Source organism: Leucopleurus acutus, assembly GCF_964270905.1.
Source record: "Leucopleurus acutus genome assembly, chromosome: 6".
NCBI lineage: Eukaryota > Metazoa > Chordata > Mammalia > Artiodactyla > Delphinidae > Leucopleurus > Leucopleurus acutus.
The window spans coordinates 89561096-89633184 of NC_139149.1; the positions used below are offsets into that span (position 1 = coordinate 89561096).

A 72089-nucleotide genomic window follows, 5' to 3' on the forward strand; every position below is an offset into this window, starting at 1 on the left:
TTGAAAATCTGGACCTGCAGATATATTTGTGTCCATTTCCTCACTTACTCATTCTGAGGGGAGGATTCGGTTGTCACTGTCAAATATAAAAGTAGGAAGCTAAGCTCTAGACAATCAGCAAACATGGCTGAATTTCTGGGGATGTGGGAACGCAGAGGGTTTGAGAAGAATCATATCACAGGGACACTTGACCTCTTCTACCCAGTTCCATTTATAAAAGGGAAGTCCACCTTTTTTTTTTTGGGGGGGGGGGTACGCGGGCCTCTCACTGTTGTGGCCTCTCCCGTCGCGGAGCACAGGCTCTGGATGCGCAGGCTCAGTGGCCATGGCTCACGGGCCCAGGCACTCCATGGCATGTGGGATCTTCCCGGACCGGGGCACGAACCAATGTCCCCTGCATCGGCAGGCGGAGTCTCAACCACTGTGCCACCAGGGAAGCCCGAAAGACCACCTTTTAACACTAATGTTTGTCTACCAGCTACCATGTGTGTGTCCTTGACTTTGTGACTTTTCAGAGCTGGTTTGAGGAATCAGATCTAAAAAATCTACTGCAGTATATAGAGAATTAAAAGAACTGAGTTTTTTTAGTATTTAAAGGACATTGAGTTTTGCAGTTATTTTCATTTTTTCCTTTTTCCTTCCATTCCAAGTTTCTCTGAATGCCTTGTCCTCTTTGAAAGTTGCAAGATGCCAGATCACTTCTATATGGCATCATGGATAAGCCACTGTCAGGGGCAAACGGGTGTCTAGCCAAACGGCTCAGTGTAGCATCTTTCTACCAACTTCCCTGTGAAACCTTGGTCCCCACAAGATAAATCACTGGCAATGTTTCAGTGTTTGCCAGCTCCCTCCTGTACACAGAGTTTTAAGTAAAGAAGTAGTAAAGATGGAAACAGACTAGATTATTATTATCTTCTAGATATACAGGTCGTATAGGCAGATTTAGAAAATACATAAGCCTATATACAAATATATACAAGATACATATATGTATGCATGTATAAAAATTCCCAGGTTTTCCCTGTTAAAGAGAATTCTAACTTGGACTTGTCAGGGTCTTCCTTTCACCCACATTCTGAGGAGGATCCTGACTTGCCATGTCAGCTATTTTGAGCTTTGTAATGAAGGATTGAGAAGAAAAGGTGAGAAGGATGAGACATAGAGGCTGGAGCTGAACTTATTGGGGAGAGTTTGAGGTGAGTATGACATGGAAGCAATTTCAGCATTAAAAAAAAATTTGCTTCTATCTTTTATCCCTCCTTCAAAGTGTTTATGAATAAAAGAAACAGAGTTATTTCAAAATTACTTCGGTTGCTGGACTGTGTTCTCTGGCCACAGGGTCATTCTCTAAGTCTGGACAATGTGTGTCATGACCATTAGCACCACACAGATTGCTCATCACTTGACAGACTTACCATCTGACAAAATTAGATCTTTTTCATCATCTGGCATTAGATCAGAAAACAAATCTTTATATTCTGAAATTAATATTAGATAAAACATGGTGGTTTAGAATATAACTAACAGCCCATGAGATGTTCTTTGTGAGTGCTTTTCAAACTTTGTTGACCAAAACCCAGTGTAAAAAAAAACAAAACATTTTACGTTCCAGTCCAGTACCTTCACTTGTGTGCATATAATGAAACAAAAAGTTAAATGAACGAAATACTCACCCTTTTCTAATCTATTCTTATCCTTCTCTTATCTTTTCTAATACTTATCTTTTTCTTTCTACCCTATTCTCATTCATTGGAAAAAAAATCTGCTCTCCTTACTTACCCTTTTAGCATCAATTTTATTCTCGTTCAAGGAAAAACGCCAGTTATTAAATCCATTTCATGACCCACTAAATTTTTTTCACAACTCACCAAACCCACAATATGGAAAGCACTGTATCTCGTTATATTTGATTCCAATGCTCATTGAATAAACAGCCCTCACAACAACCTGAAATCAACCCCATTTTCTTCACTTAATTACCACTAAAGTTCTTTAAGATTATGAATTAGTTAAGCCTAAGAGCCTTAAAATTTGAATGACCAACTTAAATCGCTCTGTTGCAAAGACTTGGGAATACGTACTCGACAATCTGGCTTTTCTTCCTCCATCCTGGGAAGCTGGTGGTCATCCCTTCATGAGAGACCGCATAGCTTTTTCTCAGTTCTCTCACGGGGGCCATAGTGCCCTCCCTCCTTCCCATGAGTGTTGCTTATCACCAGCTGGGCCGACTAGAATAGTGGAGCTGCCGCCCAGGTACCCAGATACACTGTCTGACTGGGCCTCTTAACGATATGTATTCTGGCTGGAACTGAATTCGCCACGCTCCTCTGGACAGTGACTTGGGCTGCTTGAGCATCTTCCGGAGGGTCAGTGATGAAGCTAGGTTAGTTCTCTAAGTGTGCCCCCATCGATTTCATGTTCTGTCCAGCCACCAGCTATGTTGCTGAGCCCTCCACCAACTATTCAGCCAAACAACGGATGGCCTCTACCTACCTTTTCCAGCTTTCTTCATCCTTTTTGGATCCCCTACTCTAGCCCAGCTGCCCTACTTATCATCTTCTGAATACAATTTGACGCTGCCCCTGGTTCACACTTCTGGCCATGGCTTGGTCCCCTGAAATGCCTGCTTTGCCCCTGTTTTTCCTTCTGGTGGGACACCTTTCACAACCTCTTCCCTACCTGCCCCTCTACTTGCACACCTCCTCTTCACCAAATTACATGAGTAATTCCTACTCCTCCTAGGCTCAGCTTCCATTTCATCTCTTCCTGAAAGCCTTTCCTAACACTCTCTATGTCAGGCGACCCCCTATGTGGTCCCACTACACCCTCTATCATAACACTTACCTCTCCATAAGGTAGTTTTCGCTTTGCTTTGCAGTCACCCACGCTAGATGGTGAGCACTTGGAGGGCAAGGACAACGTTCAATGTATGTTTATGTCCCTAGCACCTCTCACAGTTTCTTCTTTCAATGGTGGTAAAAACATATAACATGAAATCTACCTTCTTCACAAAATTTTACATCTACAGTACAGAACTGTTAACCATACGCACATCATTGTACAGCAGATCTCTAGAATTTTTTCATCTTGTGTGACTGAACCAGCACAGATTCTGAATAAATAAATACATGCTATTGGATTATTTTTAGCCATCTTAAGTCTCAACTAGATTTCTAGATATTATTAAAGTTTTCCCTTCATACATCACAAGGATCTTTTCTTTCCTTGTGAGTTTCTAGATTATATCCTTTCTTTCCTTGTGTACTACCTTGCCCTGTTTCATCAAGCTTTTTAATTTATTGTGTGTCTTCACATTTACTTTCTCATATTCTCATGACTCCTTTCCCCCAGGTGTGATTGTGTGGCCACAACTCCCTTACTGTGGGCCCCGGTGTCTCTCACAGTGACCAGCATCTAGAAGGTGCTCAGTGAATGTCTGGTACCTTCCTTCAAAGATTTCAATAGATTTTTAACAATGATTTTTCTTTTTTGAATATAGGATGAAGGTGATGAAAGACTTAACTCTCATTTTTTATGGCTAATAAATGATCAAACTCCTTTCTTTGAAATTTAGTATTAAGCCTTGGATACAAAGGGTACTTTTTTTTTCAAGTGATATACCTACCATCTGAGACTTTCCAATGTTCCCGGTTGTCATTTGTGGTAGGTAAGGTGGTCTTTTCATCTTCTTTGGCTAGGTCGGTTTCTAAAAGTCAGGAAATTAAATTAATTGAAAAGATTAAACAAACCTCATACATGAATCATCTCATTGATATGGTAATAAGCAGAGATCTCCAAACTCTACAAAGTTCTGATTATTTTCAATGCTCTGAGCTTGGAATCTCTGGAACAGTGTTTTGGGCGAGGTCCAATGGTGACAGAGTTAAGATCAATGAATGAACATATATATATATATATATATGCCTTGACTTTTGTTAATAAAACACAGCATAAAATCAGGTCATTTTCTTTCACAAAACCACCTACAGTGCAAGTGTTATGGGAAATTTAGGACTACCTACCAGTCAATGGAGTCAAATTTAGAGTGACTGCCTTACAGCTCATTATCGTAAGAGGAGTTTGCAACTCTAGTCTGCTAGGCAGGAGGAGAGGGCCTTAAATTCTGAGAATAATTCGAGGTAAAAACAACTGGTCATTGGACTTCTGTGCCCACCTGCTCCACCTCCATGCTGCCTTGGGGCTTTGTTTGGTTTGGCCCACGCCTGGTGACTTGACCACCAGCCACAACCGGCTCTCAATTCCCAAACCCCACGCTCTGCCCTTCCTCCCAGTGCTGGTGCTGTGACCTCACTAAAGCCTCTTGGGTCTGACCAAGGGCGGTCCTCTGTCCCCTGCCGGCTTCTTTTCAGTGAATCCATTCTGAGAGGCAGCAACTGCTCTGATTGATTGTCATCCGCACCATACTGATTGTTAAATATTTTCAACATCACCCCTGCCTGGGGCTTTTAAATTTTATTTCTATTTATTACGTCCTTCCTTGTCCAGTGGAGACCCCTGTAGTCCATCACTTCCTCGGCTTCCTTGCAATTGTCCTCATCTTCACTGCCTCACCTGCTTCCTTCCCAAATGCTAAGTAAAGTAACAAAACTGTACTCATTTTCCATTCCCATATTCAAAGCCAACGAGCAAATCACCTCAGCACTCATTTAGGGCACCAGTAAAACAAGGACACAAAAAAATATGAGAACAATAAAAACTTTGGGAAAAAAATTTGATATTCCAAATGAAGTCATCATGGAAATACTCAGAATTTTGTTGGAATACTGTACAGTGTTAGTTTTATTCTAATCGCATTTATTTTAATTGCAGGGGTGGCAGTACTCTCTAATATTTCAGGGCTCACTACAGATCATACATCTAGGTTTCCTCTCCTGCATCCAGGCAGCCGAGCACCTTTGCAGGGAATCACGCAACTGTACATTGGAGTTACTACAAATTTCACGGTCTCTAAATTCCACTGAGCCTTCAGCTCTGAAAAAAAAAATCTGGCTTTTTCCATTTTTCTTCTTTCCTTTCCTCTTAACAAATTATTTCAAATCTTCACCTCTTCCCTTATAACCCTAGCCCTTCCCCTAGATTTTAATCTTTGGGACCGGGCCTTGCTGCCCATTTTGTTCTGAATCCCCCCATCCGACGTAATTCCCTGCATCCCATCCATCACCTCTTCCCTTCTCTTAGGTCTCAGCAGCAGAGACGCTTCCTGTGTGAAGCTGACCCTGTGCTCTGAAGCTTGTTTTCTACTGCTGTCTTGATGATCTTTCTCTTCCCGCCCCTCCATCTTCACCCTCTCACTCTCCAATGGTAGTTAAACGTTAACACCCATCCATCCAGATATCTATCTCTCCACTTATTTATATTTTTGAATGTGTCAAACATGCACCTGGAATGAAATTCAAAAGCCACGAGAGACCATGCAGTGAAGAAGTCTTCCTTCCTCAGCCACTCAGGCCCTTCCCCACAGGATCACCATGGTTATCAGTTTCTTCTAAAAAACTACCACCTAGTTGCTGATGACTGCGTAGCCTCATCTCCAGCCCAAATCTCTCTGCTGGCTTCCAGAGATATGTGTCCCTCACCCACTGGACATAAATTCCTCTTGAAAATCTGCTGCTTCTATATTCCTTACCTTGCCCACAGCTTCCCAAGCATTTTCATGACTTAGCACACACAGCAAATGTCAAGGACAATAGAGGTAACCAGCCTGGGGACTCCAGCTGCCCCATACTCAGTCTGTGGAGCTAAGGGGACCATTAGCTCCACACCCCCAACCCATTTGTGGCTGATGGTTTGGGAACTGCTGTCTTAGGGCATGACACCACCATATGTCGAGATGCCAAAAACATTGGGACATACTTGACCCTCCGGAGCTCTCTCTTAGCCTCTATCTCAGATTGGTCAAGTTCTGTCAACTTTCTATCTTCAAATCTAGCCCCTTCTCTACATCTTCATGGCCACTTCTTGGTTAGGGCCCTCATCATTTCTCTACCTGCAAAAAGATTGGTCTTACTACTTTTGGTCTCTCCCATCCAATTCATTCTTCTCATTAAGAACAGAATGATCATTTCAAAATTTGAACTTGCTCCTGTCCCTCCCCTGCCTAAAATCCTTCACTGGTTTTAACAAGATAAGTAACCTCTCCACCTCCTGACATTTCTCACTTCAAATTTTATTTTCCAGATAAAATGAATTGGCGGTTCACAGAAAGTTCTGCCTTATGTCTTTACCTTTGTACACCTGGTTGCTCCCTCTGAATGAACCAACCCTCCCATTTATCCCCACCTTAGCTAATGTCTTCTTTTCCTCTCATGACTTGGTTTAGATGTCACCTCCTTCAGAAAGCCCTTCTATTGTGTGAAAATCCTGATGGGGCCCTTCTCACTGTTCTCAGCGCCCAGCATGTTCCTCAGGCCCGCAGCACTAAGCACCCCAGCTCCACAGGGAGCTGGGGTCCTCCCCTCCCACTCTGGTCTCACTTCTGCCTTCCTCATTCCACAAAATTGCTCTAATCAAAGTCACAAATGACCTCTGTGTCCTACATCCATTGGGTACTTTTCAGGCCTCATTTTATTTGACCTCCTCGTAGCATCTGACAGTGTAGACCAGCCCTCATTCCTGAAACACTCTCCGCCTTTCGGTCTTCCATGGTGTCAGATTTCAGGGGCTGTCCTGACTGATCACCCCTTTTTCACAGTCCTCTGTCAGCTGTTCCTGTTCTACTTAACCATTAAAGGCTAAGTTCCTCCAGGTACCCCTGCTCTCTCCAATCTCCATCATGCTCATGGCCTCATTCCTATTTATAGGCAACAACTCCCAATTTGATTAACTGCAGTCCGGATCTTGCTGAGCTCCAGAAAGTATGCAGTTCTCTATGTAATGTCTCCATTTGAGATATCCTGTAGGTATTTCAGAATCAAAATGTAAGAAACTAAACTAATCCTTCCTCTACAATGGCAGTGCACCCGTCCTCTGCCACCCAACAGACACACGCATAGGCAAACACACACACACTCTCTCTCTCTGTCTTTCTCAGATAATTTCCTCTACTATTATTTCCCATATTGGTAAACCCACCCCATTGCTCAAGCAAACGAAGTCTGAGTCCTCTGACATTCCCCAGAGCCAGTCCGTCATCAAGTCTTTGATAATTCCACCTCCTAAATATCTCTCAAAATTCTCCAGCCTCCAGCCTCAGCTGTAATCACCGCTTCCTTGTGTCACTCTGCTACCCTCCTGATACTGGTCTCCCTACAAACAGTCTAGCCTTGTTCCAATTTATTTTCCAAACTAATCACAACCCGATTGGGTCATTCTCCATCCAGAAGCCTCTGCAACTCTCATCTACCCTTCATGTCTCTCTCAGCTTCATCTCATTAGGCTTTGGCCACACAAACTATTTTTGGTGGTTTTTCAAACAAGGTGACATGATTTCCTGCCTCAAGGTCTTTGCTCACACCCCCAGGTATAAGCTCTCATAGCACAGCACCCTGTACTTCTCGTGCCTAAGACTCACCACAGCTGCAGACATTTGTGTAAATTACGATCCCCTGATGGACTGTAGGTTTCAAAAGGCAAGAACAGGTCTATCTTCACCACCCCCATGTTTCTAGCTCTTATCACTGGCTTACAGTTGACACTCCATAAACACCGGTACATGGAAGGGATGTTGGGCTCTCAAAAGGCCTTGAGTGCCTTTCTGTAAGTGAATTAATTTATTTATGTTTGTATTTTCATATTTCAGATGAGATTTTCTTTAAGACAAAAGAAAGAAAGATGAGACCACTTCCTTGTAAGTTTACAATTAGAGAAAATACCAATAGGAAAAACAAGCTTATTGAAATTTATTTTTTTAAAGTTACCTAAAAGTAACTGTAGTGTTGTGGGTTGTATTGTGTCCCCCCCCAAAAATGTTGAAGTCCTGCTCCCTGGTCTCAGTAAATGTGACCTTACTTGAAATTAGTTTTAGCAGATATAATCAAGTTAGGATGGGGTCAGACTGGATTAAGGTGGGCCCCCAATGCAATTACTGGTGTTCTTGTCAAGAGAGAGAGATTTGGCAACATAGACACACCCAGAGGGAAGACAGACTTGTGAGGACCGTGGCTGAGACTGGAATGAAGCAGCTACAAGGCAAGAATGCCAATCACTGCCACCAGAAGCTAGAAGAGGCACGGAAGGGATTCTTCCCTAGAGCCTTCAGAGGGAACATGGCCTTGCTGACACATTGATTTAGGTCTTCTGGCCTCCAGGACTAGGAGACAATAAATTTCTGTTGTTTTAACCCACCCAGTTTGTGGTAATTTGTTATGGCAGCCCTAGGAAACTAATACATATGGTATACATAAACTTTATAAGGCAATAGTGTCTTTAGGATGTGATTTCTTTAGCATTCTTTTAAGAAAATTTATTTCAAAGGACACACTAAACCTGGTAGTTTATTTTGTCAATAAGTTACCTTAAAAGTGATGAAATATGAATTATACTTATTTATATTAAATAGTGATTCCATTTTAACATATATTTTAATACTCTTTTAATAGCAGCCCAGTAAAACATCATATCTGAAAGATTACCTGATTGATACGGCTGAAAAGTTATCAACTCTCCAAGTGCAACAAGTTTCTCCTGTGGAAAAATTTTGTAATCAGAGAACTAAATGACCACAATTACTAACGATCATTCTTTAATAGAAAAACACTTTGATTCTTGATGTTTAAGTAACCAACAACTGTTTTTAACATACTAGATATTACATAACCAAATGAGGAGTGTTCTTCTGCTGATTTCTTCAAACCTTTATTGCCTCCTTATTGTTCTTAGGAATAAGAGGCAAATCGAACCCACAGAAAATCAGTGTATGCCTTGATCTAGGGCAATCGGTTTCAGGCTATTATTGAAGTCAGTTCCCTCGGAGCTATTCTGACATTACCTGAATTAGATCACTTGTCATTCTGGTCATTATTTTTTCACTTATTTCAATATCTTCGAGATCTGTAAGAACCACCCAAGTTCCATTCTCAAATTTCACAGGCATAGAAAAGACAATCCCTTCAGGAATACCAAACTGGCCTGCAGGGAGCAAACACAAAGCAAAGCAAAACGAAAGCACTCAGATAAATAAACCTTCCTGGTAACACTGTAGATAAGGACAGACACGGTACATGCTTTTTAATGATAATGGTGGATTTAATGATAATGGAGGAATTCCTGCAAATTCCGCCCCAGGGAAGATTGAAACACTTACTAGAGAAGTATTTATTGAGCACCTCTCCAAGTTCTGACAACTTGCCCTTCTGTGTTTCTCTCAGAAGGAAGAACCATTGTTCCGTCTTTATCCCTTTTGTCCCTGCTGGGGGACAGATGCCCTGCCTCTGCCTTGGGAACTAATGCAGTCCTTCTCTTCCACCTTGTCTGGATTCCTTTTGTCTGCTTCCTTGGCTTTTCCTTGTCCCCCTAGGTAGCCCCTGAGCCCGAGCATGTGTCCAATCTTGCCTTTGCTCTTCCAGCCTACTGCTGCAGTCACAGAGCCAAGGGGCAGGCAGTGGGAAAGGAAAGTCAGTGATCTCACAGTTCCTAGTTCCCAGTTGAAATGTGCTCCAAATAAAAAAAATGGACAATGCTTGTTACTAACTGAGCAACCTTCAGATAAAATGTCTCCCGTTTTTTGTGTCTCAATCAAATAAGAAAATTATTCTTGCCATTCTAGTCATCAAAAATGTTGTCAGTATGGAGGTTCCTTAAAAAACAAAAAACAGTTACCATATGATCCTGCAATCCCACTCCTGGGCATATAGCTGAAGAAAATTCTAATTTGAAAAGATATATGCACCCCAATATTCACTGTAGCACTATTTACAATTGCCAAGACGTGGAAGCAACCTAAATGTCCATCGACAGATGAACGGATAAAGAACGTGTTACTTTTATACAATGGAATATTACTCAGCCATAAAAAAGAATGAAATAATGCCACTTGCAGCAACATAGATGGACCTAGAGATTATCATACTAAGTGAAATAAGACAAAGACAAATACCATATGATATCACTTATATGTGGAATCTGAAAAAAAAAGATACAGATGAACTTATTTATGAAACAGAAATAGACGCACAGACATAGAAAACTCACAGTTACCAAACGGAAAGGGGGGGCTAAATTAGGAGGATGGGATTAACATATATACTCTAAAATACATAAAATAAATAACCAACAAGGACCTACTGTATAACACAGGGAACTATACTTAATATTTTTTAATAACCTATAAGGGAAAAGAATCTGAAAAAGAATATATATATATAACTGAATCACTGAACTGTACACCTGAAACTAACATGACATTGTCAATCAACTATATTTCAATCAAAAAAAAATGTTGTCGCTAGGGCAAAATATTGAGGAGAGTCAAGAAACCAGGATCTGAAAGACTTTTCCATAGAGGATGTCCCAGGCCCTCTGTTCACTCTCTATTTGAGAGCCAGCCTTATGAGTGAACAACGGATGAGGGTCTACATATGTGTTACCATTTCAGGGACACAATGACCACTTGCTCTTCACCTCACTTGCCCCCAACACTGAACTGCTTATTGATGAATTCCTACAGAGATTAATTCAACTTGTTTTTGGCTGCACCGCGTGGCTTGCAGGATCTTAGTTCCCTGACCAGGAATCGAACAGTAGAAGCGGGGAATACTAACCACTGGACAGCCAGGGAATTCCCTAATTAAACTTCTACAGATAAAGAGGAGGTTTTAGGTGTCTATTTCATTAAAAAGGTAACACAGTGATTTGAACTCACACTTGCGGATGTTCGTGCACATTAACTTTAATTGAACAAGACACACTGAGAGTCTACCCATGAAGGAGCAACAAGTAGACCCAGCCAAAGCCCTGCCCTCAGGGTGGGAGAACTCTAATGCAGAGGGCATATGCAACTAACCACCCCATCCATAAAGGCAGGCTGTGATACGCTCTCTGATAGAGGAACAAATGCTATGTGAGTACAGAGGAGAGACAGAGATTAATTCTGACTTGGGGGGTTTAGAGAGATTTCCGTGAGCTGCACCATAGTCACCGAAACAACGGGAAGGATCGTGGTTCCATTAATAACATAAAGGCTACAAGAGGTGGATCAGACTGGGGAGGATGACAACAGGTTCAGTTTGGTGTGTGTTGGTTTGAAGTGACAGCATGACATCCAGGTGGCAATGTCTGACAAGGTAGGGCTCAGCAGCAAGGCTGAGATGGGAGTGGATGGGCTTGTTCAGGGAGAATGTAAAGCACAAAGGGAAGACATGCTTTAGGTCTTCAGTGCACAGAGCACCAGCTATTCTCTCTTTCCTATTTTTCAATAAATAGTAGCTTTTAGCAGATTAAAATACTAAGGATATAAAAATATATCCACAGTATTTGTGGATGGAGAGCGAGCTTTCCACATTCCGGCTGCTGCCTGGTACTCTGAGATCTGGGTCTTGCTGTGCCCTTTGTATCGTGGGTCTGTGTCTTTGCTCCTGCAGCTTCTGTGCCCAGATGTTCTTCCCATACTTGTCTGTCAGGTAAACAACTACTCAAGCTTGCAGGTGAGACTTCCTGAAGTGTCACCTCCTTTATGATGCAGGTCCTGATTCTTCCTGCTGCCTGCTGAAAACTGACCTTGCTTTCCCTTCCTCAGTAGGGATACAGTGAGAAAAACTTAACAGAATTATTTCATTTATGTATGTGGCTCTCCTTTACTGTGCGGTGAGCTTCCTGAAAGGCAAAAGCCGGGCCTACTCCCTATGTGTGTTCCCAGTGCATGCACACAAAATACTGTTGCACTGCTGAATGGAGAACTGAAGGAATGCAGGCATGAATGAATGATTATGGAATTGTGAAAATCCGGAGAGCTTACAGAGCCTTTAAAGAGGTAGGAGCGGGCTTCCCTGGTGGCGCAGTGGTTGAGAATCTGCCTGCTAATGCAGGGGACACGGGTTCGTGCCCCGGTCTGGGAAGATCCCACATGCCGCGGAGCAACTAGGCCCGTGAGCCACAGCTACTGAGTCTGCGCGTCTGGAACCTGTGCTCCGCAACAAGAGAGGCCGCGATGGTGAGAGGCCCACGCACCACGATGAAGAGTGGCCCCCGTTTGCCACAACTAGAGAAAGCCCTCGCACAGAAACGAAGACCCAACACAGCCAAAAGTAAATAAATAAATAAATAAAATTAAAAAGTAACTGTACCATTTAAAAAAAAAAAAAAAGAGGTAGGAGCCTGTCTAGGTAAGGACACAGAAGTAGGAGCACAAGGCATACATGGAGGTTTTAAAATATCGTAAGATATGAAAAACCCAGATTTACCTTCACTCAGTACCCCTAAAGACACAATCTCCCCAGGGGGTGAGCCATGGTACCAGTATTTCAACGTAGTGGCTATACTGTGTGCAGCTAAGATGCCCCCAAATTGTCTTCCTGTGGCGGTGAACTTTTTAAGACTTTCCACAAATTCTCTGTTTACCCACTCACTGTAAGGAGAGAAAGAAACAATTTTACAATGGAGGAGGGAATAGGAATGAATAAGAATGTTCCCTGGGTCAATGGATCTGAGTACAAGAAATCACCTCCACAAAACAGAAATATGACTTCCTGTGCCCCTTCTTCAAGCTTCTTTAATCCCATAAAGAGTCAACTGAAAAGTAATGAAACAGAGCAGAAAGGAGTCCTAAAGTTTCAAACTAAAAACTTGATACCGTAAATATGGAACACAGAAAAGTGGCCAAAGGCTGCAAGAACAATTAATTTCATCACAAAGAATTTATTCTCCATAGAGGCTATCTTGGAACCAGTGGTATCCTTCATTTTAAATAAAATAGTATCATGAAATGTTGAATTAGTCACATTGAGAACTAAGGAAATAATCAAGTTTTCTAATCTGAAGTTTAAACTCGGGGAACAGTCCAGCTGGACTAGAAAAAGCATGAAACAGCTGCCCTTGCTAAGCCGGCACGATACAGCTCCAGGAGATGCTGCCCACACCCACGCAGCAATGCAAGACAATGAGTCCAGGGACACAGTTTCTAGGTGTGGGTAAAGGAAGGGAAGGGAAGAAAGGGGTGATGGAAAGGACATGCTACCACTGGGAAAGTGCTGCAAAGTTTTGAAACTTGTTACAAAGGCGTTCCTCCCCCTTCCTCCTTCCATGCCCTTTTCGTAATGGTGGTGTTGACTGTGACAGGCACAGTTTCTAAGTGCTTTGCCTGTCTTAACCCATTTCATCTTCCCAATGACCCTATAAGACCCGCACTCTGTTACCATTTCCACTTGGCAGATGGAAAAACCGAGGCACAGAGACGTTAAGTAACTTCTCTAAAGTCACACAGCTAATGAGTGGCTGAATGAGAATTCCAACCCAGGTGGCTTGGCTCCAGAGATGGTGCCCCTTACCACGTCTCAATTCTGCCTTTCCTGGAACCCAACACCCAGCATGGCCTGGGCCTGCTCACCATTATAATTCCTTACTCTCGAAGCTTTTTCAACTAATTTCAACTTGGACAGAGGTCTTTACATTAAATAAGATTCACTTTACATATGTTTGCTTTAGTGATAACATTAATGGAATCTGTGAGCCACTTTAAGGATAATCTGAAATATAAAAATTCAAAATTCCAAAATCAAATAAATTGGGTATGGGGACAGACTAGTTGAAATTCTGTGGAATTCTCTACCTTTCTTCAATAGAAAGCATAAATGAGGATGAGTGTGAACAGTTACTTCTGCACACTGATTTCTAAGATGATTTTTAAATGATTATAATAACATTACACGTTTATTCAATATTGTTAGACTACTTCACTTAAAAAGATACTGTACCTATCAAAAATCAGGCTTAAAACAGGGCGTGAATAGTGAGGAGGTCCCCAAACAGCACTCTCATATCTGTAAACCTTGGCTTTTCTCAGATCCACGTAGTTATTTCCACTAATATTACCCCAAATTATCACATCTTTGATGCCTGTGAAGAAAAGAAATTTTAAAAAATAACGTAATATAAAAAATTGACTGTAGTCTACTTTCTGTTTGTGTGTTTGTTTTACAATTGGTCCTTTTGCTACAAGACAGACTTAAGTTTATGCTCCCTAAAAATGTGCAAACAATGTGGCTCATCTCCTTAATCATCAGGGTCTGGCCATTCCTAATAATGCACGTGGATGGCGTGAGCATAGGATCGACTTCAGGGAACACTGAAATGCTCCCTGAAAGAAAGCGCTACTGAAAATTATTCCCCCGCTCTGGTCCTAACCTCACCACTCTGCTTGCCATGAAGAGGACTTTTTATCTGCTTTGATTCTGACAGAGAGTCCCTGATTTTAGACTGGAATAGAAATTCGGGCAAGTCACTTGACTCCCTGGGTGGATTTCGTTTCCTGCAGAATGGAGGTGCTGGAATAAGAGGACCCCGAGGAACATCTTAATCAAAGAAGAGATATTGAATTAGCTTGTATGTGTGTGAGGCACTTTTACATGGGAGGCTCAGAAGAAAACAAATCAGCCCAAATCCTTGCAATATTCTGGGGGTAGAGGGGAGTGGGTGAGAAAACAACCACTATACAACATGACACATACTACCAAGAAAAAGAAGAGGATGGGGGTAGAGAGAAATAGGAATTGGTATTTCATATGATTCTAATATATGAAATTCTCTCTAATAATTCTCTCTAATAATTGTGGATTTTCTGGGAATGTATCTGAAGTGAAAATAGGGGATTTTATTGATTTATTTATAAACTTATTTGTTTAAAAACTTAATTCTCTTAAAAGGTCATACCACTTTCTATTACGGAGATTAAATTCTTTCCTGTTCTGTATGAGATAAGATTGCTGCTGTCTTCAAGTAACAGAATATCCTTCTGACCTGGCTTAACTAGAAGGAGTTTACTTTTCTCAGATAACAAGTCGAGGTACGCAGTGACACTGGGGCTTGTTAAGCAGCTCAAAGATGTTACTCTCTTGGCCTTCCCCTCATGGTCCTAAAATGACTGCAGCAGCTCCAAGTATCACACCTTTACAGAGTTGTGTTCAAAGGCAGGCAGGAGGGAAAAGAATTTTTCTTAAAGCTTTAAGGCCCTTTATAGCTCTAAATGCCTTAAATCAAGCTAGAGAAAATTAGAGCGGACATCTGCTTTTTTTTTTTTTTTGTCCTAACATCTCTTCCTCCTTTTTTTCTTTAACAGCATACTGGTTTTTCTTTAAATAGGTACGCTTCCCCAATTTCAGTCCATTTGGTTTGGGTGAAGCTGTCCTTACCCCTCAGGTCTATCGATAGGCATCCGACCTAGATTCCAGATTTCTGGCCACACTGATTGACTTGGAGAAGGGCATGTGGTCCAAGCCCAGTCAATGAGATATTATTCTGCTACTTTTATACAAAGAATCAAGAGAGAACACTCTTTTCCTACTGGGGTAGTTAAGCTATGATGCCGGTAGCCGTTTTGCCACTTTTTAGAGAAAGCCTATCTGAGAATCAGATCAAAGCTGAGGAAAACAGAGCTGAGTGATGAGCCAGGCGAGAGCACAAACCAGGCTTGACCTCATCACTTGAACCCCAGCATCTGGCTATGCCCCAAATAAGAACTACTCCTGCACTCTTCAGTTATGTGGAAAACAAGCTCTGACTCTGGTCGCTTTGAGTGGACTTTCTGTCACTTGTACAGAAAGAGTTCCAACTAAGCCAATGTACATAGTCTGAGAAACAGGTTTATGTGTGAACTGAACTCAAGGGATATCCTGAAAAGGTCTGCTCCCCTCTTGGCATCTGGAATTCTCCTGGAATAATTCTCCCTGATGGTTTTTCTAGTTCATGTTACTTTGTTTAACTCTGTCTTTGTCGTTGCCAACTTCCTCCTTACTACTCCACTGACAATTCCACTTTAACAGCCGTCCCTCTAACATTTCCCTTTTTTGTCGCAACTTGTCTCCACTTTTCTTTTTTCTGCTGCTCCTGTGCTTATTGGCTTTGAATACAGCAGGGTTTAGAAGTTATGGTACCACCCGACCCACAAGAGAGCAGCTTTCTGGTTGAAAGTGCCTGCCCTGTTTTAAATTTTGTAACACTGCCTCTTCTTGACACTTTCATCAGTGTATCATAGATCTTTTGTGAGAAATCAGTATCTACACATATGCATATAAGGTTGATAACAGAGATAAAATGATTAGGAAATGTTTTCCTACTGAATAATTTTAGTATCCATTTGGCTGAGGTATGCAGTGACCCTGGGGGTAAGACACTAATGATTTGTATGCAAGAATACCAGAAGTTATGGTCCTAGGGCTTTGCCCTAATGTGTTAGGGGCTCACCGAAGTCCCTTATAGCTCTGACTGACAGCATTCTAGGCTCACACTTCACTGTCTTCCCAATTTTGCTTGATGTCATGTCTTGCACTTCCTGGCATTCTAAATGGACTTCGTTGCACCTGCCCCATCTAAGGGCACAAATAGCTAAAGTCTGTCAAACATGACACATATTTTTAGATACAGCACTCCCCCTTTAGATACAAAAATCCATTTTCTGATTCTGTCTCATCCTCCTATAATTTTGACCTCTATAAGTACAAGGATTATTAGAAGCAGAAACTGATCAGATAGCATAATCACCTTAACAAGTTTACTACCCTTGCAAATGTTTACCTTGTGTCGGGCACTCCTCCAAGCACTTTAGAAACATTATCTCTTTAAATCCTTGCATCAATTCTGGGATGTAGGTGCTATTTACGTCCTCATTTTACAGGTGAGGAAGCGAGGCACAGCAAGGTTAAGTGATTTGCCCCAAGTCACACAGGTGGGAAGTGGGGTGGGGTCACTTTAACAGAGCCCTGAGTATTTTTTTAAAAAACACTGATTACATTGGTTGATGGGGGGGGGGGAAGGAATATTAAGTTTCAAATTACTACTTGAAAAATAGAAATCTTATTATTTAAATATTTGTTTCTTAATTTTTAGAATGATGGGAAAAGATCAGCTAGTCATAAAAGCTAGTAGAAAGAAAATGCACAGTAGCGAAATCACACAATCAGAAGTTCTTGGCCTCTGCTTCATACTTTCTAGTCCGGATATCCCGACTGATTTTAGAGGGGACAGTGTTCTTCCTAGCTGCTATGAAATCACGCTGTTTAAAACCAGACACGGAAACGGGAGCTCACTCACATGACGGAGTCGTTTTCAGTTTTCTGGCCAGCTCCGCCTTCGCTTTGCCTTCTACGCCCAAGGCCACAGCGATAATATTGTGGGCGAAGTTTGGGGCGTATCTCATAAGCAAAGACGTTTTGAGATTCACAAAGTTTTTTCCTCCCACAATAATTCTGACGGAATCATGAGCATTTTTCTCAATCAGGGATCCGTAGAGGTGGCACAGAGTAGCCCTGCTCCGGATGCAGTCTTCCAAACTGTACACCTCCTTGTCCACGTGCTCATCGAGGAAGATGATCACGTGGGCCTGGCGGAAGGCCTCCTCCGCTTGGGTGCAGACGGACACACTCCGCAGGAAGGGCGACGCCAGGTCCTGAGCCTCCTTCGCAAGGCTTGTGAGTTTCTCTTCTGCCTGCTTGTTGTCAAATAGGTTTATGCTAATTTCCATATGCGGTCCAAACACTTCACCACTTGTCAAGATGGGAATCAGGTTGTAGCAGGCAGGAGCCGATGCACTAATAAAAATGCAAAGCCGATTACGAGTGGTTAAATCTTTTGCTCCTTTTCAGGCTTTATTCTTTTTTTTTTTTTTTTTAAGTACCAACCATGTATAGAAGTCTTTTTTTTTTTTTTAAATAAATTTATTTATTTTTGGCTGTGTTGGGTCTTCATTGCTGTGCACGGGCTTTCTCTAGTTGCGGCGAGCGGGGGCTCCTCTTCGTTGTGGTGTGCGGGCTTCTCATTGCAGTGGCTTCTCTTGTTGCAGAGCACGGGCTCTAGGCGACCGGGCTTCAGAAGTTGTGGCTCACGGGCTCTAGAGCGCAGGCTCAGTAGTTGTGGCCCACGGGCTTAGTTGCCCCGCGGCATGTGGGATCTCCCCGGACCAGGGCTTGAACCCGTGTCCTCTGCATTGGCAAGTGGATTCTTAACCGCTGCGCCACCAGGGAAGTCCCCAGGCTTTATTCTTAATAGATATTCTTCTGCACGTGCATTAATAGGGTGATTTAAAATATTAAATTGGCATACACAGCTGCACAGACATTTTTAAGGCTAGAAATCAAAAGTAGAAAAAAATAATTCTCACTGCTAACTTCTTGCTTTGGCCATCTGAAAACAATACCAAAGTAAGAAATGTACTTGTTTATAAGGCTTTTCAAATTAAATAGAATAGGCAGAAAGCAAAATTTAAAAGAACTGTGTCATATTACTGTATATTACTGTAATTACGTGTTACTGTAATTACGTGTTTATATTCTTTTTAAAAAAAGATAAGGAAATCAGTTTCATTTAACCATAACTCTTTTCTATTTTGTACCCTTATCTGCAAAGTAATGACATTTTTAGAAAGGTCTATTTTTCCAAATCCTTATAAAGAAGCCTAGGATCAACACAGGCGAGGTATCATGTATCTGCACCCACAATTCAGCTACTATTTGAGTACTCTATAGCTTGGCTGATAACTGAGAGCCCTAATGACCCCTGAGGGGGAGTTTAGAAATGCATCTGGGCATTTTTTCACAGTGGGTTTGGAGAGAGGCGCAGTGGTGTTTTCAAGAGCATCTGTACCATTTTAATCCTTTAAAAATATCTAGGGGCTTCCCTGGTGGTCCAGCGGTTAGGACTCTGTGCTCCCAATGCAGGGGGCCTGGGTTCGATCCCCGGTCGGGGAGCTGGGTCCCGCAGGCCACAAGGAGGAGCCCGCATGCCGCAAATAAAGATCCCGCGTGCTGCAGCTAAGACCCAGCGCCGCCAAATAAATAAATAAATATTAAAGAAATTCTAAAGCAGATGTAATATTATTAAATCTGAGTGTAAAGTTCATGTACGGTTATTACATCATTCTCAGTTCTTTTCTGCATTTGAAATCTTTCCTAATAACAAATAATTTTTCAGATGAGCCTGTATATTAGGATACACACATAGATAGTAAGAAGGGCAGTGTGAGAGACAGATTGAGAGGTGGGGAAGGGAAAGGGGGAGGGAGAGATAGAGCAAGATGGACAGCAAAAGGACAAGGAGAGAGACAGAGCACAGAGATAGAGAGAGAAAGCAATGACAATCATCGGATGTGTCCACCCACCACTGAGAGCGAGAGTGATGAGACAAAGTGAGAAGGGGTAAGAGTGACGGGGGTGAGGTTAGAGAGAATGAGTGCAACATGGAAGAGCTAAGGATGAGGACAACTCTAGCAAGTGGGAAAGAGGAAGAGGGCAACAGTCAGGAAGCTGGGGGAGGGAAGGAAGGAGACAAGGGAGAGGGAAGGAAGGACAGTGAGGCGACGAGCAGGATCGTATGAGCAGCAGACAGCATGAGACACACAGAATGAGGGCAGGAGAGCTGGAGACGGTTATGAAAAGTAAACACCTTTGCTACAAAGTTGCTCTTAGATTTAGTATGTATGTGTATTATATGCATATTACATACACATTGAATCTATATATAGTCTAAAACTCATACATGGGGCTACACTAGGGGATATATAGGCATACACATATATTACATATCTATAATATTCGTATACATACACACCAATCTCACACTTGACACCCAGATATTCTTCCATCATGTAATTAATCCTACATCACTGTCCTTCTAAACATAAAACGTCAACCTCACGAATCCTGGGATTTGGCGGTCCCACCTGGTGATCCAGACCTGCAAGGGGTTGATGAGACCTTTCAGGGCTTCTTCCTCCAGCTCTTTTTCTATGTGTGCCCCCAGGTTCTCTTGAGCAACTGTCTTCATCAGCTCAGTCGTCATGCTAGAGGTGACACCATAGTAAAGCTAAATATTGGGAAAGAAAAAATCAACACCAGAATAGCTGACAATGGCTATAATGGAAAGTTCTTGTTTAAAGCCCAAATAGAGTAAAAAGAGAGCTGAGAGAATACCTTAGAAAGCAAGACATTGGAAAAATATAAATAATAGGAGAGAACAATAATGTTTTAGACAGATAAATCAACTGAATTTGTATACCTGGGCATGTTCTAGGAACTCGTTATATCCTCCCAAAAGCAAACCCTTTCCTCCACGATCCAACAGCTCTCTCCAGATGATGGGGGAATTTTTGTGACTCCACTTATTCTTTTTACACAACTCTTTCAGCCACTCCTATTGAATGATAGAGTCCATGAGACGTCGCACATTGAATCTGCCTTGGAATTCAATTCAATGCTTTAGAGTTCAAACGTTAAAATACTAGTTTTTTTTTTTACTACCTCTGTGTATACATAATAAAATTTAGATATCTTTAAACTGTAAATATAAATATAGAAATATAAATATAAATATAGAAATATATTTGATGTAAAATATAAATATATAAATATAAATATAGATATAGATAAAATATAAATATAGAAATATATTTATAAATATAATATAGAAATATAAATATAGAAATATAAATATAGAAATAGTGATGAGTTGAGTAACAAATTAATCAAGTAAGAAAGAATATTCTTCGAATTCATCGACCAGATAAAGGTACTGAATGTTGCTCTCTTTCCTGAGTAGACCTGAAGTGCAAGGTTTTGGCTTAAAAAAGGAGCCGAGTTTTCCAACTCAAATGGTCTTCTGTATGAGATGTCTCTGGTCTTAGGGCCATATAAATTTGATATTGCTTTCCAAATATGTGAGTATAGTTTACATTTTTTAGATTGAATTAATGAGCTAAAAATTATCTGGGGATTTCTGATAATATTTACTAGAAAAAGTTTAAATCATCATTATCTGGTCTGTGTACACCAGGCCTTCCAATGACAATATCTGCATAGAGACAGAATGCAACATTTCTATGGGTAAAGTACATGGCAACATTCTTGTCTTTGGAGGAATGTATCATGAAGCTACCTTACAAATGAATTTCCCTCGTTGATGTTTCCACCATGATGATTTCCCCATGGCCTCTCTAGTCACAATGTAGCCTGACCAGTGAAATACTGGGAATCTAGAAGAAAGAGACTCTATCTCAAAGGACCTTCAGCAGCGAGCAGGGCATGGTGATGTCCTGGCAGGAGCTGGAAGAATATGTACAGGACTGGACCCTGAGGGTGCTGAATCAAGAGTGGAACCTAAAGCTGGACAAGAGAGAATTTCTCAAAATGAATCACTCTTCTGCTGTTCAAGAGTGTACACGCTGACAAAGACCTCAGAAGAGAGTCCAACATGTTGCTAGGATGGCTCTTCAGAGCTCGGAGCAAGGGATGAAATAAAGTGGAAATGCCAGAACTGTCATGGAAGACCATGGAAGAAGGGATGAAAAAGCTTAGAAAAAATGGGCTCGCTAGAGTGGATATGCTATGACGGAAGGCTGGAAAACTATTGGTCACCTATGTTCTCTGGAAGGGCCTGGAGGACACTACATTCACCAAAGTGACAAGGAATGCACTGATGAGAGGGGTCTCAGCATCACTGAGAAGCCTGGTGTGGCTGTCAATTCTGGGCCATGGCTGTTAAATGACATGCTCTTATAGAGCTGGGCCCCATGGCAATTGGGATGATAGAATTCTGAAATAAAAGAGGACGGGGGGCAGTGCCCACCAGAGAACGTCTATTATTGACAGAAGCACTAAGCAACCCAGCAGTAAGATAACTTAGACAGCTGAAGGCACAATGGGGACATGAAAAAGTTAGAGCTTATGCAATGGTCTGAGAAAACAAGCTATCACTCATCAAAGCTGACCTAGCCATTGCTGCTGCCATTAACAGAGATCAACGCAGACCTCCTGTTAATGGCACTAACCCTCAAAGACAACAACCAGCCTCTTGGTGGCAATCTGATCACATTGGACTCCTTCTACCCTGGAAAGAGCAGTGATTCACCTTGATTTTAATCAACATATATTCTAGATAAAGAATTGCCTTTATTGCTTGTAGGATTTTGGCCAGCACCCTGTTCAAGACTTTTCAAAATATTTAACCTACCAACATGGGATCCTGCATAACATCACTTTGAACCAAGAAACCCATTTTAAAGTAAACGATGTATGACATTGGGCATGAAACCAGGGACCCACTGGCCCTATCATATATGGCAACATTCAGCAGCATGATAGAGGGATGGAGCAACACACTGAAGATGCATGCACCAGCTTAGAGACTGATACCTTGCAAGGATGGGGTACCATCTTTCAGGATGCAATATATACCACAAATCAATAGAGTTTTGCCCCAATAGGTCGAATACATGAATCCAGGAACCAAGGATGGAATTAAGAGTGACCCTGCTTACCATCACTCCCAGTGACCCACCCAGGGTGAGGGGTGCTTCTATCAGGAAGAGTCCCATTAAACTTTAATCTGTGGCTGCCACATGGTCACTTAGAGCTCCTGTGCCAAGAGATCAGCCAGTAAGGAGAGGAGTTACCATCATGGAAGGGGTAATTGCCCCGTTGATCAGGAGCACGTAGGGCAGCTATTACCCAATGTTGGCAGGAAAGAATGGTTGGCATCTAGGTAACCCATTGGGGCATACTTTGTAGTGCCTTGTTTAATTTTGACAGCACATGGACAGGTACAACAGTCATATCCTGAAAAGGGAATAGAGACGAGGGCTCAGGCCCCTAAGGATACAGGTGTAAGTCACCACCACACCTAATAAGTCACCTGAATCAGCAGAGGGTGAGGGGAATCTACAATGGATAGAAGAGAAGAAAGGTGATGAGTCAGTTATGGTGCTGAACGATGTGTAGTGCTGAAATGATGTGCAGCGGAGACTATTATTCACTTAACTTCCTCTTATAAAGTTTCCCCGGGGAGAGATGCCAACCAGAATTCTGGAAGAGCTGTTCCCAGATGGTGTGAACGTATTACATGCAGCATGTGGATCCAAAAGGCACAACTGGTGAACTAGCAGATCCTGTCACGTGTAGTCCCTATTCCTCCTTCGTGACCAAGGCACTCATTCCCCCTGCCACGAGGCGTATTGGCTGTTGATGGCTCAGTGCTGAGTCTCTCTCTGGAAACTGACCTCAGCCAAAGGATGTTCCCTTGCCTAAGGTTAAGTCTCTTCCCCAGGGCAGCCCACATCCTCTGACTGTTAGCTGCAGGAGAACAAAAGCCTGGCCTCCTTGCCTGTTTGGGTGGGTATCTTTGAAGGGCCATCCCAGCTTCAGAGTTCCCTGCAGGGCTGGCTGAGCCCTTTGTTAGAGCTGTATGGCAGTTCAACTTCCCCCATTGCCCAGTCCTGCTGCCCTCATTCCTTCTAAGGATGTTGTTCCCAAGAACACTCCCCAGTAAAGGAAACTCCTTCCCCCAAATTTCCATCTAAGTCCCAAAGAAGGGTGTGTCAAATAAACAAGTCCCTCATGTCATTAGAAATCAATATGAAGGAGAATTGAAAGTTAAAAAGTGCAATATACGGGCTTCCCTGGTGGTGCAGTGGTTGAGAGTCCACCTGCGGATGCAGGGGACACGGGTTCGTGCCCCGGTCCGGGAGGATCCCACATGCCGCGGAGCGGCTGGGCCCGTGAGCCATGGCCGCTGAGCCTGCGCGTCTGGAGCCTGTGCTCCGCAACGGGAGAGGCCACAACAGTGAGAGGCCCGCGTACCACAAAAAAAAAAAAAAAAAAAACAAGTGCAATATAAGCTATGTGGATTCTTGGGGGGAAAATACCAGCCAAATTGATTCTACTTACTGGTTAGGGCCTCATTTGTTCTATTAGGTACTAGGAAAAAAATATAGATAATGTTTTGAGGCTGATAAGTCAGGACTGATTTTACTAATATTAAAATATCAATAGTACATGAACATTCCTGGAAAGCTATCTGATACACTAGCTAATATTTAATTAAATCAGAACACATTTTTCTGTGTGTGTGAGTTTAACAAACTGTAAAGGCCTCTTACCTCCCAAACATCAGGATGCTGTGTAATTTTATGTATCCGAAAATCAGGAAGATTCTTTTGTAAAAGATCTGCCAGAAGTTCTGCTTTAGCATAATATGGGCAATCTGCTCTACCTAAAAAATTCAAATTAGCAATATTTTCTTTCATCACATGGAAATTATCATGTAGTTACAAGCATTTGTCATATAATTACAGAATTAATCACACAGTTACAATATAATTTATATAGAGCTATAGCATAAACTGCCATAACATAAACTTTTGATTTTTATTATATTGGCAAAATAAAATGACTTTCATAGGAGATCAGCATCATTAGTAATAAAACGTGGAAAGGAAAAAAGACTTGAATATTTATTCTCCTCCAGTGCTGTATTAGACCTCACTTCCTCTAAGAGGCTGCCAGGCTACTAATTAAGCATGAACTACTCATAATGAACTACTCATTAGTAGCTACTAAAAGGCAAAGTGTGAAGTGAGGAGTGGTGGTAGAATCACATGTGGACTTGCTATGTGTGCAGAGAGTATTGGGGGAAGGAGAAGTGCCGGGAGAGAGAAGAGTCCGGCTTAACTTCTTTTTCTGGCGTGGCTAGGTGATCCTGACCTTACTAGAGAGAAATCATGGGTGAGAAGTTTAAATCATAAAGCGCAGCTGGAAGTATCTGTAGTATATCTAAGTGGATATGACCAGCAGGCAGCTGCACCTGCAAATCTGAAGAGCAGGCCTTCTGTAATAGCTTAGGATACAGGTATTGCAGGCATAAACACAGAGAAAGTGACAGCCACTAAAGTTGGTGGGACTGGATGTCCGGTAGAGTAGGAGGGGCAGGGGCCAAGGGCAGAACCCTCTCTATAGCCTTCTTCCCCGATTACTCCCAATTCACCAGTTCTTCAACCTCCCGGTGACTTCTAAGTCATCATCCCCTCTCAAACTCCCCCTGGCTATTAGCCTCCCTGTTTAGTTCAAATCCATGACTCATGAATTCAGACCACTCTTCTGGTTCATGTCTGCAATTCTCTTGCCCCACTGTGCTTCTGGCAAGTAAGCCTGGTAAAAGGCCCCTTACCCTGAATGAACCCAGTAACTTGCCTTTTCTGTGCCTGGGTTTCATGTACTTGGCACCCCTGGATAAACATGGTAGAGCTAAGCAGAGCGGTACCATTATAAATTCATGGTCACCAGTCTCAACTGGCCCTCAACTCTTCCTGGAGATCCCTCTGTTTTCCTGGGCAGCACTCTCTTCTGGTCTCTACAATTACCATTCCAAACTGCCTACTTCCTTCAAGCCCCTTCCTTCTCTCCAATATTTTTCTGTACTATCAGAAGACAACAGAAAACTCTGCTTTCTACTTTACACAAACTAAACCAAATCATACAAAAAGGCATCGGTTGGGAAATCCCCCAAGCTCCTGCCATCAAACCTACTAGCCTATCTGCATTTGGATTCCTCCTTTCCTTCTTTCTTCTATTCAGTGGAAGAGGGATCCTACCTCTTATCCAGATCCAATCTCACCACTTATGCTCTGAACACCACCCTCTTCCACCTCCACTGGTTATCCCCTTTTTCTAGCATCTTAGCTCTGTTTCTAATGGCCTGTTTCTACCATAATTAAAATATACTCATTATGTTTAAGTTTCTCCTGTCCTGAGAAACAAAAAGCCCCTTCAGTCATTGCCTTCTACCTGCCCTTTTCTATTAAAACTTGAAATAGTTCTTGAAATAGTTCTCTACACTTGCCATCCCCAGTTCCTCACTTCCATTGATTTCTCATGCCACTGCAATTGGCTTTTCCCATAATTCTCTAGAAGGTCACCATGGACCTCCATGTCACTAAATCCAATGGATACTTTTTGATCCTTTTCTTGTTGACCCTTGGTAGCATTTGTCTCCCTTCAACTCTTGAAATACCCACTGTGGTGGGGGCATTCTTCAGGTTTTCTTCCTACTTCTCTGGCCACTCCTCATTACACTTTTAGGTTCCTATTCCTTTATTAATGCATTAAAAGGTTAGCATTCTACAAGGCATCTTACCTTCATACTCTATGATCCTTCCTGGATAATCTCCTCCACTGCTTTGGTTTCAAGTAGAAATCTGTATTTCCAGTTCAGAACTATCTCCTTATCTAGATGTCTACACCGTCCTATATTTTTTCAACTCCTTCTAAATGTCTCATAGGCACTCAGCATGTCTATGACAGATTTTGCCATCACTCCCCTACTAAATTTGATCCTTCTCTTATGTTCTTTATGTTCATCTACCCAGTTATTTAAGAGTATTAACAGTACCCAGAGTATAAAGCCTACTCTTCTGCTTTTTTTCAATGACTTCCCATCTACCCAGTTATGCAAACTACTGCTTGGGAATAATTTTACCTCTTTCTTCTCCCTTCCTTTCTTCCTCCACCTAGTCAAATGTCTAGTTCTATAGATTCTGCTCCCTAACATCTCTCCAATCCATTCACTTCTTTGCATTTCCATTGCCCACCTTCCTAGACCAGGCCACCAGTATTTCCTTCCTGGACTACAGTACCTAACTGGGCTCTGGGCGTCCAGTCTTTTTCTTCTCACATTGTAGCAATAACACTGAGATAAAATGCAAATTTTATTATGTATCTCCTTCCAAAAACCTTCCATGTACTTTAGATAAAGTTTAAAATATTGAGGGCTTCCCTTGTGGTGCAGTGGTTAAGAATCCGCCTGCCAGTGCAGGAGACAAGGGTTCGAGCCCCAGTCCAGGAAGATCCCACATGTCGCGGAGCAACTAAGCCTGTGCACCACAACTACTAAGCCTGCGTGCCGCAACTACTGAAGCCCATGTGCCTAGAGCCCGTGCTCTGCAACAAGAGAAGACACCACAATGAGAGGCCCGTGCACTGCAATGAAGAGTAGTCCCCACTCGCTGCAACTAGAGAAAGCCTGCGCACAGCAACGAAGACCCAACGCAGCCAAAAATAAATACATCTAAAAAAATATTGAACGTGGCTCACAAGAATATACATTATCTAACTCTGGCCTTAACATATGATAGTCTCTTCCTTGTACTCTATGCTCCAACCCTACTAAATCTTTTTCAATTTTCTGCTTATTGTATACTCTCAAAAATCACCAAACTAGCTTTCCTCATTGCAGCCCCACTCCCTGCTACCCGTGCCTAATTTACTTTCCTCCTCCCTATTTATTTCCTCTCCGATAGGTAACACTCATCTTTCAGGACCCTGATTAAAAAATCACTTCTTCTGGGAAGTCTTTGCCTAAGAAAGGTCCCCTGCCACTGCCCCTGCTCCTATAGAACTCAGCCCTGCCACTGCCACAAATGCAACATTCTCAAAAATACTCTTCTGAATGAATAAAGGAGCAAAGGAAATAGGTTTTCAGGCAGATGGGAGATGACAATTGTGTTAAGGCATCAAAGAGGTCAAATAAGACAAGGACCGGACAGCTTCTGTAAAGTCATTGGTGACTTCGGTGAGGGCCATTTCTGAAAGGAGGCAGAAGTAGAAACCAGATTGAGTGGAAGGCGGACCTGGAGATAGAAGAGCAGTCTACCCTTTTGAGAAACTTGCTGAGAGGAAAGGAGGCAGGTACAATAGCCTGCTGCAGTAAGAGCCTCTTTGGTGGTTTTCTGGATGCCAGTCGACATTTCCAGTCCGTCCCCTCCATTGCCGACAAGGTGGGTTTCCTAAAATGCAAGCTCATTAAGATACCCTCCTGCTTAAACATTTTAAATGACTCCTCATTGCTTTCAGCATACAGTTCAAACACCTTTGCTTGGTGTTCTTGAAGTGCAAGGATCTGGCTTCTGCTCCCATTCTTGCCCCAGGTCCAGTCACTTCCTCCATATCCAGAGGCCATGACACTTCTAGCCTCTGTGCCTTTTTCTGGAATGTCCTCCCTATTCCAAACCTTCACAAATCGGCTCTTGTAACACCCCCCAGAGCCCTGTGTACATACCCCTCATTGCATTAATCACACTGTATCAAAAGTACTTGTTTACATGCTTCTGTATCCCAGGAGACTGAAAGCTCCTCGAAGGCAGGGATGTGTCTTTCCCCTCACTGTATCCCCTGTGTCCAGCAGTGCTTTGTACACAGTCACTGCCCAACATACATTTTTGAATGAAAGCATAATAAAGCCTGGGTGGTCCATATAGAGGCTGGAGTTGCTAGAACATAGGCGAGTTAAGAAGATCACTGGCAAGCGGTCATAGGAGGAGAGTAGCTGTCGGTGTTTTGAGCGATCTGCGGGTGGACGCGGGCATCACTCACCAGCGAGTACGAATTTGGCCATGGTGAAGCCAGGACCCGCGGGCTTGAACCGCTGCTCCACCGTTTCCAGGCAACCACGCCGCTCGGGACTTGGCGCAGGCGCACTCTGAAGCTGAGCGCGGACTCTGGCGCCCAGCTGCAGAGGTTGCGTGTTGGGGTACACAGTTATACACTGTCATTAAAAGCTCTGTGGTCTCCCCCGTGCCTATTCCCTGCAGCTAAGAAAAACTAGTCAGTTTTTTGGTAGGCTTTCTTCACTCCAAGTAAACTATTTCCAACCTCCCGCGAACATAACACTTTTTGACCTATGAAGGATCCGTAAAATCTCGCGATACGCTCAGCTCGCGGGGAAGCTGTATGGCCGCGCCTCTGTGTAACCAGGGGGCTCTGAACTAAGGTGAGTGGAGGACGAGCATAGGTGGAACAGGTGGTCGTACTACGCTTTAGAATTCTCGCCTTTCAGAGAAAGGTCTCAGGAGTTGCCCGGGAAGTAAGTTTAGGGAGGTGGGTTAATACTAAGAGGTCCAGCTCCGGAAGGACGGACCCCTGACACCGGTTCTGAGACCTGGTGAGACTGTCTGGTTGTTATCTCCAGACAAGCGCAGGCCACGTGCATCACTTTAGTTTGCTGCTGCTTCTGAGCCGTTCTACTTGTCCAAGTCCTTATTCTTAACAGTTCGTGTTTACCTGTAGTTAAATTCTTGTGTTAAAAAGTATCCATCAAAGTTAAACCCTTGTTTTTCATTGACAACATCTTCAAGGCAGTGGTAACATAAAATGCCTTACTGCAAAGAAAGCAGGAAAACTTTTCCGTCAGAAATCCACTTCCTTTTTTATATTTTTAATACCTTATTTGTACAACGATTACTTCCAAAGTAACCTTGCACCTTTAAGGCTGTGTATATACACATTGTGGTAGAAATGGAGAAAGCCCATATTGCTAACATGGTTTTACCTTTTTAACGGAAATCTTAATGCCTCCCTAGGTTCTCACTTTAGTCTCTGTTAAATGCATTTGATATTTTTAAGTAGAAGTTTTACTCTAATTTTTATTTCTCTTATAACCCCTTCCCCTACAGGAAAGCGACGACATGTGTTTTCTTTCATATTTAGAAGCGACGTGTGTGTGTGATCTTGACAACTTTAAAGCCATTTGAAAGTGTTTCAGTGGCTAGGAAAATGAATAACAGAGCAGGTTCCTTTTTATGGAACCTCAGACAATTCAGTACTTTAGTTCCAACAGGCAGAACTGTGAGGCTGTATCCTTCGGGATTTTGCAGACCAAAAATTGTTTATTCAAACTGGAACCCAAGAAAGCTCTTAAGTAACTTTGATAATAGAATGCAGTCATCTATTAGATATCTCTTTCAGGATGCCTTAATTTTTAAATCAGGAGGTGATGGCTTTCAAACAAAGGGCATAAGCACTGCAACAGTCCTTGCAGTTGACAGACTACTTTGTCCTAGAAGGCTGTCCTTTAACTCAAATCACTTTGTCTCTGATAATGGATTGAAGAAAAACTTTCATCATGAGCCTTCCAATGAAGATGTTCTCACCAAGAGAACAAAACCAACCCCGATCAACTGTAGAAAACTGTCTCAGGAGTGTAATTCCCTGAGTGACGTGTTAGATACATTTTCAAAAGCACCTACATTTCCTAGTAGTAACTATTTCTCAGCCATGTGGACAATTGCCAAACAGATGTCTGATGACCAGAAGCGCTTTGAAAAACAATTGATGTTTAACCACCCTATGTTTAGCCAGCTGTGTGAACAAATTATGAGAGAAGCCAAGATCATGCACTACGACAACCTGCTTTTCAGTCTTCATGCTATGGTGAAGCTCGGGATCCCTCAGAATACGCTACTCGTACAGACTTTGCTGAGGGTGGTCCAGGTAAAATCAAAAGGAGCCTTAAATATACTTTTACTTGGTTTAGCATATCTTGAAAGAATGATGGGATGTAGACATGTAGCTTCCTTGAAAGAAACTTATATTTGGAATGGTAGTTTATATTTGTTTCTGCATAGATATTATATGATTTAGAGTCCTTAAGTTAGCCAGATCTTTTTGCTATAGAAATTTATGAAAGCTTGCCCCATTTTTTTTCTCTGGAGTTGAGTAATAGTGAATAAGCTAAAATGGGGAGAGGTACAAAATATACAAGGAAAGGTTGGGTAGTTGAAGGAAGGAGAGAAGGGAAGGGAACTAGTATTTATTGACTACCTATACCTTTTTCTTGTGTTGTCTTATTTAATCTTCACAATAGCTCTGTAAGGTTGATGTTACCTCAGTTTAGCAGATGAGGAAAGAGATTTAGTGATGTTAACTTGGCTAAAGTCACACAGCTACTGGATTGATTTCTTCATACAGTAAACATTTATTGGGTGTCAACTATGTATCAGTTACTAGACTTGTCACTAGGGATGTAAAGATATAGAAGCCATGATCCCTGCCCTTATAACCTAGAGGGGACAACAGATATTTTGTAGGTAATTACAAAAATAACCAATGTTCATCTGATGAGTCATACATTTACTATGTTGTAGGCATGGTGCTGAGCATAGGGAATACAGTTACAATATAACGGCCACATAGAGCTTTCAGTGCAATGAAAGAAAAATATAGAGAGTGCATTACAAGGGCTTCAAACCTAGCAGGAGTACGCCTTCATGATGGGAAGAGATGATGGGAGAGGAGGATACAGGATTACTGTTTGAAGCAGTGATAGGTACAAAGTTTGAAAAGAGGATTGTCTCATGTAATTCTCAGTGTATTTTTTAAAAGTAGGTATTGTTACTTTCATCTTACCGATTAGGAAATTTAAGCTTAGAGCGGTTAAATAACTTGCCCAAGGTCACATGCCTGTTAGTGTCACTATCTGTAGGTACTTGATAAATATTTGCTGCGTGAATGAACAAACACCTCGACATAGTAGAGCTAAAATTCAAGCCCAGTAGGAGATGATGGCTAAGCTGAGTCCAAGAAATGGCCAGCACTTAGAAGATGGATAGCGAAGGGGATGGTGTTTCAAGCAGAGAAGACTATATGTTCAAATCCTGGAGAATAGTTTGTGGAGCTGAAAGTAGTTCATTGTGGCTGGAGGTACAGAATACTGGGGTTGTGAGTTTGAGGGAATGGAGAGGAAATTGTGTCTGTGGTTGTCAAGGAGGAGGGGTTGGGTGTCATGGCAAGGCATGAGGTTGGGGAAAAAGGGGATGAATCGTGAAGAGCCTTTTCTGCCTGGCTAAGGAGTTCGGATTTATCCTGTAGGCAATGGGGATCCAGTGAAATATTTTAAGCAGAGGTCATCAACGTGCTCCAATTTGTATTTAGATTACTGTGGGAGTGGGAAATGGAATGGAGGAAGGAGCCAATTTTAGTTTCAAACAAAGGAGTCAGTGTCCTGTTCGATGTCACTGAAATGATGCCAGATTGGCTGAGGAAAAGATGAGTTCATTAAAGTAATCATTTACCTTTTAAGAGTGGACTCTTCAGACTTCTGAACTCAATGATCATAATTAAATAATTATTTTTGAAGACAGGAGTTTCTTGAGGATGATCTGATATATATCCTATCCTACTATAGAATTCAAGAATTGGGTTCATAGGTATATGAGAGTTTTTAACTTTAACTTTTTACATTACTATGATTTCCATGTTCTCGCCCAGGAACTAATTTGTGTGTCGTGTGTGAGTGTTTAAACCGCAGAATATCCGTGTTTTTTAGTAGACTGTGTTCCCTATGTAGTTATTTAAAAGTGATTACAGTAAGTCGCTCTACCTGGTCAGTGATGCTCTAAATGAATTTTGGACAGGTATTCATATCAGCATAGTATCTGCATTGGTGAGGAATGGACAGTGGATATTTGGGGTCAGGTTAACTGTACATTTAATTGTATCTCACTAACATGTTGGAATGTTGCGAAGACATTTTAGCTAGGGATGAAATATGTCATCAGTGAAGTTTGCCCTTCAAACACATAGCCAGTGGTCTTTTCTTTCACAGTAGGTATTGATGGAATACTATAAATTGTTAATGGAAACCCTCTCATGGGAATGAGACCTTTTTTCCTTCCAGCAGTATCTATTTCTTATCATAATCTGGTTCTGACTTGAGACTCTGTGACTAGTTAGCCATGTATTGTAATTTTAGCAAAAGAGCTTACATCTTTCAGATGTGATCACGAGTACTCTTGTGAGGTGTATAAGCTAGTTGTGATTAAATTGTAGAGCACTAGGTAAGCTGTGTTGTTACTATTCGTTTTCTAAATTAGGCCATTTCTAGAACCTAAATTAGTACCCTAATTCAGAGGATTTGAAAGAAGGATCCATGGAGCCTGGGATCCTCTTGAGATCCAGGTAGTGGTGGTAACATGTGACAGCAGATGTGAATCAGAAGGTTCACAACTGAGGTTGCAGTTTGATACCCAGGAAAGGATATAGGGAAATTGTAAGCGCAGCTGTGTAAGATTCTTTAGGGGTAGGAAAATTGTCCTGTAGCTCTAATATTACTGCACTTGTCATCATGATGGCTTTGGGTCTCAAGAAGAGGTAAAAATAATGTTTGATAAAGTTATTTCAGAAGGGGAGGAAGGTAATCAATATCAAATCATTTTCAGTGATAATGGAGCACGTAAAAAAATGGTTGATACATAAAAGAATGTATCAATTATTTGGAAAATTCACTTACATATGACATCTTGTTTTCCAAAGATGCTGTTTATTGTGGACAGACTCTGTGAATTATTGGTTTGATACTTAATCCTTTAGTTGAAAGCATCAGTTCAGTGGTTTTGCTTGGGTGAGATAGTCCACTATGAGCTCATCACCTGTGGTATTTTTGTAATTATATTTCAATAGGAACGTATCAATGAGTGTGATGAGAAATGTCTTTCAGTTTTGTCAACTATCTTAGAGGCAATGGAGCCATGCAAGAATGTGGATGTTCTTCGAGCAGGATTGCGGTGAGAACTCTGTTACCCTTTCTTCAGGTGCCTTTCTCTGTTTCTCTTAAATCAAAAACGAAGATGAAAGTTGAGCTCCCTTTTTTGGAGTGGGGCATGGAAGACTTTGTTAGTTATGGTCTTTAATACCTTATTAAACTTAAAATAGTGACTCTGGATCAGGTAAAGCTGGAAATAATGCTTCTTTCAGGGTCTACCATAAAATAAAAGGCGTGGGTAACATTAAAATCTAAAATTATCTGAAAACATAGTACTGATGTGGGCTGGGGGATAACTGACATGTACTCAGTTCATAATGGTTAATTGGGTACTATGTGGAGGTCACATGACACTGGCCCAGCTTGAAAAGGAGGTTAAGTTTTACAACTTATAAAATTGATGCACCTAATCTAATGTCATAGGTTGATGAGAATAATTTTTAATTCCCTTTTTCATTGACTATGCATTAGGATGTCTTAATATAATCTCCTGAAATTTGTTCATGCATAAAGATAGCAAAATAATGTGAGAGAAAACAATACTAGGCTGGTCCTGGAGCTTTCACTATTTGCACTCTTGGGCAGGTAGATCATTTCTTTGGGCTTCATATTCCTTGCCTAGAAGTAGAAGCTGGACCAAATGACTTTTACGATTTCTCACCTGGCTTTAAGATCCTAGGACTGTGGTATTTATTGTGTTTGATGACAGGATGCTAGTTGATCAGCAAGTTTGGAAAATAGAACGTGTCTTCACATTACAAGCTGTAATGAAATGTATTGGAAAAGATGCACCGATTGGTCTTAAAAGGAAATTGGAGGTAAATACCTTCTGAATTTTCTCTGTTGGGTAAAATTTGAAAAAAATATTTCTTGTGATTTGCTATCACCTCCTGAAGTCAGTTTATTAGGAGAACATTATGCTTTTGTATGTAACTTTGCTAAAGTGAAATAATAGAAATAGATTTATTTTTATCTGTATATATATTTACGTATATTTATCTATATACCTGTTTGTCCGAGTCATCTTGCTCAAACTTTATCCTTTTTTATTTAAATATAGGAGTTTAATTTATTTTGCCACAAATGATAAATTAAATTTAAGTTTACTTTTCTTTAGATGAAAGCCTTGAAAGAATTAGACCAGTTTTCTGTTTTGAATAGCCAGCGCATGTTTGCAGTACTGGCCGCCATGAATCACCGCTCCATTATCCTTTTGAATGAGTGCAGTAAGATAGTCACAAGTAAGGGGAATTTTTTTATATGATTTGTAGCATCCGATCTGTTCTGGACTATATTTGTTTTGTTTGTTTTAACAACTTTGCTGTTATATGAAAAATATCTGATGATATCGTTAGATCTAAATTTTATTTTTGCCTATAGTGTTTTGTTTTTTTTTTAACAAAATATAGTGCTATTTTTTCTAAAGAAACAAAAGTACTGTGTATATAGTATCTTGGATCTTACAGTCAAAACCATCTGGTGATTCTTGTTTCTCTAACTCATTCTTAAAGGTAATATCCATGGGTGTCCCTTTAAAATATTGATCAGCATATTGCAGTCTTGCAGAGACCTCCAGTACTTCAATATAGATCTTTTTAAGGGAATAGCAGATTATGTGGCTACAACTTTTGACATCTGGAAGTTGAAAAAAGTAAGTATGTTAACAGTTTAGAGTAAGCCTCAGAAACTTTCAAGAAACGTATTAATTTATTTAGCATTCGAAATAATTTCTCTATCATTTTAAAGTGGTTTAGATTCCAAAATATTCCAATGCTAAATCGGCTTGAAAAATTAGCTCCTTAAAATTTTTGTCTGGGGGTTACCTATTAATATATTATTCAATGTCTGGACCATCTTTCTCTCCAAAACAAAAATTATATTGTCCAAAGTTTGCTTTTCTATTTGTTTTTCAAAAGGTTGTATGGTACTTTGGTTGGATACTAAGGATTATTTCTGTCTTTCTACTTTTCCTTTATTAGATTTAGAATAATGGAGATAGGTGATGTGAGAGGCTTACGCTTTTTGAAGAATAAACTGTCATTACTTAATGATCATGTGTGTTCTCTATTTATGGAAAGTTTGCTTGTTTCTTCCAGAGTAAGAGCCTTTTAATTCAGGGCATGTGTTAATTAAACATCTAAATGAAGCAGGTGGTAAAAACTTCTTTTTGTAGTTAAGTAGTGGTAACCATGTTAGGTCACTGGTTTAATTCACTTTGGAGGGTGAGGTTGACTTTAGTATGGAAATTGTTTTGGAAAGAGAAGTACTTATTGTGAGAAAGACTGAGAGGGAAATGAGAGGTGAACTGGAACATTTAATCATTGTATTTCAGCTCTATTCTCAGTTATAGAAATTAGTACTGAACATAGAAATTTTTGAGTTATCTCTTAGAATCTAGGAAGTGTCTAGGTTTGGAAGGGAGAGCAGTTCAAAACTGGCTTGGTCATTTTGAAAAACTTCAGAAGAGGTATATTTAAAGGAAATTTTCAGAGCTGTTATATGAAAAGCGTATAGGAAAATATTTATTTTAAATGAGATGGAAATATGGAAACCGTTCTGTGCTCTGGTTCTCAGCTTATAAAAAGAGGTTGATTGTTAACTTGATACTCTTGATTCAAGAATAACTGGAACAGATTTTGTAAGGAAAAGATAATTGTTCCTTTTAAGGGAATATTTGGTCAGTCAGGACAATTCTATTGCGGTTTAAATATTTTGAGATCTAAAAGATTGCTAATAGCATACTGTAATTCTTAAGAAGTTTTCCCTCAATTCTTTCTTTTTTTAGGTTCTTTTTCTCCTCATCTTATTTGAAAACGTTGGCTTTCGACCTGTTAGTTTGATGGACTTGTTTATGAAGAAAGCAGCAGATGAACCTGGCTTCCTAAACGTGAAAAGCCTTGTCTCTATTCTTCATGTGTATTCTTCTCTCAATCACTTCCACAAATGCTGGACTCACGAGTATGTACTTGTTCCTTTTTTATTGCCACATATCGTATTTATAGAAAAGATTACGAAGCTTAATGAATTCTTACATGCGAACCCATCCATGGCCTTCTTCCATGTCCAGAAATAAAACATAATATTCCTTATTTATGAAGTTAAACAGAATTTTATTTTATCTTTGCTAAAGATATGTGCTTTGCTTTTGCCAGTTTCTTTGTTCTTTGCAATATATTTGGTAATTCAGCATAGGAGTTTTCATTTCAAACTCTCCCCCAGCTTATTCCCTCAGCTCCTGAGTTTATAGTTTAGTTTTGACCCTAACTCTTCATTTGGTCCCAAACTACAGCTTTCTATTCTTTTCATTTTAACCACAACCGTGCATTTCTACTATTAAACACAGCAATTCCTCAAACATGCTGTGCTCTTTCATCTTCTTTCCACCCAGAACATCTTTCCTTCCTCTCTAGGTCAGTTCTAAGTTTCATTAAAAACCAGAAACGCATATAACATGTTATTTGTCATTTGTTAGAAGAGTGATTAAAAGCGCAGACCCTGGAGACATTGCTTAGGTTTGAATCTTAGCTCTGCGATTCATTAGCTACTTAACCTTGGCAAGTTACTTATCTGTGCCTCAGTTTCTTCATCTGTTAAAATGGGGATGAGAAATAAATAATCGTATTGGGTTGTTATGAGGATTAAATGAGTTAATCTGTGTCAGGTTCTTAAGGCAATGCCAGACACAGTAATTGTTAGATTAAAAAAAAAACTAGTAGAGTGTCAGTCACAGAGGCCTTGGAGGAATAAACTAGGGCAGTTCTGAGGGTCTCAGTGGCAAGGTTCACTGGTCATCTTTTTGCCATCTAGTAGCTTGACTCCAACAGCTTTTTGTCCCTGTGGTTTTCCCTCAAGATTCAGATTTCCAAAAGAGAAAATCTGATCAAACGAGTTTGGGTCACATGCCCATTTCTTTGGGGCAGGTAATCAGAGAAGTCCTGGGCCAAGAAAAGCAGCTGCCCACTGTGCTCTCCATTGTTGTGAGACTCAGTTCATACTGCATGTCATGTGCCTTCCCCTAATTGTCTCCATCAGAACCCCTGTGCTTGTCATGTCTTATATAGCTTTGTCATATGCCTTCCCCTAATTGTCTCCATCACAGCCCCTGTGCTTGTCATGTCTTATATAACTCTTTGGTGGAGCCTTGACACATAGCTGCAATTATTTGTCAATAAGCCTGTCTCTGCTCCATAATTGAAAAGCGCTCTAGAGCTTTTTAAACCACTTTATCGAGGTATGAATAACAACATGTAAAATGCTGTGCATATTCAATGTATACAACTTGGTGAGTTTTTAGCTCATTATTCTTGATTCTTCCTTTTCCATTAACATTCTCCTCCTCCTCATCTAAGTTTATTTGTTCATTTAGTCGGAAAACTTGTACCAAGCACTCAGGTACTTAAGACAAAAATGAATGAGACATAATCCTTTCTGCAGTTAAATACAGCATGAACATTGAAGTGATAGAGTTTTATACAGTGTATATAGGAATAGAGGAGGGATGTACCAGGATGCTAGCTTGGCAAAGTGGAGGGTCAGCATCCTGCCTGGAGGAGTTGGTACCTGAGCAGATCTTGAAAGATGGAGAGAGAGCAGTTAACGATGGAAAGACCATTCTGAGTAGAAGGGGCTCCGTATTCAGGTCAGGAAGGAAAGCAACAGCAGAGTACATGCAGGGAATGACACAGATTTTGGTGTCGCTGAAGCATGAGGTAACAGCATAAGAAGTGGGATGCGAGGAGACTGGGGAGGTGATTACTGCTGGGCTCCAGATCGGTCCTCTGCAGCCCCGCTGTTTCTTGCTGCATACTCCAAACTCCATCAGTTCTCCCTTTAGTAAGTGTTGCCTCACTGTTGTCTCTAGGACCTGTTAGCAGTCCTGCTTAGCCTGTCACAGCCTTCCTCACTCGGCCATCTGCTCCTCACGGGACCTCCCAGTTGATCTCACATTTCCCTTTATGGCTCATTGGTACTAAGGGCTTACTTCAGGCCATACTTGCCCTGCTGTGGCATCTCTGCCTGTGCCCCAACCTCGCTAGTTATTACAGCATGAATGGCATGTACTTTCAGGGGTTAGTTTCAAGTGGTCTTCCCTTTTGCCATCTTTTCCACTTAACTGAAATTCTCCTTATCCCCAAAGCTACCCTATCTACTTTCTTTCCTGTACACTATCACAGTACTCTGCAAGTATCAATACTTCCTTTTTCTTATATAATGATATATAGCTTATGCCCTAAGAGTCGAATTGACCTGGGTTCAAAGCGTATCCGTGCCGTTTATCAGCAGTGCCACCCTGCACACGTGACCTTACCTAATTTTGATCTTTCCTCTCTTCCTCTGTGCTTAGCTGCTTTGTTATACTGCGTAACATTAGCTTGGGTGGTAGGATTAGGCTAGCAGTTCTTTTAACTCAGAGTATTAATAGCTAGAGAATTGTAATTGATTATAAAACTGCAGTGGAGTTCCAGGTCTTAAAGGCTTACTCATGATAAAAAATCTAGCACAATGGTTAAAAGCCTCTGGACCCTGACAGCTTGGATTCCAGTGCTGTCTCTGCTACTTCCTGGCTGTGTGTTCTTGGACAAGTTAGTTGACCCTGCTTAGCCTGTTTACTCATCTTTATTATGAAGAAAATAATGATACCTATCCCACAGAGTTTGAATAGGAATTAAATGAGTTAAAGCTTATAAACATTTGCCCTGTGTAAGACATGTAGTAGTAGCTAACATTTATTGAGTGTATGTATTTATTATGAGATAGTCACCGACCTGAAAGATGTGTGAAGACTTATTGCAAGCCTGATTGTTTTATCCCCTTAAAGCTGTCAGTTCTGTGACACCTCACTAGCTCTACCATGACCTTGTCTACTCTTCATATTTGAAAGCTGACTCTCCTTTCTGCCCCTGTAGGTTCCTAGAAGTTATGGCTAGTGCTCTGACTGGTAGTCTTCACCACATCTCTTCTGAAAACCTGTTGAATGCCGTGTGTTCGTTTTGCTTGATGAACCATTTTCCCCTGGCCCCTATTAATCAGCTTCTTCAAAAGGACATCATCCATGATCTGCTGACGTCAGGTAGGATGTCAGTGCACGGTGGTGACTAAAATAAAGCAGTACTGCCAGGCTACCAGGTGATTCAGATTGGGGTCTCAGTTGCCGCAGTGTTAGTTAAAACGTGTGGAGCGGGTGCTCCTGATGAAAGGACCAGTGATGGTGAAGTCAAAGGGCCGTGCTTCAAACCAGCAAACCGGTGGAGGCTCCTTTAGGGACAGATCCTGCCCAAAGACGGCAAGAATGAGAAGCACAGCGTCATTGTTCTTTTTATTTACACTTCACGCACCTGTGCAAAGGCTAAATGTTCAGGTTGTTCTTTATGCCTTGATCAGAGGTGTTTGTACTTCTAATCCATATGTGTCACGTTTGAAGCCAAGTTAAGTCAACTTTTGCAGCTGTAAACGCTTTGTCACTCATGGCCTGTAATGAGGGCACAGCCGTTAGATCAAGAAACCAAATAGTTACCAAAGTAGTGAATTTATTTACTCTTGGAACCAAATTAATTGTTGTCTTTCAGTCTTTACTATTAAATAAGGAGAAGCAATATCAGGCTAGATGTGTAAAATTTGATGATTATCTGGGAATAGAGTATTTTAAATCCTTTTAAAAACAACAGTATGAAATTCCAAAGTTGAAGTGTGGAAAAGGAACACCATGTGCCGATTTTTCAAGCAGTCTAACATGGAGGAAGCAGCTGTGAACCCAGGAGACCTGGAATCTAGTCCCAACTTTGCCTTTAATCAGGAGGCATTTTAACATTCCTGAGCATTTTCCCATCCGTTCAGTGAAGAGTTGAGGCTAAAGCACCTTGAAAGATATTTTAAAGTTTAAAACGTTATCAGGGCTCTGACCTACACACTGTGGGACCTAGGGAGACACAGAGAGATTCCTCCTGATAAGAAGCAAATAATCAGAATTATAGGTGCATTAATACAATTTCTTAGATGTAGCATTCATATTTTTCTTAACTATAATTTTCTTTCTCTCTTTTTTTTTTTTTTAAGGTGATGTGGAGAGGAATGTTCACAAGCTTCATGTTTTGGCTGCCTGTCTAAAACTTGATGATGTTCCTTGTCACAAGGACACACACTTAGTGCTGCCACAGCTGCCCTCCATGCCATTACATCCACATGCAAAGGTTGCCGAGGTGCTGAGTAGCCTTCTGGGAGAAGGATGCTTCTCAGAAAGTGTATGGTTGCCACATAATTATTATATCGGTATGGGACTTCATATGATTTTCCTCTGTTTTACTTCTTTTCTGACAAAAGATAAGGAGTGTACTGCAGCAGTCTAGTGTGGTGCAGCATTGGCTCTGGAGCTGGACTGCTGGGTGTGGATTTTCACTCTACTACTTACTAGTGCTGTGTGTTAGGCACTCACCAGCCTCTTTCCTTATCTGTAAAATGGCAATAATAATAGTACCTACCTCACAGGGTTCCTGTGACCAACAAATGAGATTATGCATATAAAATCCAGACTGGTATTTGGCACATGGTAGGTAAGCTCAGTATAGCTTACCTGCTGCCATTATAATTATTGGTAGTGGTAGTATACCTATTCAAACAAAAAATCACTCGGAGTGATGTTTGAAAAATTAGTATCAATTTTTTTCTTTCAGATTTTGAAATCAGAATGGATGCTAACAGGAGCCAAGTGCTTCCATTTTCTGACGTGGATGTGGTAACTTCTGCTACAAATATTCAAAGGTTGTTTACACATACGCATTTGCTGAGCTTTCTAAATTTAAATCTTAATTCTCGAAGACTTCATATTAAATAGCAGTAACAATACAAAGACCTTATATTTGTATAGATCTTGTAATGCACCAAGGGACATCCATTAATCTACCCCTTAGGTATAAATGTGGGGCACTGTGGTTGAAGACAGTGGATTGGAGTTGTCCATTTCATGAAACAGGCAACTTTTTAAAATCAGGTTTTAAAGCTAAACAGTTCAATAAAACAGTGCTAATATAATTGAAACCATCAGTGCAGTGTAAATTTTTGACAAGATAATGCAGTAGTGATCATAAAGAATGAAGGCTTCTACTAAAATCAAATACCCAAAAAATATTTTTCTCTACCGCCAAACCTTTCTAAAGGTAGAGAAACTTTAGCTTTTTAATTAAGCTGTATTGTATATGGATCAAACCATACTGAAGTTAATTAGAAGTAGTTTCCTTGACTCACACAGTACAGAGGGTGTTTCTGGGAGAAATTGATGCTACTCCCTGAGAGAATATTCTGCCTTGTAGGCATCTGGATCAGGTCATATTGCACACCCTGTGTTCAGTCATTCTTTGTGGAAAGGCTCTGTTAGGGCCTGTGGGGCACACAGAGATGAGTCAGGCGTGGATCCTGACCCCAAGCGACGTATATCCCCTGCTGCTTTGTAGCACATGCACGTAAGTATGGTAGAGAGAGGTACAGAAAAAGTCTGTAGGGATTCAAACTCTTATCTACTCATCCCTCTCCACTCACACACAGCTCTGTAACTTCTGCGCCTTTCTAAATCCACCTAGCTTGTTCCTTGGCCATCTTTTTCAGCCACTATCTTCCTTCTACTTATTACCCATCTTCCCTCAGAAAGAGGCTTTCTCTCTGACCCAGTTGAAAGATCATTTTTCTTTTTCAGGTGTTCATCTGTTCTGGCATGATAATATAATGTAGTAGCTCTCAGCCTAAAGTACCGAGAAAAAATGAGGAATCAGTGTTCCTTTAGAGATACGAAATTTCTCTTACTTTATCTCAGATAACAGCCAGAGTATGACAGAAGACAGTAAGGATACAAATGTCTTTGTCTCCCCCAATGAACTTAATCTTTCCAAAAGGCCATGAACAATGAAAGACAAATTACACCTTCCACATTTCTGTTACTCGTATACATTTTATCTTTTCAACAGTCTTGCCTATCTCTTAGTGTTTTCTTTTTTGTATTTGGTCTCCCCATTCTGGCTTTTAAGTGTGTCTGTCTCTGGGAGACAATATTTACAAGCAGAGCATCTTCCATTTGGTATTATCTACATCAGTGCTTCTAGCAGCATAAATCATTATGTTTAGATCAGATTAGCTCTGCACAGGAAAGCCCTAAAATGGGTGCTTTCATATCTGAAAATTTTCCTCATCGAGAATGTAGCCATTCTTAAAGATGGTTAAGGGATACTGTTTGTATAAAGCATTTTTATAAGCTTGTGGTTCGTAAAATAGTCTTCATGTACTGGAATATCTGCATAGTCTAGGTAATGAGGAAGTGAAGGACTAACACAGGAGGGAATGGTGAGGAATGTGGTAAGTGGAGAGCTCAGCTTTGAAATATCCAAAGAACAAGGATGCAGCAAGATTGTACATGGTCATCTCGTTAGTAACTAGTCTCACGTTTTGTGTTTCTGTTTTCAGAGTAGCTGTACTCTGTGTTCCTAGATCTACGTACTGTTTGGATTCAACCCACCCCAGAGGATTCCTTGCTATGAAAATGCGGCATTTGAAAGTAATGGGTTTTCATGTGATCTTGGTAAGAAAAAAATGCAAATGAAATAGTCTTCAGTTACTGATGTTCATTCTACTGGGAATGTTGTGGTTGAAGTTGGTTACTAGGACTAGATGAATTGTCAGCAGTATCGGAATAAGTGTTTTAGTTATTGTTTTCTTTGAAAAAGAACCTTTCTGGTACGTGAGTTGGCTCCTACTCAGCTGATACTATTATTTACTTGGGGTTTTATAAGTGCTACATTTAGTCAACTTTAATCATTTTTGTCAAGTGAAAAATGTAAATAATTTGTGTACTTCTTTAATTTAAGACACATGAAACCATATTCGGTTTCTAGGTTATCTTGAACAGGAGAAGAAAAGATGTTAATTAAAGCTTTGTTTTCATGGGCCATTGTGAGGCTGTTAAGGATGTTTGTCGCTAGAAAATGCTGGATGACTATAAGGATGCTTCTTCCTCTTCCCTCCTTATGCTTTCTTTGATTCTGAGCACAACTTTTCTTGAACAGCCTCTCTAGATGTCTCTGTATGGAGCAAGAACCATACGAATAAATGTATGTTTATGTTAATGTTAGGACCTATCTAAATGCCACTCATTTGGTCCTGCATATAATGTGAAATGTAAATATTTGAATCTTCGTTATGGTACTTTAGTATCCAAAACTGGATCATGCCCGGATTACCAAGGTTAAGATGGCCCATTTCTCTTAATGGACTAATCTGTAACACTTTTTTTTTTCATATTGGCTATTATTTATATTCTAAGGAAGATTATCCCAAGAAAGGATCTTTTGCACCCTTTAGAGGACCTTTAAAGTTTTTTTATAATTTTCACTGTGAGAGCTTTCTTCAACCCTAGCACATAGTCTTACGAAACTTCTAAAATGTGCGTAATTATAAGTGGTTGGCTGATGTTATTTTAATATCCTTGGATCTCGAAACTAGCTTTTATTTTATACATCGTCATCTTCTTGCAAACTGATTATTTTCCTCTTTCTTTGGTAAGGTCAATAATTGGGAGATGGAAAAACTAGAGATGAAGGATGCAGTCACATTTTTGAAGAGTAAAATCTATTCACAGGAAGCACTTTCTACTGCTGATATAAATTTGCAAAGCACATGTTAAAGTAAAAAGCAACCTTTTAATGTTATTAGACATAAATTTATAAAAATAACTTTAATAAAGACTACAATTCAGTTGTCGATGGAACTTACCTGACTGCTCACCATAATAAAAAGTGTTATTTCAGTTCACTGCTAAAATTAAAGTTGAGAATGAAAGAAATATTCTCACTGGCACTTTAGAAAATGCTGAGAAAATTCCAGAAGGGTCATTTTTGCAGTCATACCTGTTCCTTCCAGTGCCCAGATACTTTATAAATTCATGAGCTATAGGTTTTACTGTTTCTCATTAGCTTTGATGCATTCAAAACTGGTTTCTTAGTTGTGATGGGTTGCAGGTAAGTTGCTGTGGGCAGTCCTCAGGTTTGGAATCTAAGCTGTTTTAGGACTCAGGTATGGACCACATTCAAGCACTGGCCACAAAGCAATTGGGCTAGGGTCTCAAATTGTAGAATGTATAAGAATTAACAAGGTAGCGTGTTAAAAATGGGTGAGGATCAGGTATCTGCAGTTGAAACAAGCATTCTAGGTAGAAGTGGTTTGTGGACCTTACTAAGAGAAACGCAGATGAGATAGTACAGAGATGGCAAGGAGTCCTAATTTCTTAAGATTGATAGGTTGTGGGTTGCTAACACCACAGTCCTTGCCATTGGTGAGGTCATTCCTTTCTCCCTCTTCCCCTTTCCCCTCCCACCATTTCACAAAGTCTTTTCAAGTAAATATATAGCTGAACTGTTTTGTGAGCCAGACCTGAGGGCTGTTTTTCAGTTACGTTTGTTCATCCTTTTGTGGAAGTACTTGTTCAAGTTTGTCACACGCCTGTCTACCTAGTATTTGACTCACTGGGGATACAGCAGGTTCCGCTCGTGAACCCTGAGTGCCACGTAAGTTGGTATTGTCTTAGCCCCGTGTGAAAGGCCGAGCGCTCGTGCCGCCCCTCCACCCCATCCCCGCAAGTCCTGTGTTGGAACCTAACCCCTAGTGTGATGGTATTTAGAGGCAGAGCTTTGGGAGATGATTAGGTCATGCGGGTGGAGGCCTCATACATTGGATTAGTGCTCTTGTATAAGAGGCCTCAGAGAGCTCCCCTGTCACTTCTCCATGTGAGGACAGTGAGAAGATGACCATCTCCGAACCAGGAAGGGGGGCCCTCACCAGACACAGAATCTGCCAGAGCCTTGACCTTGGACTTCCGAGCCTCTCCCACAGTTAATTTGTGAGAAGTAAATTTCTGTTGTTTATAAGCTACCCAGTCTATGGTATTCTGTTAATATCATCCTGGATGGACTAAGGTACCCCAAATACGCAAACGTGCAATTACTGGACGTCTTACTCTGTGCCAGGCACTGCTAAGTATTGGGATGTATTCTCTCTTTTCATTATCTTAACTCTTTGAGGTGTAGCTGCTATTAATCTCTTGGGACCCTTATTTCCTTTTATCTAATAAGAGGATAAACTATCAAAGCTACATAAATAGGATAGGGCTAGAGTTCGAACCTGAGATGACATAGATGTACAAACAAAGTAGTCGAGAAACCCCAGGTTGGCAATAAAAGGTCTCTAGCAGTATGACTGCATCTGTCACAGGTTTTATCAACTTATGTTGCCTACATTAAGAGAAGGTTAGAGCTGGAAGGAAATGTATCAGTCATTTAATTCACCTCCCTCATTTTATGGATGAGGAAGTAAAAGTTCAAAGAATTGGAATTTTCTGGAGCCTCAGCCACATCATTGATTTCCACGTTATTTCCACATTTCATCTCCTACTGCTCTTCAGCTTGTACCTCAGGAAATCTGGACTTTTGTTCCAGGTTAGACGTCATCTAGTTTTGCATACTTGACCAAATGATTTAACCTTATAATGCTTCAGAACAAGAGTTGAAAATATTCTATTAAGGAAACTAAAATTTTCATTCTTTACATGGTAAGTGCATATCTCTTTCTTCTGGTGGCTAATTATGACTCATTTTCAAAGGATTGGACAGATTTATGAATACTTGTAACTACCTTTTGGAGGAACTAGTTTTCTTGAATTTGTACCAATTGGCATGACAGATAAAGAAGCATTCCTCTTTTACCAGTATTACTAGTATTAGCATTCTTCATTGCTGTGTTGTCTAAAAAAATCTCGTGAGACTCAGGTATAGAGTGAAGGAAAACAGTTTAAAAATATGTCTTCTCGGGCTTCCCTGGTGGCGCAGTGGTTGAGAATCCGCCTGCCAATGCAGGGGACACGGGTTCGAGCCCTGGTCTGGGAAGATCCCACATGCCGCGGAGCAGCTAGGCCCGTGTGCCACAACTACTGAGCCTGCGCGTCAGGAGCTTGTGCTCCACAACAAGAGAGGCCGCGACAGTGAGGGGCCCGCGCACCGCGATGAAGAGTGACCCCTGCTCGCCACAACTAGAGAAAGCCCTTGCACAGAAACGAAGACCCAATACAGCCAAAAATAAATAAATAAATAAATAATTTAAAAAAACAAAAAAAAACCCAAAAAGAATTCATTGCTCTGTATCCTCATCAACACTTGGTAATGCTAGACCTAAATTTAAAAATATATATATATATGTCTTCTCAGGATTGTTAATATAAAGATTTACTCTCCTCTCCAGGAGAATATGTAAATATTCTCCTTTTCTGGTATTTATTCAGTTGATTCAAAACAAACAAAAACTACTCAACCCCAGGTTGATTTCATGGACCCATTTCTAACACAATTAGCGTCAATAAATAAACAAAAAGTGGGAGTTTATAAATCCAAATTCTGACTATTCCTGATTAAATCACAAAATATGTTATACCTCAGTACCAAACTCTTCATTTTAAAGAGGATAAAACTAACCTACTTTACTGTATTAATCAACTAAAATAGTGAATATGACAGGTATAAGGTTGATATGTTTATGTATATGGCTTGCTTCTGATGTAGTTTTATGCTAATAAGTCAGCCACCTTGTGGAAGAAACAGGTGTTGTAAAAGATTTTTGATTTTTTTTATCTTTAATTCTGTGTCCTGACTGAGCTTTTTTTGTTTGTGTTTTGAGCAGTGTTAAGATTGGCTTTTGTTTTTTTGATTCTTGAACTTATTTAGAATGTCTATTTATGTTATAATTACATCACATACACAAATGTAAACATCTAGCCAAGAGAAAAAAAATAGGTGATTTATTTATGACAGATCTAAATAAAGAGCTCCTATAAGTTGATAAACACACATTACAAAAGAAAAACGAGTGAAGAGCTGACCAACATGAAAAAATTTCAGTCTACTAGTAATCAAAGACACACATTCAAACAAGTGAGAGATTTTGCCTTTTAAATTAGCATCATGGGTTTTTTTCTTTAAGAATTACAGTGCTGACAAAGGAAATGAGGCAGGCGCTTGCATATGCTGCTGGTGGGATGTAAATTAATACAACCTCTCTGGAACACATTTTGTGGCTTTTTTCCCCATATTTAAAAAAATAGGTTTATTGAGGTATAATTGACAAACAACAAACTCCATATATTAAAAGCATACAATTTGATAAGCTTTAATAGATTATATATATAATATATATAAATATATTATATATATAAAATATCCATGAAAACATCACCACAATCAAGATAATAAACATCCACCACCCCTAAAAGTTTCCTCCCTTTTTGCCTTTCCCTTTGTTCCCTAGAAACCACTGATGGGCTCTCTGTCACTGTGGAATGCCCTTCAGCTGTATGCGTGCAGAGTCTTGAGAATATTGATATCTATTGACATTGACCAGGAGTTAGATTTTTAATTATCTTTGCGCCTGTATGCACCCTTAGTATACACTTGATACATATTTGTATTATTCCCACAATATGTGTAAGGATACTTATCACTCCATTGATTTGATATTTCACCGTGTATGAGCCAAACACTGGAAGCTATTTAAGCATTCATCATTAATGGAATATATATCTTCTAAGCACTTGCTACTCAGAATGTGGTCCACAGACTAGCAGTATCAGCATCATCTGGGAGGTTGTTAGGAATGCAGACTCTTGGAGCCCATCTCAGACCCACTGAACCAGAATCTGTATTTTAACAATATCCCAGCTGATTTGTATACTCATGAAAATTTGAGAAGTGCTGTTCTAAGACATTTTAATATTTGTAAAATATTATCTGGACGTGCCATAAGTTACTTAATGATGAGGGGAAAACTTTACAATTCTATTAAATGGAGAAACAAACACTGACTCTATATACGAGGATTCAAATTCTGTTTTAAATAATGGCAAGAGGTGCATAAAAGGAAGAAAAGGGATAAAAATGTAGAAAGTGGTATTTCTGAATAGTATTGATAGAATTGTAATTTTATTTTTCTTTATACTTTATTTTTCATACTTCAGGAATGAATATGCATTATACTTAAAATCAGAAAGCAAATCATTAGCTGATCTCAATCCATTTCTATTGTTTGATTTCCCAAACAGCATTTTAGAAATTAATGATAACCACTAAGAGTTTAATATATGCCCAGAACTATGGGGGAGATAAAGAAATTAACACAGAGATCCTCTCAAGTTGTTTATAAGACACGATTATTGTATGTTGAAAGATAATCGGATGTATGACAAAGCAGAAGATAAGAGGAAGTCAGAGGGGAAAGGGGTCACTGCGTTGGGTTTTCAGAGCTGTACAGAGCTGAACAGAGGAGGGTGAACAAGATTTGGCAACATACAAAGGGAGACCATATATGATCTGAAAATTGTTTCTCCCAGGTTTTTTGAGGTGGAACGATATTGATGGAGGTACATGTGTTAAATTTTGATATCTGAATTTTAAAAGGGAAAACAGCCAGGAGAATTATCCTTTGCTGAGAATGTTAGTGTTGCAAGTAAATAACTTTCTTACATTTACTGGGAAATCTTGTGTATGTGACACTGCGGCATATATTGCAAATTGGCTCATTCTACTCCATTCCAAGCCTTATCTTTTTTATGTCATGGTGCACAAAGAAAATGACAGCTTTCATAGCACTAAGTGCGAGTGTATTTTGGTGTTTATTTGGAGCTTAGTAGAAAAAATATATTTTCTTTATATGATGTAATAAGAACTAAAATCAGTGAAATTCTAAGTATTAAGGAAGATTTTAAATATTGACTTTGTGTTAAATTCCCAAACACATTAATTTTTCCAAATTCCTTAATGAGAAGCTTGATCTTGCTTTCTAGACATAACCATTAAATACCAAGTTGTATGCTTGAAATGGCTATATGCAATTCTTGATCAAAATATTTTATCAAATTCTTTGTTGTCATTGGCAGGAAGCTTTACATAAGTAACCGATGGAACAATTTTAAACTATTTTTAAAACCATTCGGAAATTAAAAATTATGTTTAGAGCCCAACAGCTTTCTTGTTCTGTCATTGACAAATGTGATGTTGATATTTTTTTGTGATAATACAAGTGGATCTCAAATGCAATTGAATTTTTTCATATCAAGTATTTACAAATAACAGTGAAGTCCTAATTTATAGAGTGAGTGTGTGTGTGTGTGTGTGTGTGTGTGTGTGTGTGTGTGTGTGTTGATAGAGCAGTCACCCTGCAACTAGCAAATAGATATAAGTAAACATAAGACAGAGATTTGGGGCATCTACCTGGAGCTGTACTTATGAGGAGCTGGCCTTTCCCAAACCCTGACTGCACCTTACCATGAAATGACCCAGCAGCTAGCGTGTTTCTTGTCCATGATGGTCAGTGGCTCACTCAGCAGCAGGCTTCTTAGAAGCTGTCTGGGTGACTGGATGCATTCTCGGCCTCACACAGCATCACAGCAGAGCAGCGAGGGCCTGACACCTCCCATATTATTTATCCGTAGGAGCTGAGTGAACCATCAGACCCCACGCTGTTCAGGCTACCTTCTAGGGAGCATTTGGTGAGGAGGTTACTGGCCAAGAGACCTTTCGCTGCCCAGCCCTTTGTGGCTCCCCAGAAGGCTGAGGAAATAGATACCTCTTGTTACAAGACACACTTGTAACCCATTTATGGCACATGTGTGTGCTAGGCTCACTGGTGGGCCCAGAAGACTAAAATCTATACATTTCCCAAATCCCCTTACAGCTTGAATTCCAGATGTGACCTAACTTCCCCCAAACAGATGTGCCTGCTTGAGATTAAGAAAGCCAGATGAGATGGAGGTCGTATTTCTGCTATTTCTGCCAACAGTCAGGGACGTTGGATTTTTCTGGAATAGCAATAGCAGAGGTCCCAGGGTTTGGTGCAGCAGGATATGGGGCTTCTATTTTGCCGGGGGCAGTGTCGCTACAGTAATACGGAGCTAGAGCTAGCAACGAGGCAGCATGGTCCTGATTACCTAGCTTCTGGGCTGTGAGCAGAGATAGCAGCTCCTCTGGATGGCCAGTTCTGTGGTGGTGTTCTCAGAGGGATTCCTGGAAGTCGCGTTAAAGGCTGCTGCTTCAGCCCTTCCAGTCGTCTTGTACGCAGAAGGGGCCTTCTGTGAATGCCCAGAAGTTGACAACTAAGCACACTGTGTTTGAACTAGAGAGGTGTCTGTTATCAGCAATAAACACTGATAAAGATAGCATAATATATTACAGTATATACATATATATACATTTTTATATATACATACCCATATATACTACAGTATACTACAGTATATATGTGTGTGTGTATAGGATGTGTATATATGTATTATAGTATATGTACACACACATAATAGGATACCTTTCTTTAAAACTTCCTGAGTTCTCTAAAGAATTTCACTCAAGGTAAGACACATATATCACGTGACTAAGACCCACCAGGAATATCCACATATACTGTCAGTTGGTTTTACATGCACCTCACCCTCAGGAGGTTTCTCTAGGCAGCAATAAAATTTCACTGGCAGGTGAATGGCAAAATCAGCCCACCTGTCTTTATTTTCTTTTTCTCCTTGTACCCAATTTTCTCCATACTTCCCGATTTTGCAACTCTGCAAATCTACTAGTTCCATCTTGGGCAATTTCTTTACATTAGGACCCACAATCCTGAAAAAGGGAAAGGGGAATAGCATCAAGCTTTTGCCCAACTGTCTCAGGAAATTCCTTCCTATTTTACTAAAAAAAGATACAGTAGAGGGAGAAAGACATGGAATTTACTAAATATATAAAGACTTTTGTCATAACTTTTAAATCAGACAAAAAAGCCAATACTATCATATTTTAGGACCTTTGAAGTGCTTCAGTGTCACACTCATCAAAACATATTCCGTCTACCTAATTAAATGCTAGTCTGCAAGAAAATCAATTAAAGATAATTGAAATGGAAGGGCAATGCCCTCTTCGCCAGCTTGAGGTTCACATAAACTTGCATCCACTGCTGTCACTCCTGCTGCTGCTGCTGCAGGCGGTAGTTAAAACGGGGTCCTGCACAGTCCAGTCCACAGGCTGTGCCCCTGCTGTACCTGCTCTGTACTCTGCTGCCCACCCCCCCCCCACCCCCCCACGCAGAACTCCGCACAGGCCACCGTGTTTTAAGAGCGCATGATCCCGCTTCCTCCAAGTTTTCCTTAGGGTGCGCTATGATCCACAGCCATTTTTCTCAAAGCACTCTCCCAGGCTGGGGTAGTAAAATCAGAACAAGCTTTCCAGTCTTAGCCTCCTATTTTGCCCAATAATGGGTGATCTTGGGTAAACATGTAGCTTTAAGGAAAAACAGGGGCAACCAAAGAAGTGCTGGTCACACTTTTGAGAATTTACTTGCCCATTTAAAAAAAGGTTGTACTATATGCTTTTCTAAGCCACAGTATCTCGCATGGCAGTCTTTGTCTTAGAAATACAAACCAAGCAAGACATTTCTCAAACTCATGTTAACTGTGATTGTAATATCAATCTGGATATTTTAATTTTAAAAAATTGTGGTAAAATACGCATAAAATTTACCATCTGTCAACCATTTTTAAGTGTACAGTTCAATGGCATTGTCTATCCATATTCTGCAGTCATCACCACCATCCATCTCTAGAACTCCACTCACCTTGTAAAACTGAAACTGTACCCATTAAACAATAACTCACATTGCCCCTTTCTCTAGCCGCTGGCAATCACCATTTACTTTGTCTCTATGAATTTGATTACTCTAGATACGTCCTGTAAGTGGATTCATACATTTGTCCTTTTGTGTGATGGCTTATTTCATTTAGCATAATGTCCACTGTGTTCATTCATGATGGAACATGTATCAGAATCTCCTTCCTTTTTAAGGCTAAATAATATCCTATTGTATGTATATACCACATTTTGTTTATTCATCCATCCATGAACACTTGGGTTGCTTCTACTTTTTGTATCAATGTGTTGTGTTTTTTCCCCCCCCGAAGAAACTTGTTATTCTCTTGAGTGTTAAACTGTTTTAAATGTTGGTTTCTTATTTCTAGAGCATTTTCTTATCCTAAAGATTACACATCTCTGTATCTATTTATCTATTATCTACCATCTCTCCTAAGAATCTTTTGTTGTTTATTTTTAAATTAAGTACATGTTACTGTATTATATTTTGTGCATCTTCATATTCTTTTACCGGGGACTTAATTTTTGGAAATAGTAAAAAGCCACGGAGGACAAATTTGATGAATTGAGGGTGGGTGATTAGGTAACAATAGTAACGACTACTATATATGCCAGGCACTGTACTAGCATTTCACATCCATAGTCTCATTCAGTCCTTATCACCACCCTGTTTGATGGCTATTAATAAATATTAGTATTCATTTTATAGATGAGGAAACTGATGCTCACGGGCTTTAAGCTTTGAATGCCTTTCCCAGGAGTGCACAATTAGAAAAAAGACAGAGCTGGATCTGCAACCCAAGTCCTTCTGAACCCAAAGCTCATACATGTATCACTACACTATTATTTTCTAAAACTTTCCCAATGATTACAATCACTTGCATACTTGATGAAAATACAAATTCCTGGGCCCTAGCCCAGATATACCTAATCAAAATCTGCAGAGGAGGGACCTGAGAAAAATCACACCGCTTGACCATGGTATCTCCACCGTATTTTTAGTAAACATGTGATAAACATTTAAGGCAAAGAGATTGTGTCATGCAGCTCACAGCTCTGAGGCACTTCCCACAACAGGTACTCGAAATGTTATGACCGTTAGTTATTGGAATGATACTACAGGCTTCAAAGTGACTTCTTTGGAAAGCATATTTGAATGTTCTGCTTTATTGTCACTAAAATGAACAGCGTCACTGCTGTGTAGGCACAACTCATGGCATTTTATAGTGGAAAGAGTAAGACAGCCCTGATCTGGGATTCTGGGTCAGTCTTTTACTTCTCAGAGCCTTGGTTTCTTCATCTGTAAAATGGGGATGCTAATACCCAGTTTGAAGGACTATTGTATATATTAGAAATAAATTATATATATACCCTGTCATGTAGAAGATGCTTAATTGGTGGTTCTTATAATAATAAATAATATTTATTTAATTATAATATAAAATATTAACTATATTTTATAATATGAATCGATATTTATATATAAAATATGTAACAGTTATATATTTTATATGTAATAAATATATTACATAATATAAAATATATTCTGTTGTATATAATAATATAACAATATATTATTATAATATAGCATTATATTAATAACTATTTTAATATAGCAAATTTTCTATAGTGATTGTAAGTGTGAACTGCAACCCTTGGCAGTGATCCTTATGTAATGAGCTAGTCAACCAGTGTTTCCAGCTGAATTAAGTCTGGAGCTGAAATCTTGAAAAATATGTGCAGAGAAGCTTGTATACCTATCTCATGTATATATGGGGGGGGGCAGGGTGCTGCGTTATTTTAGAAGAAATGTTATAGTGGAAATAGTGAATAAAAATGTCCCCTAGGTGGTGCTGCGTCATCGTGAAAATGCAAGTGGGAACCGATATTTTTAGAGGTGACTTTCTTCTGGTCTGAATTTCAAATAAGAGCAGGACAGCTCCCTGAGATGTCTGGGAAAAAATGACCAGGAAGAAAGAGTCTTTTTAGTAGGATTGAGTATACAGTACTCTTGCTGGTGAGGCCCCATGAGGTGTTGGGTTTGCTGTAGTTGGAAACAGGAAGCGGGGTCAGGCCAACTTTTATTCATCCGGTGTTGGAGCCGTGGCTGATTTTGACAGATCGAGAACCATTTATAACTCTGCTTTGGGGGATCGTTTAGCCTGGGATGTAGTGCTTGCCCCTCCGGGGACTAAGTTTGGGATTTGAGGGATGTGAGGACCCCTGGAATATTCAGATAGAATATGCTAATGAATGTTAACAAGAATAGCCCTTTACTGTTTTGTATCACTGTGCATTTCTCAGCTGCACTCGTCCTTTCCAACCTCAATTTCTGGGCAACCTATTTTTCTTTCGGCATCAGAAGCGATAGCATCTGGGAAGTGAATCTGATGAATTCTGTCTGGCAACCAACATCTTTCAAACTGCCAGATCCTGGGGGAGGAAACTGAGGTGCTCAGAAGTTGGTTCAGGGCCAGAAATACCTGTCCTTGAGGTCCCAGTGATGGGGGAAGGAGACTGGCCAAATGTGATGCAGAACTTCTGAAACTCCACTTCCTGAGATCATTTCCATTTTGGCAAAATGTGACTTTGGTTTCCAAGGGAAAGAGTTCACATGTATTAAAATGTCTCAATTGCTGAAGTTGCTTTGTGTCCCCCACTAAAGCCTTCTGCCATCAATCCCCATCTCCCAACACATTTTCAAATGTGGTGTCTTTGGAAGGCAACCATAGCAACTGAGCTTATTCAGAAATGACTGAACCTAGGCAATAAAGGGAGAGGTAACCCTGTGGTATCTTTTACTGGAAACTCACAGGACACTGTTGATTCTAATAATTGTATAGGCTGAGTACTCTTATCTATGAACATGGCACTGTATGACTGTAAGACACTTGATTCTTGCAACCACCCTATGTAGTAGTCATCATTATCCTTTTAAACAGTTGAGAAGACTGGATCACAGATTTTTGATGACTGTCCATGGTTGTACAGCTAGTTAGATCTGCTGGACCCTGAAATCAAAGGACCTCCTATATGATGTAAATGCACTGCCTTCTAAGGAAAGATAGGTCTTTTATTGTCCATTTTGCAGACGGTAAGAATGAGTCACAGAAGCATGGAAATTGTTCAAGGCAGCAGCAGAGCTGCAGGACCTCTGTCCCCATCCCACCAACACCTTTCTGTTTTATACAGCTTTAGAGCTCCCAGGATTATCTCATCTGATGCCCACGGTTAGTCTTTGTGATTGTTTTATCTACTTACAGATGAGGGAATTGAGACATTAAAAGGTTAAATGACCTTTCCCAAGGTCACAATTATTATATTGAAGAAAAGAAACCAAATCCATCTCTCATTTCATGCTACCTTCCTAGATTTGGTGCTTTAAAAATATTTCATCCATCCGCCTATTCATCCATTTCATAAGAATTTATGAATGTATTAGGCGCCGTATATTATGTGTGGTTGACAAGGTTTTCAGGATTAAGTTTAATTCATCAGTGATGAATCTTACTATACTGTATATAATGGGACCATCTTTGACTTGCGTGTTGTGGAAATACTATTTATGAGTATACACTTTTATATGTGGGAATTATAATTAATTAATTATAATTAATCTAAAAAATGCATGCTATAGATATGATATCATAAGTTTATCTCTATAAATTGCTTAAAATGACCACAGGGAAGGATGTTATGCTTAACATTTTTAATTAAGTCAAAGGCTGATATAGTCTCAAAAGCAACATGATCTGTAACCCTAGGTAGAGCTACCTGCCATGCGGGGAGCCCAGAGTGTGGAGAGGAAGCGGGGTCGGGGCAGAGCGGGGATGGTCCCTGTTCTGGAGGGCACGTCTGCTGGCTTGAACCCATTGTTTACTCAGTGAGGTAGACCATGACTCAGAGAGTGACACTCAGAAACCTTGACTCAGAATTCTTTGAGAGCTTGATGTGAGTTCTTTGGACACTGTGGGGCTTGGAGATAGGATCCTGATTCTTGCCTGGAACAGCCCAAAGGCAGGAGGTTGCCTGGAGTTGCTTGATGGCAGAGCAAAAGCAGAGGGCAGCAGGAGAGGGCTTTAGGCTTCCAGGTTTCAGTGGGGAGGGGGAAGGCATGGATGCATAACCTTTTCCATGGATTAAACCGATGCCAAGGAAGATGGCAGGATTGAGTCACCCTGAAAAGCATCGCCCTAGAGGACTTCCTGCCAAGGCACAGCAAACCCAGCAAAAACAGGCCCTGTGAGGTCTTCACGGTCAGCTTGAGAGCGCATTGTGAGGGTCAGGGCAGGGACACTGTGGTGTCAGAGGGCTGCAGACAATGGAAAGGGGGGTGTTGGTGGTCGGGTGTCTCTTAAGAACCCCCCAAAGTGGAGGAACCAGCGTTTGTGCACCTAACACACAAAAAAGGCATCTTCACAGAACACAAGGTCAGGGGTTAATATTAAGACTTGCCCCTGTACCTCTTGTCTCTCCTCTCCGTCCTGACCCTGCAGGAGCCAGAGGCAGCACAGTGAGGGGGGCAGGAGTGAAAGAAAGAACAAATGGACAAACAGCAAAAGAAGAGATGTTGCTCCTTACTGAGCAGGGGGAGGGAACCTTAAATTGGGTGAGAGATCAGTATTTTGAGAATCAGTCAGTAGATGGACTTTTTAATACCTGAAAATGAGACTATTCTAATATTCAAGTGTGGCCCCAAATGCCCCAGTATATGCTTGAGATCTCCTTACTGGGGGAGGAAAGAAACCTGGCAGAGCCGGCATGATGGGCAGGGGTTGGGAGAAAATTGAGCTGTATCCAGTCTAGGTACTGATCCAGCCTATAGGTTCACTTCATAAAAGCCTCCCAGTGCATGAGATATTTTCAGAGGAACCACTGGCTTTCCCTCCCTTGCTCCTTCACCCCCTACAGCTAGGATCTTTCTAGAATTCATATCCTATGTGTTTTTTTTCTCTTAACTTCTGGTTAAAGAAGCATCCCTCGCCCTCCTCTGCTTGGTTTCACATTTTTCACTTTAGGGTTATTACCAAGGAGAGAGAATACTTTTTCCATAAATTGCTGGCAAGAGCTGCTAACTCCCTCTAGGTGACTTTGTCGGGCCTTTAGGGTGAGGGACTCTGAAGGGAATAAACACTACAATTAGAAAAAATTATTTCTTGCAATAAGATATCCTCCACTATTGCTTATAATAGCGTATAACTTTATGCGGTAGAAGGCCCAAACAAGAGGAATTCATCTGCAATAATTTATGCTCGCTAGGGAAAGGATTTTTTTGTTTATTGTTTTATTCACGATTAACCTGGACTGTAATGATAAGGTTATAATGATAACAACATGACAAATGAAAATGTTTGAGGTGTAAATTTCAGGCAGGATACTAATGCTAGAATCTGAAAGTTTCAGAGGCAGGGAGCTCTGTGTGTGTGTGTGTGTGTTTCTTGGGGGAAAGGGGAGGAAGAAGGGGATAAGATTACCCTGAATACGTGACTATGGATGGGGCAGGAGTGACCCAGGTGCTTCTCTTCTGTCTTCCAAAGGCTGCTTTGCATTCAAGGTCAGGAGGGCTTAGGGCTCCCACAAGCCTCTTCCTTCCTTCAATCCCTCACTCAGAATGAGAATTAATCATTACCAGAGCTACAATGATCTTCCCTGCTTGTGAAAATCCACATGTAATTGTTTCAGAGAGGCCGTATTTCTCTCTCAGAAGTTCCAGAAAATTCTAGCTTCTCCAGGGCTGACCTTGAGTCATCAAAACCCCTGTTCCCACATTCTCGACTCTGGAACAGTGTTTGGTTCCATGACTTATGACTTTCCCAAGGTTTCTGGGCCTGGTCCAGCAAACAGAATATGTATGCCCTCCACTTGAGGGAGCAAATTCTTTTGAACATCTTCAGTCATGGCAAATCTTCAAATCTTAATCCTTTGCATTTGACTGTGGTTTTCATAAATGGTTAAAAGTACCTCACAGCTAACATTGGCAAATGAGGTTGATAAAACTGAATTAAACTCTTTTTGGTCAAATGTAGGCATAAAGAGATAATATTCTCCTAAGATATAAACTCTAGCTCTGGAAGCAATTCCGAAAGGAAAATGCACCAGATATTTTGAATGATGTCAGCATCATGGGAATGAGTATAGGGTGAGTCTCCCAGGGAAACTATTTTAAGCCCAGACCCACATATATATCAAGTATAATAATAGGCACTGTCTCTTCACATTTTTCTCAAAGGTTAATTAAATTAAAGCCTCCAGCTTTGAGGTATATATTATTATGCCCATTTCACAGATGAAGAAACCTAGATTTGATTCCAGAGCCATATATGACACATTACATAACTTTGTACCAATCAAACAAAAGACAAGTCATTTTCAAACAAACGTCTCTCGTTTTATACTAGAATTTGAAGATACCAATTCATTATCATGGGGATTTTTTTTTCACTTTTGAATGAATTTCATCACGGTTTGAAAAGACCCTCTCCCTGCCCTTTTTTCCTTTTCTTGTATTTTGAACTGTAGGGAGGCAGGGTGGGAGTGGGAGGAAAGGCCACTGGACTGAGGATCAAGCCGCCTGGGTTCCAGCCTCCAGCTCCATCGTCAGACTTCTCTGAGGCTTGGTTTCCTTGTCTGTATAACAAGGAGGTCAGATAGAACATCTCTAAGACGTGCAGCTCTCTCTTCTTTACAAATCATTAGCATAAAGCCCAGATTTCCAATTCCAGCTTTTGGTCCAAGGTCCTCCCCATTGCCTCCAGCCACGATTTAAGCTCCTAGAAGAGCTCGCTGTCATCCAGGACTAAGTACGCAATGCTTCGTAAATCAAATTCAACTTTCAACTGCACTGCAAACAGAAAGTTGTACACAGTTGAAATGTTGGCAAATGGAACTTAATGAGCTCCATGTGCCTGACCTCTGGGAACAAATTATTTGGGGAACTGTAGCTGGAACTGGAAGAGTCTAAGGGCATCAGCATCTGGTATGAGTTACTCAGAGTGAAGGGAATCGACCACATTTTTGTATGATTGCCAAATTTGGGAAGGTAGAAATACTGTGTAATCTGTGTGCTCACCTGCTGAGATCACGCTGACAGGTTTCCAAACTTGTCCTCACTTCTCAGGACTTCCTTCCTGCAGCTCTCCCGGGCTTCTTGTGCCCCTGAGACCCTGGGGGTTTAGGTCTGCCCAGGCTCTCTTGTTGGATAGGTCAGTGACTTTGACTGACCACTTGTACTTGTTTTGGTCGACTCTGCAACTCCTAAAGGGGCTTGCCTAAAGCCCAGGTCTGACAGGGTCATTTCTCTCCCTTATTCAAAAAATTCAGGACTCATAGCTTAATGCACGCACTGCATGCTCTCGAATTGGGCCTGCACCTACTTTTTGAGATTCCTGGGTCCTTATTCCCCATCCTTGGCCTCCTGTGCTCTAGCCACATTCCAATCTCATCTCCCTGAGCCTTTCCACCTGCTTTCTCCTCTGCAGCATCCCTCCCACCCCGTCTCCACCTGGAAAGTTCCTGATCTATACAGTTTGAACAACACATGCCCTGGGATGTCTCTGCTCACTCGTTGCCTCCCCATTTGTGATTAATCTTTGTCATTTCTGTGTTCCCCTAACCCTTAGATGCAGTTGGGGCGAGAAAGGAGGGGCATATAATTGCCCCCTATACATTGGAGAGCTCTTCATGAGTGAAAATATATCTGATTAGTCCCTTTATTTTCCAGAGTAGAGTATAATCGGCTCTCAGTAAGTGTTTATTGAGCGAATGAATGAAAGAATGAACAGAAAGTCCTCAGAAACTAAGCAGAGTCTCAGTCTTTTGAAGCTTCTCCACCATATTTCTCTTGACTATCTTGTTTATGATATATTAGGCTTTCATGCCATACTAACATCCTTTTTGAAGGCTACTGTTCCAGGATAGGAAAACAACTAATGCTCCTCTGACCTTGGGAAGTTTCTATGGAACAGCAAGGAACAGAAAGGAACAATACCAGTAGACACGCTTTTCTGAACAGAATGCCATTGCTCCCGGAGCTCGTGAAGCATGTGGATGGACACTGGTCTTAGAGATGTGCTTTGAATGCAGTCATTTCCTGTGGACAGTCTTGCAAACCAATGGGTGTCCCAAATTAGAAACTGGCCAGGCAGTCATTTAGGTCTTCCTTTATAAAATAGGATTTAATTCCGATTTTTTTGTTCTTACCTTTGTTTCAATTTATCTCCTAAATCCCAAGACACCCAAACCGTGAATCAGCACCTATCTTCTTAACATCAGATTCTGAAGATAAAGAATATTCATATTTTGGAGATTCTTAACATTGGTCATCTGAAATTAAAATTCAGAAGAATTGATAGTAGTATTTTAATAGGATGTGGTAGCTTTTGAATACTTTTTTTATATGATCCTTGCAACAGTCTTGTGAAATGGACCAGGCAAAAATGAAAATGCGTGTTTTATAGATGCGGAAGCTGAAGCTCAGAGAGCATGAGTGACTTGTCCAAAGTCACACAGCTGGGAGATTGCCGCACTAATAACTGAACCCGCTATGATTATGGGGTAATACTACCTCTCGTTACAAGGATTTATAAATGAGAAGGCACACACACTGTAGCACAATATTTTTGGCGACCTTTGTAAGTCTTTGACCTTCCAAGGCAAATGATCCATGTTGGGTAACTGGTTACTCAAGCAACTTCTCTGAGGCATTTTCATGGTCTAATGAGAGAAGCATCTATGAGAGAAAATGTGGTTGAGAAAGGAAAATAATGAACATTGACCATTCGTTTGGTTAAAGGTTTGACACAATGTAATTGAAATTACCTGGAGGGAAAAACAGATTGTGAGAGTGTGAGTTTTTGTTTTGTATTGTTTTGTTTTTTAAACTAGGAGTATCCCCTTTCTCCATTCTCAGAGAGGTTTAGACAACACTAAAGACGATCGGGATTCCATTTATTTGACTAACTCTTAAGGAAAAGGTGAGGGTGGTAAAGGTGTTAAGCACTCAGTTAAAAACAATGGACAATTTAAAATTCAGTAAATCGGGTGTTCCCTGTTTAGCCTGCACTTGTTAAAATAATGGAATTTAAGGGTTTAAAACATAGCTTGTTTCGAAATGATGCATGAGTTCCCAAAAACCTTGTTTAACATATTGCTGGAATAGTGCATATGAGATGGTTAAAAATGGAAGTAGAAAAAAAATCCCCAACACCCTTGGAGGAATTTGCAATTCATAAAGTTACTGCCAATTTTGCATTATAGTTGCCATGGTAACCATGCTAGGCTTCTGCTCAAATGTTTCTCAGAAGGGGAAGGAATAGTATATAATAAGCTCTTCAATTGTAATTTTTTTTATTGTAGTTGAATTAGTGTGTAATTCTTATGTGAGTATTTTAGTAATCCATGAACATGCACTCTAGTTTCGGTTCTGATTTCCTATCTCCGTATGTTTAAGCAATGTATGAAAAGTTGCTGGCTACTAGCAACACTTGGTAATTTATTATTAAAATATTAACAAAAAACATTATCCATGGTAATTAATTATAAAAGTGAAAACAAGAAAGAATTTCAAATCCGACTACAGTAAATTTCCCAGACCAAAGCGTCAGCTTTGCTTGTTGATTCCATGTGCTCTCAGCCGCACTCTTAGGCTACATTCACAAGTCACCCGGTGCCTTCTCTACCCTTTTCCTCAGAGGAGTCCTACATAGTGAATAAATGGGGACCAAGTAGACCAAAATAATACTTTCATTTGGCCATTTGGATAGCGAGCTTTTTTTAAATGGTAGTTGACGTTTTTGTGTGTGTGCTTTGTTCAGCTTCCGTGGAGCCTGTCTGACAGCTGAGGCGGAGCAGTGCATGTCTGGACATGGAGCTGAGGTCGTTTAGGGTTTGATTTCACATGGGTTAGTTTCGCATGGAGAAGAACTATGGGCTTTGGAGTCAAACACACCTGGATTGCACTCCAGCTCTGCATTTCACTAGCTGAGGCCTTAGGCAAGTCACTTAACATCTAGAACCTCAGTTTCTTCATTTGTATGAATGGGATGATCATGCCTTTTAGAGTGTTTGGAAGAATTGGAGATAATCGGACGTGATACAGTTTGCACAGTGTATTAGCTGCCTTTTGCTGTTGTGACAAACTACCACAAACTTAGTGGCTTAAACCAACATATATTTATTATCTTATAGTGGTGGAGTTTGTGACAAAAGTCCAAACTAGGTCTTACTAGGATAAAATTAATGTGTCAGCAGGGCTGCCTTCCTTTCTGGGGTCTGTAGAGGAGAATCTGGGGATTTGGGGTTGTTTTTTGGTTTTGCTTTTTTCAGCTACTAGAGGCTGCCTGCATTCCTTGGCTTCTGGCCTCTTCCTCCATCTTCAAAGCCAGCAATGGCTGGGTGATGCTGCCACTTTTCTACCCGCTTCTTCTGCCTCGGGATCTTTGTGATTGCATTGTGCCCACTCAGATCATCTAGGATAATATCCCTATTTTAACATCAGTTGATTAGCAACCTGAATTCCTTCTACAACTTTCATTGTCCCTTGCTGTGTAACATAACATATTTATGATTTCTGAGGATTAGGACATTTTTGGAGGTGGGGTTGGGGATCATTATCCTGCTCACCATACACAATAAGCACAAATAAATGCTAACTATATAATTTTCTATCACTACTATTTGTAGTATTAGTAATAGTAGTACTTACCCCATCTAAAAGAGGGCTCAAACAGGAGTTGAGAGAACTGAGAGAGCTATCAAAATCCAGAGCTGCCTGAATCAAATGTTGGGTTGCCTGGAGTTCTTTGTTGACTCTCTGTTTTCCAACAATCACAGTCTAAGGGATTTGGGTGGGTCCTAATAGTTGGAACCCATATCCCGAGAGCCACCACTGGGACTGCGTTTCATTTCCCAAGTGTCTTGCTTTTAAGTGTTTTTAACTATGAGAAGCTTTATTTCATTAGCATGATTTTAAAAAACTGTCTTCTCAAAATGCACTCATTCCTAAAGCCCAAGAGTTCCTTCTCAGGAGGAAAGGCTTCAAGGATCTGGATGAATGTGCCCAGAGATGACAATGGGAGTTCTTGGTAGCGATCTTCCTGAAGATGGTATCTCCACACTATAAAGTAATGCAAGTGCCCAGTAGCCCTATAAGAAAACAAGGAGGTGAGGGGCTTGTCTGCCCTCTGTCTCCACTGCAAACAGAATAAAAGAGAATAATCTTATGCATAGGGTGTTGATCAGTAAGAAGGAAAGCATTCTGACCAATGTTCTGCCCCGGAACACTGTGACCAAGGAGATGGTGCAGATACATCTGGAGGTCTCATCTGCTTGGGATGGGTTAGGTGTGGCTCTGGGTAATGGCAGGCAGATGGCTGAGTGTCCACCCAATTCCTTTCTTCCTTTATGAGTCAGTGAGTTTCCTCTCTGTCTCTGTCTCTGTCTCTCTCTGTTTCCTAGATGGGGCTTGCATTGTTGCTCCCATAGTTTTCTCCAGAGCAATGAAGCGACTTGAAAACGTCTGTTTTCACTGTCTAAAATTGATTTATCCCCCATAAACCAGAGGTGCTCTGGCTTCGTATTGTAGTTTGGGAAAGCAATTTCTTAATGTCACCAGCACTCTTTCTAATTATTCTATAAGGAAAGCCTTATTTCAACTTCTTTCCTTTCACATCTATATGTGTTCATTCTTATTGCTTTTTTCCCCACCCCCTCACTCTTTTTTGGTCTCTGTTCTTATAATTTGGACCGACTTCTACAACTGTCATTTTTCTGGACTGCTTACTTCTTCCTCCTTTGATTTAGTCAATATATTTTCTCAAAATAATTTAATGGCAATCCTTTTATGAGTAAACAACCACCCCTCCAGGTTAATTTTTTTCCAATTTGATTTGCATAAGGAGGAAGTGCTTGAATTCTGCATAAGGCATGTAGCAAAGGGCAATCAATGTGATCTAAAAAACCTGGGTGGTTGTCTCTTTTCTCAAGAAATCTACTCATGAGTAAAATAAAAGAACTGTTCTTATTTACATTTTCCCACAATTGTCTTCCTTAGTTCCTCTGCATTTCTGTGCTGCTGATTCCTACTATTGGTGGTGGGGAGGGGAGGGTAGAAAGAAGAAATTTATGATGTTGTTGATTTGCATTTTAGCCAAGTTGACCCTCTTTGGAAATACAAACTATCCATCCTGTTGCACAATAGGAGATAAGTGTTGTTGGTTTACTGGTAACAAGATAAACAAGAAAGGGGAAGGCTATTCCAACTGTAAAGTTGTCCTCTCTTCTCCTTGAGAGCAGGGACAGAACCTTGGTCTCTTCAATGTGCATATTCAATAAGTAGTGGCAGTTCAATAAATACACTGATATTTAAATATATAAAAATAATATTTTAATTTCTATCCAAAGGAGTCATTCCATGGACTTTGCTTTCAAAAGCCTCTATTCCCTCCTCCTTTTCCAGCCATTTGGGCAATTTGCTTTTTTCCATTCTTCTTGAAATACAGCTAGAATTTACTCAAGTTCTACTTTCTAGTCTTATTACATTTGAGCATCTTCACGCTTCCAGTTTCCGAACTTAAGGTGTCAGAGACTAGAGGAATGGACTTGTGTCCGTAATCATTATGGTTGAACGTGTAGGACAGTGAGGATATTATCGAGAAATTGCTGCCTCTGGTGTCAGACTAACCTACCTTCTAGTCTTAGCTCCACCATTTGTTAGCGATGTGGGCAAGTTTCTTAACAGGGTGACCATAACAATCACCCAAACCAGGGCACATTTTTTTTTTTTTTTTTTTTTTTTTGCGATACGCAGGCCTCTCACTGTTGTGACCTCTCCCGTTGCAGAGCACAGGCTTTGGACACGCAGGCTCAGCGGCCATGACTCACGAGCCCAGCCGCTCCGTGGCATGTGGGATCTTCACGGACTGGGGCACGAACCCGTGTCCCCTGCATCGGCAGGCAGACTCTCAACCACTGCGCCACCAGGGAAGCCCCAAACCAGGGCACTTTTAAGAGTGAAGGAGAGTGTCATCAATAATTATGCCAGGACAACAAGTGTAAATCAAGACAGTCTTGGCCAAACCTGGATGCATAGTCATCCTATTGGTAGCAGTTTAAGTTCTTTCCTCTGTAAAATATGTAGGAAAAATATAAGAATTTGAAAAATACCCATCTTATAGGATGTTGTAAGGATTCAATGAGACAATGAATGAAGAGTGCTTACACAGAACCTGGAACATACTAAAAGTCAATAAATGTTAGTTATTGAACTAACTATACGTATACAAATGTTCATGTTCCTCAGGCAATCTGGAAAGTTAAATACTATCAATGATTAATATTTATCACTTGTTTACCATATGGAACTCACTAAAAGATCTTGGGTTTATTTCTTGGAACAAGGGTGCTCTTTTCCTCTTTCCTTTAAGTACAATATAGAAGTCTCAGCATCCTAACCCCTTGACTTGGGTGAATTAATTTTTTATTAAATCCATTTCACTAAAATGCTACTTACTGTTCATGGATTAGATAAAAGGGATATATAGAGGAAGGTATAGCAGTTATGAGTTGCAGTTCGGAATTTTCTACTGCAGTATAATCACCAATGGACAATTTTCTCCTCCATTAAAGGTTCCTGAGTAGAGATCTGCCTAGAAACTCCAGAAAATTTTGCATGGCCTTGTCAGTAGTTAGCTATGGTTCAGGAGTCTTGCAATAAAAGAGTTTATATTTAAGATCAAAGCTACTTCTCTGATGCTGTAGCTTCGTTTAGCAAGAAAATAAGCATTGATGATATTAGAATGTTTTTAATACAACTGTGATAAAAACTCAGCATAGTTGTATGGAAAGATTTGTGATAACTAAGGAAGGGTAGATGCCTTGGAAAGTACTTATTGTTCATTAGGGAAAGATTCTGAGAACCCTTCCCCAGAGTTGCTTGATGGACCCAATAAATGTGTCCTTGTTTCTATTTTTGTAAGATATTATATTGGATCTTGTAGAAATCTCTGGACAAATGTTTTCTTGCTGGCATCATCAAGTTAATAGTTGAATTATTGATGACTAGTCTCTGTTAAGAGCTCCATAAACTAGCTTCATTAATTCATCCATTGATCTGGGCATCTGTTCAACAAATATTTATTGAACCTACTATTATGTGCTAGAGTCAAAAGATTTAAGCAAGCAATATTCAGTCTTTACTTCTATGGTAGATTTGCAAAACTGGACCCAATTCTCCACCCTTCCTTCTTAGCTACGTAACTTTATAGTTCCTTTTCACATTGACTCTGATCCCAGCCATGAAATTTGCTTTGGCCAATGAGTTGTTAGTAAGCATAACATAAGCAAGGACTGGAAAGCACTTGTGCAATCAGGCTTGTCCTCATTCTTACCCTCTTCATCACTGTAATAATGTCTGTGCTAGCCTGTTAGAGACACTTGAGGCAGAGATGACTTAGCCCAGTCATTCCAGCCAAGAACATACTATACTGGCTGAAAGCAAGCTGACCCCCATACAACAGTACATCTCCCCATATCTGTGAGATTGTCCAGCTGACACCAGAAGAGCCACCCAACCAAGATTAGCAGAGCTGCCAAATCAACCGTCTCAGAGACATGAGTAAGAATCGTGTTGTAGCCATTGAAGTGTGGTGGTTATTGTTGTAGCCATTGAAGTGTGGTGGTTGTTTGTTAGTCAGCATTACTTTGGAAAAGCGAATGACATGGCTTCACAGACTTCTGTCCTCATATCTTTTCTCCTTGACAACCACACTTCCATTTTCCCTAAGACACATTGCATATCTGCCCGCTTGATGTTCTCACACATTCTACAATAATTTCTTTGCAAGAATGCAATAGCTGTTTTGAGGTATTTGCTTCTGGTGGGTTCATGCTTCTGAAAGACTTGGATTGAAACTGCAAAGATCTTATGAATGTCTGTAAAACAGAGGAGGAGATTCAGTCACTTATTTGTCATTTATCAGATGTTTGGGTGCTGGCTCTATATCAGACATGATGATGTCTTGCTCTAATGGAAGACACTCTAGATACTAAAATACTATTAGATTATTCATTCATTCAATAAACACATGTTGAATACCCAGTATAGACAAAAGAGTAGGCCAGATGGTGGGAGGTTATAAAAAAGCAAGTTCTTAAAGGGTTTATAATCTAGAGCAGGACACCAGTACACAAAATGAATATAAATCAGAAGGAATTAAGGGCTCAAACTGAAGTTCAAAGTATAATTTAAGTGAAGAACAAGGAATAATTAATCCTCATTAGGAAAATCATGGAGTGCCTTAAGGATACCATGGAATTTGAGCTGGACTTTGAAAACCTCTGATTTATATATACCCAATAAAGATACTTCTTTAAAATAAAGAATATTGAGATGTGACAGAGAACTTAGATCACTGACTGAAAGATTTGGGAAAGAAAGCTGAGGGATGCTACAGAAGACGACAATCTAGAAAAAATTAGAGTCTAGAGGCCTGAGTACTCTCCTGGGCAGTTCAATTCATTGGTTATTGTGTGTCATGTTTAAACTGATACGATTTGAATATTTAATACATTTCAGTTATTCATACATGAATACACTTCAGTCTTAATGTAGCAAACAACATGGTGGAAATTCTATCCTTGGAGTGACAGAATCATTAGTCAAAGTGAAGGCGGGGCAGGGGGAGTTTGTGGAGCGGTTGCATCAGACCAACCTGGGTTCAAATGCTGGTGCTGTAGCCAGCAATGTAACTCTGTACAAGTCACTTATCTTCTCTCTATCTCAGTGTTCTCATCTACAAAGTGGGAATAATAATTCTGCTTCATAATGTAAGGAACAAAGAAGGTAATACATTCGTCATTGTGGATAATATAGGAGTGAATAAGTGAGATCTCTGGGGGAGGGTATCCCTCCCTATACACAAGAGATGTGTTTCTGAAAGATTGTACATGATTCAAAAAGTTTTAGACCTCCCTCATATTTGAAGTCTGCTGTTTTAAAAGTCCCTGCTGTGGCTCTTTTTGCTAAACAATTGTTTCTTAGATTACATGAAATTTGAATGTATAAAACAGGATAATTATTTTCTTCAGGAATGGATTCCAAAACTAGGCTGAATGTGGAATAAACTGCTAGTTGCCTACCCACTGGTCACATTTTCCTTCTTTCTTAATAAGATGCTATCTGAGACGTCAGTGTGCTACACTGAGAGACGTCATTTCATAATACTTCTTGCATACAGGGGTGGCCAATGTGATATAAGCTGAAGGCAATAGGTAAGGCATGAGGAAGAGTCCATCTTTACCCTTCACTTTTCCCTTTTTCTTGTTTAGGATGAAGGTTGGGTGTCTAGAGACCCGGAGACATTTTGTGGCTTTGAGAATGGAAGTCATTATGCTAAAGATAATGGAGCAACCAGAAGTAGGAGCTGCAGTGCCGGATGACTTTGTGGCACCGCTGCAATCCGCCCTGCATTGATTGTCCAGCTTTAGGCTTTCCTCTCTGTGAGAGCACAGTAACCTCCTATTTTGTTTAAGCCTCTGTTTTTTCTGTTCTCTGATATGAGCAGTTGTTTATTGTAGATTCTAACTGAGACACCTAGTGATATTGGTAATGTTGTCAAGTTCAAAGGGCTGAGGGTGGTGGTGTCAGAATCAGAAGTGAGTAATAATCATACCTGAGCACCTCCCCACACCCCCGCCCCACAAGCTAATCATCTGTGCAAGATCTTACAAGACTAACCAGTTGATGCTGACAGTGCTATTGCTTGTCAGTAAAACTCGACACACATTCACTTAGATGCTGGGGAAGCATATAGGAAGGGTACCTAGTCTAGTCTTAAAGGACCAGGAATGTCTTCATTAGGAAGATGATGTGGGTGCTGAAAATGCAAGGAAAGCAGCAGTTAAGTACTGAGGTTCAGGTGGAAGGGAGGGGGGAGAGGAAAAAGGAACAGTGTTTGCAAAGGCACAGAAGCAGAAGAGAACTTGGTCTATTTGAGGGAACTGCAAGTAGTTAGTATATAAATGAAACGTGTCAGAGGTAAGGGGCAGGGAGTGGAGGGAGGTAGCAGATGAGGCAGGAAACTAGGCAGGGGAGCAGATCAGGTGGACATTTAAAACCACATTTAGGCATTTTGCTCTATCCTAAATGGAATGAGCTTCCATTTTTGAAACACCATTGTGACACAAAGGAGGGGGGAGGATGGGGCAGGTATGAGTCAGTTGTTTCAGTGAACCAGGTACAAGATGATAGTTACACTAAGGGGTGGTATTAGAAATACAGAGAGTAGACAGATTCAGAAATCACATGGGTTAGAACCTAGAGGACCTGATGAATGATTGGCTTAGTGCCAAGGAAGACGCCCAGGTTTCTGGTTCAGGATCTGTGTTAGTGCAGATTTGAAACTCTCATGGATGGCATATTTGCTGCTTCTTGTAAGAATCCTAAATGTCTGCTTCCTATTTAAAAATGAGCTTGGTTGCAATTGGCTTAGTGAAAAGTAAATTTTCTTGATAAGAAGGGTAAGCCATCTGGCTGTTCTCAGACTGGTTGATATCTCTATCCCTGGGTGTAATAAAGATGTAACCTCTTGCCACAGGAAGCTATTACCTGATATTATTTATTTCCTGATAAAAGGAGCAAATCATGCCTGGACATCTGTGGAAAATGGGTTTCTAATAAAGCTAAGGTCGTTAATGTCTAAATGGGAGTTTCTCCTGTGATGATAAATGTCTACTCGGTTGAAATAGTTTCCATAAAACTCAGTAGGTAGAAAGGTAGAGATATGTGTAATTGTCAATGAGGCAATCAAAGGATCCTTGTTTATGGGGTTTATAACCAATGATGAACCCTAATTCTTATGAAAATGAAAATGTTTTGGTGTACCAATTCAGCAATGGAAGCTTCTGTTTCAGAAAAAATATATATTTTAATATGTATTTAGTATGACATTCAATGGATAATAGAAAAAAAAATGTGGAGGACACCACTGGCAAAAATTACAAACTGTGACCATGTGTGGGAATGCAGTGCTAATAGCTCTCAGAACAAATAATAGCATATTGCTGACCATTCAGTGTACACAAAGGGCTGGGTTTTTTTCTAATTGTTCTGTGAAATTTTGGGTTGTAAAATCCTTCATTGCAAGACTGCTTTCTGGGCTTCCCTGGCGGCGCAGTGGATGGGAGTCCGTCTGCCGATGCAGGGGACGCGGGTTCGTGCCCCCGTCCGGGAGGATCCCACATGCCGCGGAGCGGCTGGGCCTGTGAGCCTGGGCCCGTGAGCCATGGCTGCTGGGCCTGCGCGTCCAGAGCCTGTGCTCCGCAACGGGAGAGGCCACAGCAGTGGGAGGCCCGCGTACCACAAAAAAAAAAAAAAAGATTGCTTTCTGTATTGGCAGGCTGCTGGAATGTGGCAGCAATGGGTGAAGTACACTTTTACCTTGTCTACCTGGTTCTTTTTTTGCCTTAAACACCTCGATGAAAAATAATTAACTGATTCTCTGGTATTGGATATAACAGAAACTTACAAGACCAGTATGCTATAGATGGGTATGTCACACTCAGTGGTTGTCCTTGTCTCAGGTGCTTTCTCTAGACTCAGGTTAGGTCTTGGTGATCCTCTAGAGGTCTTGGTGGTCCCTGGGCTCCAATGGAATATGTGGTTCTCTTCCACTGGCTGTGAGTATGCACCAGCAGGGGTTCCTCTTTTTAGAGACAGTTATCTAGAACCAGGCTGTATTAGTCAGTGTCAGAATAAGCTGCTGTAACAAAGAGACACCAATATACAATGACTCATGTAAGCTAGAAGTTTACTTCTCTTTCACATAACAGTCCAGAGGTGAGGATGAGAAGTCTGGGGTAGGTAGATGATTCTGCTCCACCAGCTATGTAGGGTCTAATTTTTCTTCTAACTTGTTGCTTTGCCTTCCCTTGGACTAATGTCTTCAGCTGCAGGGTCAAAGCCAGGCTGTAAGCATCACATCCTCTTTCCAGCCCAAGGGAAGAGGGAAAAAGGGAATTGAGGGCAACCAGCTTCCTTTTAAAAGATATAACCCAGAAGTTGCTCATCCCATTGGTCAGAATATCATCACGTGACCACACCTACCTTCAAGGGAATCTGGAAAATAAAGTCTCTAGTTGGGTGGCCAAGTGCTCAGCTAAAACTCAGATTTTTCTAGTACTAAAAGGAAGATGGGGCAAATAGTGATGTTGGAGAGGGCATATGGTAGTCTCGGCCACACAGTCTTTTGGATCTGCTTCAGTGACTGCTCTCTTTCTCTGGAATCAGTTTCATTTTATGGGGTGTTTGGGCAGGGGCCCTTGTATCTTACTGATGATGCCCAGATGGTGACTGTTCATTGCTGAGAGAGAAGCCACTGGAAACTACATATTTCAAATGTCATGTTCAAGCTGATACAATTTGAATATTTCATACATTTCAGTTATTCGCACCTGAATACACTTCATTCTTAATGTAGCAAAGCTCAACATGATGGTAATTACATTGCCTATCATATTTACCATGCTCTCTCAAACTAAATCCAAGGGAAGCCTGAATATATGTTGAGGATTTCCCTGTATCGTTCCACAAACCTGTCACTGGAACATGGCACTTAAGAGTCGCTACCCAGAAATAAATGGCAACATTTGAAATTGAATGGGGTACTTTGTTTACTTACGATCTAAAGAAAATATACTAGGAGTATATTTGTATTTCAAAATAGGAAGGTTTGTTTCTATTTTGTGAAATACACCTGAGAGAATTCGGGTTTTTGTTTTCTTCTGCAGTGTTAAAATGGCATTTTTCTGTTGGGCTAGCGTGATGATCCTTGATGAGTTGGGGATGATGAATTGAGAGGGCCTAGTCTTGGGAAGTTTAGGAGGATTTCTTATCTGAGAGTCCAAAAAGAACCATGTGGGGTTATTCAAACTTTTACCACAGCACTGACAATATTATCCGCTTTATGGTATTGTTACCTAGCTTTTTCTCCAGTAGACTCTGAACTCCTTGGGGGAAGAACTTTATCTTCTCCAGCTTTGTGTGTCCTGAGCCTAGTGCATACTTGGCCCAAAGTAGGGGCTGTTTGAAAGGTAGAGTGAAGATGAGGGAGAAGGCAAGTGGGGTAACAGCCCTAAACAGGAGTTAGAAAACCTCTC

At 40.6% G+C, this 72089-nt stretch overlaps 2 protein-coding genes across 2 annotated transcripts; one reads left to right on the top strand and one right to left on the bottom strand.

Annotated features, from left to right (window-relative positions):
• Nucleotides 1-3608: 3608 nt before the first annotated feature.
• On the bottom strand, nucleotides 3609-29206 carry MDH1B (malate dehydrogenase 1B; the record flags this gene model as incomplete). Its single annotated transcript, XM_082841597.1, has 11 exons — nucleotides 3609-3706; nucleotides 8592-8643; nucleotides 8948-9087; nucleotides 12357-12520; nucleotides 13866-14007; nucleotides 17197-17693; nucleotides 19820-19962; nucleotides 20155-20289; nucleotides 24029-24137; nucleotides 28292-28431; nucleotides 29144-29206. The coding sequence occupies 11 exons, from the start codon at nucleotides 29204-29206 to the stop codon at nucleotides 3609-3611; spliced, it is 1683 nt and encodes a 560-aa protein (XP_082697723.1).
• Nucleotides 28647-44402, top strand: FASTKD2 (FAST kinase domains 2). The gene is made up of 12 exons (XM_082841475.1): nucleotides 28647-28692; nucleotides 29375-30191; nucleotides 33159-33262; nucleotides 33950-34058; nucleotides 34358-34481; nucleotides 34752-34891; nucleotides 36026-36198; nucleotides 39147-39310; nucleotides 40294-40506; nucleotides 40908-40995; nucleotides 42685-42799; nucleotides 43781-44402. The coding sequence occupies exons 2-12, from the start codon at nucleotides 29475-29477 to the stop codon at nucleotides 43898-43900; spliced, it is 2067 nt and encodes a 688-aa protein (XP_082697601.1). The 5' UTR covers nucleotides 28647-28692; nucleotides 29375-29474; the 3' UTR covers nucleotides 43901-44402.
• The last annotated feature ends 27687 nt before the right edge of the window (nucleotides 44403-72089 follow it).

What these genes read in the sequence shown, in the direction of transcription:
- FASTKD2 (XM_082841475.1), top strand. Translation starts at nt 29,475, where the DNA reads ATGAATAACAGAGCAGGTTCCTTTTTATGGAACCTCAGACAATTCAGT. An exon ending in CTTTGCTGAGGGTGGTCCAG is followed by an intron (nt 30,192 to 33,158) that starts GTAAAATCAAAA and finishes ATATTTCAATAG; the next exon opens with GAACGTATCAATGAGTGTGA. An exon ending in GTCTTAAAAGGAAATTGGAG is followed by an intron (nt 34,059 to 34,357) that starts GTAAATACCTTC and finishes ACTTTTCTTTAG; the next exon opens with ATGAAAGCCTTGAAAGAATT.